Source organism: Schistocerca serialis, chromosome 9 (assembly GCF_023864345.2).
Source record: "Schistocerca serialis cubense isolate TAMUIC-IGC-003099 chromosome 9, iqSchSeri2.2, whole genome shotgun sequence".
NCBI lineage: Eukaryota > Metazoa > Arthropoda > Insecta > Orthoptera > Acrididae > Schistocerca > Schistocerca serialis.
In genome coordinates, this window is record NC_064646.1 from 192,283,927 (window position 1) to 192,356,015 (window position 72,089).

At 41.9% G+C, this 72,089-nt stretch overlaps 1 protein-coding gene across 1 annotated transcript; it reads right to left on the minus strand.

Annotated features, from left to right (window-relative positions):
• Positions 1-19,590: 19,590 nt before the first annotated feature.
• LOC126419465 (larval cuticle protein A2B-like) lies at positions 19,591-34,539 on the minus strand. Its single transcript, XM_050086653.1, has 4 exons — positions 34,525-34,539; positions 25,611-25,850; positions 22,464-22,596; positions 19,591-20,142 (listed from the first exon to the last, which is right to left on the minus strand). Exons 1-4 carry the CDS (start codon positions 34,537-34,539, stop codon positions 19,952-19,954), a joined length of 579 nt encoding a protein of 192 aa, XP_049942610.1. The 3' UTR covers positions 19,591-19,951.
• Positions 34,540-72,089: the final 37,550 nt, after the last annotated feature.

Genomic DNA, 72,089 nt, shown 5'->3' on the forward strand with positions numbered 1-72,089 from the left:
TGATGTGATCAGACGTATTTTTGTATTTTGGGCGAACAATGTAATTTCGGCTTGGTTAATGGAAAAATTCAAAAGACTGTATGATATATTAAAATGTGACAAAGTATATCAACTTAACAACAGAAATTCTGCGACAACAATCCTCAGATTTGTTTAGATCAATGCAACCATGAGGACCTAAAATGTGAGAATTTCAGCTTCAAGAAACAGACTCCCAGTTGAGAAGAACTGGAGCCAACTCTACGCGAAAAGCTAAGTAAACTAGAAAGTTTATTCTATTCTTCGCTCCTATCAACTTTTTCAAAAAAGACTACAACCTTCAACGTCAAGTGTAATGCTGTCTCCACAATTGTGATACATATCTCAATTAAAAGCTATGCTGGTACACCAGATTTATGGACAGAGTTATTATCCGCTATTGTAGAGTCAACCATTTTTAGGATAACTGGCAAGACTTGTTGCATTTCCTCAGGAATAATGTATAACTTTCAGTCACTTTAATCGTACTTAACACGTATGAAAAACACATATCGGGAGGCAATGCTCTCATCATCAGGTTAAGCAGTGTTACTTCTTGAACCATACCGGAGTCGGACAAAAATATGGAAACACAGCAATGAATGCATGCTTGGACATAAACACAGATGCTGGCCGAGCATGCAGGTATCACAGTTGTATTTGACCACGAACGGCATCTGCGCAATGTCCTTAATATGTTCCCAGTGCTAATTGCGGTCAGAACAACATTCTGCGCCGGCCGCGGTGGCCGAGCGGTTCTAGGCGCTCCAGTCCGGAACCGCGCTGCTGCTACGGTCGCAGATTCGAATCCTGCCTCGGGCATGGATGTGTGTGATGTCCATAGGTTTAAGTAGTTCTAAGTCTAGGGGACTGATGACCTCAGATGTTAGGTCCCATAGTGCTCAGAGCCATTTGAACAACATTCTGTGTTGTTGTAAGTGCTTTGCGCCGGAGCAGAGTGAATTAGAACGTGAGTAGATTGTTTTTGGACGTATGGTGGGAGCTTCCATTATCAAGGGAGCCGAAGTATGACGGCCATCATATCGAATATGTATACCTCAAAAGGAAGAAGCGAGAAAGACATCTCTGTTAAGCCACAACGTGGACGAAAGTGTGTTGAGTGATCGCGATAGACAGTCACTGAAGGGTAGTGTGACGAAAAATGTGAGGACGACTGCTGCAAAAATCAATGCAGAACTGAATGTCGTACTCGCGATACTTGTCATCACCGATTCAAGACGAAGGAGTCTTCCTCCATAAGCTGGAAATTGCAGATAGAACTGGAATTTCAAAACCAAGCATCAGTGATGTCCGTAACAGGGACACGTGGTGACGAAGCCATAAAATCTGGTCTCTGGAGCAATTGAAAAATGACATTTGGTCGGATAAAACTTGTTTGACAGTATTTCCAACTTCCGGCCAAGTTTACATCGCCGCAGTGAAACATGGCGGAGGTCAGTGAGCGCTCATATTCTGATATTCCATGCACCCCATAGGTACTCAACAAGGTCACATTACTGCCCATTTGTAAGTGACCATTTTGGATAATTAGACCTTTTTCTTGGTACAGGGTTTGTCCATTTAATGCCGGAAATTTTGTGACAGACATTATTGTATTGGTAGTATCTGAGGAATCGCGCTGCAAAGTCCGAGTGCGCGAATTTTTCTTCACTCTGTATGTATGCGATACGTAAGCTTTGACCCATCATAAGTAAGTGCTAGAATAGTTCTCGCAATGTATTAATTGGTATAAATTAAGTTTAACCACTGGTACGGAAATGAATTAGGCTTAATCGCTGATATGGTGACAATGATGTGTCTACTTCCTTGTTTTTACGTGAACACTTCCAAAAATATTTTTATCACTCTTAGTAAGCTTTTCTGAAAAGTAAAGATGAGTACTAAGCGGTAAGTGCAGGAATGTAGACGCTGGACTAATACTTTATGCACAGATTCTGATTTTCTATTCACATTTCATTTCGAACCCCGACATTTTATTTTCTATATTCCGTCATTTAGTAAACAAAACAAGACAGAAACCACAAAGCAATATTGCCTAAGCTATTTCCACAGAAAACTATTGTTTAGTGGTGAAATACTCAAAGCCCCTTGACTTCGAATCAGCTTACTTCCTCTTTTAATTGTTCATACTGTTTACTCAGTACTTCGGCAGAATCTCAAAAAAATTTCAATACTTTTTCTCACAAACTTTCAGGCCTTCAGTAGCTGAAATTCACATTTTCATAGATTCTACGATCATTCCAATCAATATAAAAGACAATTTCGCGGAATTTTCTTCCATGCTTGGATGAATTTAAATCCTGTCCCTCTCTCTTTCTTTCTGGTTATCTTCCGTTGATTTTACATTAATATTTTAATCCCTTTGAACATAGAGTTTTACAATGAATGTTATAAACAGTATTTCTTTTGGGAGTTTATATATGTCATGCTGATTTTTCGTGTTTACAAAGTTTTCTGTTAAACAGGTTTACGTATCCTTAAGAAATAATGGAAATAAAGGCACACATAACGTAAATGACAAATCCATCACTTCCCTAATGAAAATGGAGAAACAACATACCGTTAATAACTCATTACATAAGAGAATGCTCTCTAATGATACAGGAGGAAGAAGAAATTCTGGCGAATGGATGTATTCAACAAACAAACCTTTGTAGTAGAAACGGAGCATGAAGTTCATAGCTCGATATAATAATGAGAAACAGGCGACCACAAATAATCAGAAAAGCATTATACCCGCGTCGTATCACTAGCAGACAAGCAATGAAAGTGAGTAAGGTACAGATAAAAAAAATTCTTTTTCATTAACCATATGTAGTAATATTTTAAAGAAATTAAGCGAAAGAGATACTCAGTGTTAAAATATCATATAAAATAGGCGTCTGATGCCTTTTTTCTCTTTTTTTTTTTCTTTTTAGATACTTTGATTGCTGTTCGTCGCAAGTTTCCAGGCAACGTTCGCCAACAATGGCTGGCTATTTCTGGCCAGAGCACAACTCCCTAGGGAAGAGTTGACCTAGAGAAGAGTAGCCCAAAGAGGAAACCACGCTGCGGGCAGCTAGAGACTTCCAATAGGAAGTTTAGTCTTTGTTTCAGCTGTCTGCCGCAAAAAAAAAACATCTTGTTCGGCATGCTTCAGCTTATGAAGTGAGCCGTCTGCAAGAGATCTTAAAAGACAGGAAATGTGTCACTCTGGTTCCCGTGGTTTTCTTCTATATGATATAGGGATCTTGGGTATTGTACTTACAAAGCTTCTGAATAAGTGACGGAATGTGACATGAGGTGAACGATTGGGAAAAAGAATTTCGTAAGAGCTGGCATTACTGCCTCGTTGAAAACCCCTTTCTTTCTAAAATATCAGTACAGTGCCTCAAACACATTGCTGCCTGGAGCGGGTGAAATATTAGAGAGCACGTGCTGCTCCAGTGCAGTGAACACAGACCTTGACAAACATGGAGGATCCGTACCAACGCGAATATGGCGTGCAGCTCTGCCCACTGCAGACCTCATATGCTAATTCATTATTGTGCTTCCACAGAGGCATTGCACAACCGTTTGAAGAACAATGCGCCCACAGACGTTCTCCAAATGCTATTTCTGTGCGTACTGGCAATGCAAGAGTAGACTGTTGCGTCATAGACCAATACTTGGCTAATTAGTACCTCCACTCTGGTGTTCTTTTTTTTTTTAAAGTGAACAGAATGTCAGTTACCACACTTGTTGGAATAATCAGTGGTGTATGAATGTAGGAGCTGAATAGTGATATGGGTTGAAGTCATCAGTCTATGAAAGGTATGAAAATAATAGAAAGAAAAGTTTACTGCACGAGATTCTCTCTTGGAAATGTAAATTTAGGAGATGGCGACCCTGCACGCAATAGTCTAATGAATAAAAAGTGTTCTTCCCACCAACAATTTCGGGGCATTACATATCCGTCATCAGATGAGGTGAATGTATTTCAATTAAAAAGGTATAGACAAACTGTATGTACTGTATTCTTGGACAGTCTATGGCACTATCTGGAAAGAGAAGGTAAAAACTATTTTAGTATAAGATCTACAGTTTTTATTGCATAGTTGGATAGTGATAAGTAAAGTCGTTTCAGTGGTCGCAGGTTCTTTTCTAATCGATCTTAACATAAAGTGAAATGAGGACTTGTGTGTGTGTGTGTGTGTGTGTGTGTGTGTGTGTGTGTGTGTGCATATGTGTGTTTGTGAGGCAAGAGGTTCAGAGACTAAAAGAGAAACAGAGAGAGAGAGAGAGACAGACACAGAGACAGAGACAGGGAATAGCACAGTACGTGTTGAAGCAACAGAGCTCAGAAGAGTGCTTTGTTATACATGTGATTCCAGATGATTACTTATTTTACTAGGTTCGTGGTACAGTAAAATGTATTTGAAAGATTCTGTCAGCTTTCATGAGAGAGACAGGGCAGATGTTCAGAAAGCCATTATATAAACTGATATGATGCAAAAGTTGGAGATTTTGTATTTGTTTGTGTGTGTGGTGTGTGTACAAAAATAATACTTTTTCTGTGTTTGTATATTTGGAAGATTTCAAGATGTCTAGTTAGTTGCATATGTGTAATGCTAATATGAACATTTTTGTATGGTGTTTTCATATGTCAATATGTAATGATTGTCACACACTGAGTAACATTTTAAACTCATCTGAAGATGACTCGCGAGTGAGCCCAGACTAGTAATCAATAAAGAAAATTTACGATGTTGACGTAAGATTTTTATCCATACATATTTTAAATCAACAGAACGTATACCTACCCAATAACAATATCAAAGAGTAAAATAAGTAATAGCTCACATAAGTAGTAGCCACCCACCTGTGACAGAGAAAACAGTATAAAAAATGACCCATATCAGCAGTCCACAAACGCAAAAAACTAGACATCCTTGACACACTCCAGAGATACAAATACATAAGAAATCAGTGTATGTCCACACACACACACACACACACACACACACACACACACACACACAGACACAGACAAAAATGTCCAACTTCTTTACTATATCAGTTTATACGATGGCTTCCTAACTGAACATCTGTCCACTCTACGACGGAACCTAACAGTTACTGCTGAGTACTAGCTCTTCTAAACAGCGTCCCATACGAGCAAAGTGGTTGCATCTTTATCTGTGGTTACTTGTACTTTAGACAACTGGGCTATGCAAGGCTCTGTTTAAAAATAATAGGTGGATGTAGTCATAGGATCGAACCGTACACATCTGCTCTCATGCCCTGCAGCTAATTCGCTGTAAATAATAACCTGCATCTGTAATCGTGCAGGCAAATAGTATATGCATTAGCTACAATTGTGATTTAATAAAACACACAGAAATACAAAATAAAAGTTAAATGAATAATACAATAGCAAGGATTCTATTCTAATATCTCTAATTTATGTAGACGACAGAGAATTATGTTGAACAATGTTTATTCAAGAAAGGACACTTCAGATAAGCAAGAAATGGTACTAAAAAGTTCAATTAAAATACAGACAGAAAATACCGTTATCGAATGCTGTAATGGCGTAGAGAGGGTTACAAGTATGTTAGCAAAATCCCCAAACCAAATAGTTATCAAAGATATGTGAAAGCTAAGTCCATTTAGTGGTCACAATACATGAAATATTCAGCAGCTCAAAAGAGTTCAGACTTCCCTTGAGAAGTTAAAGAATAGTAGTGGCCGTTCACCCCAGAATCTGTCACCCATACATCCGGATCATGCACGTTACCACTGGCAGGTCTGTCTTCTTCCAGCACCAAGAAGAGTGTCCATAATAGACCTCTTCAGCTCTTCACTCGAGAAGTCATAGTCTCCAACAGATTCCCATAGTGTTCCACTAATGTCTGTTTCTCCATTGGCTAAAGGCCATCTCCACCAGAAATACATTGTTCGTAGGCTCTACAGACAGAATTCTACTCAACACGACCACTTTCCCACACTAAATTAGTACATTACAACAACATTCAAATAAAAGAAATGTTATAAACATTCAGTCATCTCAGATTATATGTGTTAGATATAAGTAATAGTTGGCACTTCCGGGATGGAAGGAGCGCCTGGTGCCCGACACGAATCCGTCAAGCGGATTTGTGTCGAGGTCCGGTGAACCGGTCAGTCTGTGGATGGTTTTTAGGTGGTTTTCCATCTGCCTCGGTGAATGCGGGCTGGTTCCCCTTATTCCGCCTCAGTTACACTATGTTGGCGATTGCTGTGCAAACAAGTTCTTCTCGTACGCGTACACCACCATTACCCTACCACGCAAACATAGGGGTTACTCTCGTCTGTTGTGAGACGTTCCCTGGGGAGACCACCGGGGGCCGAACCGCACAATAACCCTGGGTTCGGTATGGGGCATCGGAGGGGTGAAGTGGACTGCGGTAGTCGTCGTGGGATTGTGGGCCACTGCGGCTGCGGCGGGGACGGAGCCTCTCCGTCGTTTCTAGCTCCTCGGTTAGCATACAATACAATAGTTGGTACATAAACATATACTGTAACCCAGCATTCTTGTGAAAGTGTGGTCACGTTAAATGACAATGAACTGTCACAAAATTTTGTTGATACAATTATTTAAGGCTTCTTCACAGAAGCGTCTTTAAATGGTTCAAATGGTTCTGAGCACTATGGGACTTAACATCTGTGGTCATCAGTCCCCTAGAACGTAGAACTACTTAAACCTAACTAACCTAAAGACATCACACACACCCATGCCCGAGGCAGGATTCGAACCTGCGACCGTAGCAGTCGCGCGGTTCCGGACTGCGCGCCTAGAACCGCTAGACCACCGCGGCCGGCAAGCGTCTTTACCTTCTATTTTCAATTGTGGTGTCAGCCAACACAAGCGACTGACTACAGTTAATTAGAGCAATATTTTAATAGCACTTGGAATCAATATTTAAATGAAGTTACTGGCAGAATAGTTAACTCTTCATTAAATAAATGCACAAGTATGTGAAAGTGGGACGTAATTATGCTGCTTTCATTTATGTTGTATTACTGTGGAGAATATGAAGTTCTGACAGTTACATAACGAAAAAGCTATAGGGGATGTCGTGAATTAATAAATAAAATAAATAAATATATGTAGGTTTCAGGATGATAGTTATAGTGCAATGCTATCATCTGCGATACCATTTTTTGAAATTGCATGAAGTGATTAAAAGTTGATTAAGGTTTCATTCACTTCATTTTTCTGAGATCACATATGTATTCAGATTTGAATTAATGTTTGACAGCTGTAAGAAGCCGTCTTTCAGTCTGTCTGACAATCCATCATTTCTTGTGACATTGTCTCTTACACAAAGGCTATGTGAGTAACAGCTGTCCAGATTCCGAGCTCTGAAATTTACCCATTTCTGACGATGGTACTCCTTGTCTCTGCACCTGTTTGTGTGTGTAGGGGGGGGGGGGGGGAGGGGGAGGGGGGGACGGGTTCGGTGGAGAAAAAAGAGAGCAACTGTATGAATATCAAGAGCCTCTTTTTTTGTCAGCAATCATCTGAGTCGTTTCATGCGGGTTGCCACGGCTTTCCTTTCCTGTGCCAACCTCTTCACCACTGAGTAGCTTTGCAACGTATGTCCTCAAATATTTGTTGGATGTATTCCAATCTCTATTGTTCTCGACAGTTTTTAACCTCTACAGCTCCCTCTAGCAACACACAAGTTGTTGCCTGCTGTCTGTTAACAGATGCCCTACCATCTGGCCTCTTCTTCTTGTCAGTGTTTCCCACATATTCCTTTCCTCCCGATTCTGCAGAGATCCTCTTCATTCCTTACCTTATCGGTCTACCTAGATTTCAACATTTTTCTGTAGAACCACATTTCAGAGGCTTCAATTCTCACCTCTTACGGTTTTCCCACAGTCCCTGTTTCACTATCACATAATGGCGTGCTTCAAATGTACTTTCTCATAAACTTCTTCCTCCAAGTAATACCTATGCTTGATACCTGTGGGCTTCTCTTGGCCAGGAATGACCTTTTTATTAGTGCTATTCTACTTTTTTATGCTCTTGCTCTGTCCATCAGCGGTTATTTTACTTCCTAGGCACATGAATTCCTTAATTTCACTTTCTTTGTAAAAATCCATTTGGATGCTAAGTTTGCCGGTATTCTCGTTTCTGCTACTTCTCATTACTTTCGTCTATCTTCGATTAATTCTGAGCCCACAGTCTATACCTATTACACTGTTCATTCCATTTAACAGATCTTTTAGTTCTTGTTCAGTTTCACTCAGGATACCAATGTCGCTAGTGAATCTTATCATTGATATCCTTTGACCCTGAATGTTAACTCCGCTGTTGAACTTCTCTCTTAATTCCGTCATTGCATCTTCGATGTATAGAACGAAAAATAGGGGCGAAAGGCTACATTCCTGTCTTACATTCTTTTTAATCAGGGCACTTCTTTCTTGCCTTTATACTCTTACTGTTCCCTCTTGGTTGTTGTACATATTGTATTTATTACCCGTTTTTTCCTATAGATTACTTCTAATTTTCTCAGAATTTTGAACATTTTGCACCATTTGTCACTGTCGAACAATTTTTCCAGGCCGACAACTCCATTGAACTTACACTATGTGATCAAAAGCATCCGAACACTTGGCAGAAAATGACTTTCAAGTTCGTGGCGCCCTCCATCGGTAATGCCGGAATTCAATACGGTGTAGGCCCACTCTTAACCTTGATGAAGCTTCCACTCTCGCAAGCATACGTTCAATCAGGTGCTGGAAGGTTTCCTGGGGAAGAGCAGCCCATTCTTCACGGAGTGCTGCACTGAGGAGTGGTATCGAAGTCGGCCGGTGAGGCCTGGCACGAAGTCGGCGTTCCCAAAACATCCCAAAGGTGTTCCATAGGATTCAGGTCACGGCTCGGTGTAGGCTAGTCCATGACACTGATGTTGTTGTCGTGTAACCGCTCCGACACGGGACATGCATTATGAACAGGTGCCCGTTCGTAATGGAAGATGCAATCGCCATCCCCGAAGTGCTCTTGAACAATGGAAGGCAAGAAGGTGCTTAAAACATCAATGTAGGCCTGTCCTGTGATAGTGCCACGCAAAACAAGAAGGGGTACAAGCCCCCTCCATGAAAAACACGACCGCACCATAACATCACCGCCTCCGAATTTTACTGTTAGCTTTACAGGCGCTGGCAGAAGAAGTTCACTGCGCATTCGCCATACCCACACCCTGCCATCATAACGCCACATTGTGTACCGTGATTCTTCACTCCACACAAAGTTTTTCCACTGTTCAATTGTCCAATGTTTACGCTCCTTATACCAAGCGAGGCTTCGTTTGATATTTACCAGCGTGATGTGTGGCTTATGAGCAGCCGCTCGACCATGAAATCCGTTTTCTCAGCTCCTACTAAACTGACATAGTATTTGCAGTGGATCCTGATGCAGTTTGGATTTCCTGTGGATAGATGTCTGCCTATTACACATTACAACCCTCTTCAACTGTCGGCGGTCTCTGTCAGTCAACAGACGAGATCGGCCTGTGCGCTTTTATGCTGTACGTGTCCGTTCATATTACCACTTCACTATCACATCGGAAACAACGGACCTAGGGATGTTTTCGAGTGTGGAAATCTCGCGTACAGACGTATGACACAAGTGACACCCAATCACCTGAGCACGTTCGAAGTCCGTGAGTTCGGCAGAGCGCCCCATTCTGTTCTCTCACGATGTCTAATGACTACTGAGGTCGCTGATATGGAGTACCTGGCAGTAGATGGCAGCACAATCCACGCAATATGAAAAACGTATGTTATTGTCGGTGTGTGGATACTTTTGGTCACATAGTGTATATTGAGTTCCCTTTAGTCTTGCTTCTGCCTATCTGGTGCCCTTACCTTTCCTAAAGCCAAACTGATTGTCATCGAACACATTATCAATTTTCTTTATTATTCTTCCGTATATCTTTCTTGTCAGCAGCTTGAATGCATGAGCTGTGAAGGAGATTGTGCGATAATTCTCGCACTTGTCCGCTCTTGCAAGCATCAGAATTGTTTGGCTAACATTTTTCCGAAAATCAGATGGTATGTCGCCAGATGCATAAACTCTACACACTAATGTGAATGATCGTTATGTTGCCACTACCACCAATGATTTTAGAAATTCCGATGGAATGTTATCTATCCCTTTTGCCTTGTTCGATCTTTTGTCTTCCAAAGTTGTTTTTAATTCTGTTTCTAATATTGGATTACCTATCTCTTTTGTATTGCCTCCTATTTCTTCTTGTATAACGTCATCAGACAACCATTCTCCGTCACAGAAGCCTTCAATGTACTCTTTCCACCTATCCGCTTTTTCCTCTGCCTTTCACGATGTAATTGTCATTGCCCTCTTAATGTTACTGACTTTGCTTTTAATTTTATCGAAAGTTGTTTTGACTTTCCTATGTGCTGAGTCAGTCCTTCCGGCATTCATTTCTTTTCCAATTTCTTCACATTCTTCTTGCAGCCATTACGCCTTGGCTTCCTTGAACTTCTGACTTATGTCAGTCCTGAGTAAATTTGCTTTATGCATTTCTAAATTTCCCTGATCGCTTTTCTACTTACTTCTTCATCGATCAGCTGAAATGTTTCCTCTGTTATGCAAGGTTTCTTCGCAGCAGCTTTCATTGTACCTACGATTTCCTTCCCGAATTCGGTGATTGCCCGTTTTAGAGATGTCCTTTTCTGCACAACTGAATTGCTTACTGACCTATTCCTACTTTCCTACTTTATAGAAGCTCTCCTGTGAAGGTTCTCAGGAGAGCTTCTGTAAGTTTGGAATGTAGGAGATGAGGTACTGGCGGAAGTAAAGCTGTGAGGACGGATCGTGAGTCGTCCTTGGGTAGCTCAGATGGTAGAGCACTTGCCCTCGAAAGGCAAAGGCCCTGAATTCGAGTCCCGGTTCGGTTCACAGTTTTAATCTGCCAAGAAGTTTCATATCAGTGCACACTACGCTGCAGAGTGAAAATCTCATTATGGACCCTCGTAGTTGTTAATACTAACAGACTATCCCGTGTAGTTCAGCTGACCAAGCTATACCATACAGTCTCATGCAAACGTATGCTGGAGCCTAATACTCTTGTGAGTCTTTTAACCAGTGTACACAGTTCCAAGCATTAAGCTCGATTTATGAGAAACATTCAGAACAAGCTTGTGAGCCAACTCGCCACTTTACAAACATTCGTTACACTCAGATTTGTCCAAAGCACAGCAAGGCTCACCATTGTCTATCGCCAGAACTGGTTCCATCATGCAGCATACACAGTAGTATCAATAGACACGAGGCCACCACTTCACAGCTCCATGTGCCACCTCAGCGAATGACAATCGCAGCCGACCAAGGAGGCAACAGCCGACTCACTTCGGGCGGGTCTCCACACCCCGAGCGGGCCCACAGCACTCCTCTCAACTCCCTCTGACGACTGCCGCCCGGACGCGTCTTCTCGTTCGCTCCGCATCCCCGATCTTTCACGGCTACTTTCTCTACTCGACATCTCGAAATTCTCGCAACGACGTGAAGGAAAGCGTCCGCTCGCATTGAGCTCCACGGATCAGAAGCTTTTCAAGTGTAGTGCTACAGGCGAATACTGAAAATTAGATAGGTAAACCGAGTCACTAATGTGGAGGTACTGTATCGAATTCAGGAGAAAAGAAATTTATGGCCCAACTTGACTGGAATGAGAGATGGAATAGATTGATAGAGAGCATCAACGAAATGTCAGATTGGCACTGAAGTGTCTGTGTGTGTGTGGGTAGAGGGTTAGAGGGAGACGCAGATTGCAGTAGTTATTCGGAGATGAATAAGCTCTCGAAGGATAGCGTGGAGAGTTATGCCAAACAGTTGTTTGGACTGAAGATCACAACATACGTAAAATAGTCCTCCGCTGACAGGTAAAAGATGTAATACCCTCAAGGACTGTGTTTAGTGGCACAAGGAATTGGTTGTAGTGTTACAGATTCACTTGTCACGGTCAGGGGTGATCAGATGGTGCTCCAGGAGCCTGTTTGTGCACTGTCTGTTTTGACCGTGCAGGCAATATCTGTGCTGAATTTTGAGGTGAACAGCGTTTGCAACATTCGTTCCAGGATACAATCATACCCGAACGCCGAGTACGCTCTCTAGTTGAACAGCTTCAGCCATTTGAACGGGGTAGCTTTATGGACCTGCCGAAAACTGGATGGACGTATCAACAGATTGCTGCAGGTGTTTGATAGATCATATCGGCGGTACGTCGCTGCTTACAACACTGGTCCGTGGAAGATTTCCACAACTGTAGACCACGTTCTGGACGTCTGTGTAGTTTAAACGCACGTCAAGAGCGACATACTGTGCGAGGAGTGATGGTCACCAATCATGATCCATGGACGAAATCCAAGAACACATTGCACCAATTGCGTCATCAGGAACCATTGGTAACCGTGCACTTGCAGCAGGGCTCATATCAGTGTGGGTTTGACCTGGCCACCACAAACACCGCGACATCCCCATGCATGCCTACTGCGATGTAGTGAGAGGGTTGTCTTGTGTGTGGAATGACGCTCTGGTTTCAGTCATGAGAGTAGGTTCTGTCCACATGCGAGTGATGGACGTACACTTGTAAGGCGCAGACCAGGTGAGCTGTCAATTCCATAGCGAATTTGCCCACTACACACATGTCATATTCGAAGCTACATGTGGAGAGGGTGGGAGCTCACCAGTTGCAGCTTGAGGTCACATTTGGTGTCTTTGTAAAGGTGAAGCATCCGGTGCTAGCTACATTGCACAACCTATTATACCCGTGTTACTGCCATTTCTTCGACAGGAAAGTGTAGTTTTAAGGAGGACAATGCACTTTCATACATGGGTGCTGGACGCAGCGTGCACTTCGTGGTGTTCAACAACTGCCCTGGCCAACAAGACCGCCAAATCTCTAGCCAGTTGAAGACGCATGGGACACGCTGAAGCGGGAACATACTCATTCTTCGGCGGCTACATCAATCATTGCCGAATTGCAACAGAAGATGCACGATGCTTGGGACGATCTCCCGCCGGATGTCATACGCCACTTTTACGATCGTTTGAAGCGAGAATATACGCCCTGCGTTGCCGCCAGATGGGAGTTCCTTGTGTACTGATGCTGCTGTTTGGGCACCCTTTAAAATGATATCAATGTTCCATCTGATCTTAATTTGTGATCATGTACGCTTACAATAATGATCTACCTGTCACATTCCTTGTCAAGAAAATGACATTGACCTTGTAGGTAATGCATTTTTTTCGCCTGTGTAACACGCAGCGAATTGAAGTTTCTGCCATCCAATATTAAAATGAATTTCCTAGAAGCAAATAATTCAACACTCAATGAGAAACGTTCAAGAGGGCTAATTCCAAAACAGCTCAACACCTGCTGTTTCATGGAATAACAGTGATATGTATCAGAAAGAATCTTTGCGTCTGCAGTGTAACGTACGATACTGAAAATCTCCCTGGAACGCTAAAACTGCCTGCCGCACCGTGACTCGAAAATAGAGCTTTGATCCTGGGCTTTCCGCTGACAATGCTCTCAGCGACAGCAGTGTATTCTGTTTATTTAGTGACACTCCGAACATTACTGTCATATTTCAGAGCCCACTCATAGCTTCGATCTGCCAGTACCTCTCTCCTTTTTTCTTTAACTCATCATAAGCTCTCCTTTGTAGCTTGCGCAACTAACATTCCCGCGACACTCATCATAATGAAGGAATGACTTCCTCACAACCTGAAAGGAGACGTCTAGGGATGTAGGCTCTTTAAGGGGCTCCGGAACGCCCTATACTTGCAATGTTAAAATAACGCTTATAAATTACATCTTCCCTCACAAGGTATTTGAGGTAGGAAGTTGAACTTTTTACAGATTATTTATTGGAATATGGGCTACAACTTAACACAGGGATTCTACAAAATTTTAGTTCAGTTATTAAAGATGATTTTTTTTTTCAATTGTAATGAAAATTCACAACATTTTTTTGCAATTTTTTATTTATATATTCAAAAATATACAGTTTTTTGGAAAAAGGCTGTGTTAAATTATGCAGAAGGTACCGTGTAACATTTACTGAAAGTCTGAAACAAATATGTTTGGAAGATCCTTAGAAAACATGTAATTTGTATGAGAAAATAAAAGTTTTGGGAATCGAGCGACAAAGATTGGGTTAACTTTTTAGTGCATTCCAGGTCCATAGGATGGATTATCTTCATCCTCTGCAAACTCCTCCTCCAGCTTCCTCTTGTTCCTCCTCCTGTTTACTCTTGCTTGTATTTCTAGACTCTTTACAGCCCTGTCTGCAGCCCGAAGGCGTTCCTTGTCTAAAGCAAGCATCGCTCGTTGTTGTGTTCGTAGATTTTGCTACCATTTTCTTCAGTTGCAGTTACTGCAACACTGTTCCAAAAGGTGGTCATGTATGAACACTTATCACATTTCAGTTGTATTTCACTAGCAAGTCCTACGTGCTTTATTATGGAGAGTTCCAGACCAACTCGACTACAATGAATACATCTTACACAGTTTGAAAAAATTCCTTTGAGAACCGACATATCAAATATTTCATTCACATCCGATTCGCCCATAAAACATTCATAGTTTCCACTCATTGAACCAAGCTTCTTCTGTGAAGTATTTTCTTTCCCACTTTGACTGCTATGGGCAGGTGTACTTCAGAGGTTAGGTTCACTCACTTGGTTATCGTCTTTACTGTTTACAGTAATAACACATACCTTTGGCTTTCCAACATTTCTCCTTTTCTTAAAAGCCTTCAGAGGATTTCTAATAACTTTACTTTTACTCATTATTATACTTCAACAAAACAGAGACTCAAGAAACAGAATTAATTACGAATATTTTCGAGATAACGACAGAGTAAATGAACATGAAACAATCGACAATCACACCAGCGATATATATTGATTCATCACAGGTTAGCCACAACACATACTTAATCTCACATTACTAAAATGTACCTGATGAACACGAACGTTAATAATAACACCATTTGACAGCAGTTTAACAGCGCCACAGTGGGTCACGCCCATGTAGAACATATTTCAAAAAAAATTTAAAAATAATTGTAGTCTTCGGAATTGAATAAATTATGTATCTATTAAAAGGTAATAGTCTGCAGACTAAGAAAACGCAAAAAAGTAAAAATTGAACTTTTCATGATTTTGAGCCTTTCCGGAGCCCCTTAATGCAGTTCAGTCGTTGACTGAAGTTGCGAAGTGAGCCCCAAAGCGTGGCTGGACAGGTCTTTCGGTAATTTCAGAATATAGATTCGAGTTCCTATCTGTCACACGATGTGTCAGCGGTCTTCTGTGATTGTTATGAAGTTATAGATTAGTTGACAGCGTCATGACAGCCGCTTGATTCCCCACAGTTTCCTCTCTGGTTGCGCCTTCATCACCACTAGCAGTCGACATCGACACCAACTAAATAATGAGCATCAGATGCGAAAAATAGAGTTTTCCATCAGAGATTCCATGCTCTTTTATGGTGGCAGGGACTCACGGATCTGGGTATAAAATATTTTACATCAAAGATAGGAAACGATGTCTCGAATCTGAAGGTAGGTACAACAACATTCTTAATACGAAATTGTAAGGTAAAAACTTCAGCAGCCAAGATCTCCGATTATAGATTTTGAAGACCTGTTTTGCGTTTTCTGAGTTGCTATCATCGGATCTGTAACGTATATAGACTGCACATTACAATCATAATTAGAACAGGTTACTTTCTTTTTAAGTGTTAGAGTTAATTCGACTTTAAATCATCCTATCTCCAAACCGGAACAGATCATCGGATAAAATAAACATCGTTTCGACGTTATTCATTTCTCTACCTTCGTAGAAAGTTTGAACGATTCGTACAAGTTTAAAGTATATGAGTGGCGCGCTTTAGAAACTCCAAGAAAAACTTTTTTTCTGTGTTTTTGCACTTGAAATCCGAATGGTGCACAAAAAATGGTGTACTATCTGAGAATTAATTTAAGCAAAGATAAAATCTTTTTCGAAATTAATTAATCGATTCGTACAATTGGCCTGGGTGCTAGGTTAAAAGATTGCTTAATATATTTAATATAGCCACAGTAAGACATATGTTCGTATTGCTATATTAATTGTCGCTGGTTTCGGCTAAGCCAGAAACTTTGACACCATGTTATTTGCTCAAGTAGGGACCGAGCAACAAGACCCTTCCTATCCGCGATTGTACGCGCGGCTTTTCAGACGATTAAATGGTGACATGTTTTCCACATTATACTTGCGTCATCTGTTATAAGAGTCGAGGAGTATGAAAGGGAAGCATTGGTTGAGATGAGAGTGGGACAAGGTTGAAGCCTATTCCCGATGTTATTCAGTATATGTATATTGAACAAGCAGTAAAGGAAAAAAAGAAAAATTTGACATAGGAATTAAAGTTCAGTGAGAAGAAATGAAAAGTTTGAAGTTTGTCGATGACATTGCACTTCTGTCAGAGACAAAAAAGGATTAGGAAGAGCTGTTCAATCGAACGGACGTTGTCTTGAAGGAAGGATATAAGATTAAAAGTAACAAAAGCAAAACAAGGATAATGGAATGTATCAGGTGATACTAAGGGAATTAGGTTGGGAAACGCGACACTTAAACTAGTAGATGAGGTTTACTATTTGGACAGCAAAATGACTGATTATGGCCCCAAGTAGAGAGGATATAAAATGTAGATTAATGGCAAGAAAAGCATTTCAGAAGAACAAAAATTAGTTAACATCGAATATAGATTTAAGTGCCATTCAGAAAAGAATGCATTTTCCGGAATGTAGACATGTATGGAAGTGAAACTTGGAGAATAAACAGTTTAGACAAAAAGGAAATAGAAGCTTTCAAAATGTGGTGCTACGGAGAAGGCTGAAGATTAGATGGGTCGATCAGGTAACTAATGGGGAGGTACTGAATTGAATAGGGGACACAAGGAATTTGCGGCACAACCTGACCAAAAGAAGGGATCGGTTGAAAGCATACATTCTGAGGCATCAAGGGACCACCAATTTAATACTGGAGGGAAGTGTGGATGAAGACCAAGAGATGAATACCGTAAACAGATTCAGAAAGATGTGGATTGCAGTAGTTATTCTGAGATGAAGAGGTTTGCACAAGAAAGGAGAGCTGCATCAAATCAGTCTTCGGACTGAAGACCACAACAACGGATCTCCACTTATTAACGGACTACGTCAATTTGTTTTGTTTCTTTGCATCTTGCCTCATAACTATTGTGATTGTATAGGCAATAGGTAGCACAAATGATATACAAAAATTAAATCCTTTTTAATTTTTATGAAGAGGAATCTTGTTATTTCAATATATTCTGGTTTGGATTACTTGTGTCATATAACTACACACCAAAATCTATAGATATATTGCATTCTTCTGTCGACATCTCTGCTGTAGCTTCTTCCTTATGCTTTATGTGTTATGACTGCGTTTCTGTATGTTTACTTCTACAGTGCCACTTGCTGGTAGTTCATACCATCTTTACTTTGACTCGTGATCCTCAGTCTCCTTTCATCTGTTTTGTGAATATGAACTTCAGCAGTCGGTGCAATATGCATGATACTTTATGAAAGTCTTTTTTGTCAGTACTGATTGGCCGATGTATAACTTTTTACATGTTCCTGGAATGATGTATCACGACTTGATACGATATTTTGTACATCTAAAAATGGTTCAAATGGCTCTGAGCACTATGGGACTCAACTGCTGAGGTCATTAGTCCCCTAGAACTTAGAACTAGTTAAACCTAACTAACCTAAGGACATCACAAACATCCATGCCCGAGGCAGGATTCGAACCTGCGACCGTAGCGGTCTTGCGGTTCCAGACTGCAGCGCCTTTAACCGCACGGCCACTTCGACCGGCTTTTGTACATCTAATGCAGGTGTAGTGAGAAGTATTTGCTTAAGGGGTGAAGAATTTTTACCCTACATTATTGTATCTCACCTGTGTAGGATTGTAATTTGTGATCTGTATGATTTACAGACACGGTGGCGGTAACTTAAATTTGCCGAAACCGGTCAACAAAAAGAAAATTAAAGTTAGCGAGCTTGGCTGCTGAATTTTTACCTCTGTATTTCATACAGCTCTAGATGGTCCCAACACTTGAATGATTTTTAGCATACGAGGTGCGACAATAACGTAATGAGACTGATGTGAAAAAAAATTTTGCTTACCGTTTTAGTCAAGTTCAGTGTTGTCCCCTTCAGAGTAGTTCCTTTCTGATTGCACACACTTTTTCCAGCGCTTCTGCCATTGGTGATAACATTTCTGGAACTCATCTTCTGTAATAGCCTCCAAGACCCTCGTCACAGCTTTTTGGACATATTGTGTTGTTTGAAAATAGTGTCCCTTGACCGCTGTTTTGACACTTGGAAATAGAAAAAGGTCGCATGCAGCGATATCTGGTGAATAAGGTGGCTGTGGTAGTACTGAAATTTGTTTTGAGGTTAAAAATTGCTGTACTGACAGAGCGGTATGGGATGGCGCATTATCGTGATGCAGAATCCAATTGTCAGCAATGTTGGCACGGACACGAAGAACTCTTTCACGAAGTCTTTCTCAAATTTCTTTGTAGTAATATTGGTTAACTGTGTGTCCGGGAGGCACCCACTCTTTATGAACAATTCCCTTGGAATCAAAGAAGCACACAAGCATGCATTTCACTTTTGACTTGGACATCTGAGCTTTTTTTGGTCTGGATGATCCCTTTGAGCACCATTGGCGTTTTGTCTCTGGATCGTACTGAAAAAACCAACTTTCATCACCAGTGATAGCACGGCTCAACAATACAGGATTGATTTCCGTTTGCTCTAACAGGTCGGCTGCCACATTTTTCCGTGTTTCTCGCTGATGTGGTGTGAGATTTTTGGGACCATTTTTTGCACAAATCTTTCTCATACCAAGATCTTCAGTTATTATTAGACGAACCGTTTCTCGATTAATGTTCAGTTCTTCTGTAATCATTTTCATGGATAATCTTCGCTCAGATCGTACGAGTTCACGCACCCTGGTCAAGTTGACATCCGTCTGTGAGGTTGATGGCCGTCCACTGCAGTCTTCATCTTCAACATTCGTTCTGCCTTCACTAAACTTTTATGCCAAAGGAAAACTTGAGCTCTCCATAAGCGTTCTGAAGCTTACAGTAAACTGTCGTCGCGTTTTCACCCAATTTAACGCAAAAAGAAATGGCATACCGTTGCGCAGTATTATGCGGTTCCATTTCCGTGACGAGAGAAACAAACATGTGTTAACTTATTTCAGCGCAACTCACGACTGAGCAGTTGCATCGATGTGGCGCTTGGACTAGAAGGTCAAAGATATTGTGCCTACGCAAGCCTGCAGTGTTTCCACATCTTGCAAAGAAAATCAGTCTCATTACTGTATTGTCGCAACTCGTATATAAGATTCTTAATATTTTTCATACGAGATTTGATTTGCATGTGTTAATGTCAATACAAGATGTTACAAGGACAAAAGGAAAAATACGTATATTCGAATCTTGAAGCATGAAATTTATTTACAAAAAGGATAGATACATGCATAGAGCGCTTCGCATTACAAAATAAATAAAAGCAGAGCAGTTGAGCATGTGCCGAGAGAAAAATCAGTATCCATCGCCGTATCCAGAGCCGTTAAACGTGCTGTCTGCGACGTTTTGGTATCACAGCGGCGCACAGGTGACTACGTTCAAATCGCCACTGTGACAACTCCCGACGACTTCGGAGGCTCCAGTCCAGGGGGATGAAGACTGCTGGGACGCAGGATACCCAGCGTGTGATGTCCACGGACCACCTGGCGGAGCCTACGGAGTCCTCTGCCGCAGAAGGCGTTGCTGTGCCGTAGGCGGCACGCCTAGTACTTCTTGAGGTACTGGAGCGCGGGGGCGGCGGCCACCACTTTGCCGACGCCGACGCCGACCACCGGCTTGGCGACGGCGACAGCGCCCGTGTCGCGGTGTACGACCGCGTTGAAGCCGTTCACCGGGTCAGCCTGGTACTCCACCGTGCGCCTGGAGCCGTCGGGCTCCACCAGCGAGTAGACGCCTGCGGGATGAACGGGGCGTCAGTACTCCATCAATCCACGTGCAGCAAAAACGGCTATAGCAGCTGCGTTCGCGAGTCGTAAGGACTACGTGCTCATAACGGCCATCACATTCAGCCATCATTTCAGGCTCTCTGTATTGAATCAGACTGATAACACCGACGTATGTCGTTGGGTGTCCTTTTCCCACAGAGATAGCCGTGTACGCCTCACACATCAATCACGGCTTTCACAAGTCACTGTCCTTTCCGTTACAGCACAGGGAATGCTTCGATAAAAGATTTTATCAGTGAAACCAACAGGTGAAGCAGCAGGTTTCAGTGTTCAGGGTGGAAATTGGAACGTATCTGATTCTAAGCGAAATGGAGTGCGTGACACTCGATAACCCACTCAGTATCCAGGAAATAGTTCTTAATACTTCTCATCACCGATGGTTCTTGACAGCTAATTGAGACATAAGGCTCTATAGTTGCTTTCTAGCCACCGCGATGTCCACACAAACTTTAAAGTTAGGGGTACTAAAACAAAAATGTTAGCGTATCATGTAGCTCGCGATAATATCACAGTTTATTTCGTATGACATGTATCTAGGATGTGATACATATTCATTATATCATTAGAGGTTCGTTAAATACTGAACGAAGAGATTTCGAAGCAATTCTTAAAGTACATTAAATATTGACGGAAGACACATCTTTGTCAGATTTTCTCTTACGCACTTCTTTAGTCCACAACCGTGTTTCTGTCATTCTGGAAACTCAGCCACTGTACTCGACTCAAAGCAAGTTCACTGTAAGTTATCATCTTTTATAAGTGACTGCGTGAAAATTCCCATTTAAAATGCTGAACATAGTTCGTTCTGCTTCCGCTAGTAGAAAAAGTTCATTTAGTGGTGATGACCTGAACGAAGACTCGCTAAAGCATTGTCTCCCTGAATACTGGTTACATTTTGACCTGAAATTAGTGGAAAAAATAAGTATGTTATATGATCAGATAACCGCTTAAACTTACAAGGGTCTCGAAAATTCATTCTGTCGCGCCATAATGAGTGGCTAAAAAAGAAAGTGTATGCTGTACAACACGTTGCGCAAGTGTATAATGAAGATTAGAAGAACAATTAGCTAATAAATAATTGTCTATTTAACCAAGATTTCACTATTCAGCATCCAGAAGAGGACAAATAACTGTTTTACGAAATACCAATGTTTTAACAATACGTCGAAGTGTGTACCTTTAGAGAAATCAGAGTTCTCTCATTTTCTTTCGACAACAGAAATTATAAACCTCAACTATGACAGAATTGCATCTGATTAAGTTGCAGCACATTATCCTTACAATATTCCAACATTACAATTATAATTATATATTTTTTAAATTCTTGCAAAGTTATGCATGTTTTACGTTTTGACGAAAAGTAAAAAACAAAAATAAAGCTTTCAGAATCTCATTGTCAACTCAATCTCATGTGACCGAATTTCTGAATTATACTGTCCACTATGATATACATTCACCACAGGAAAAGACGAATATTCCTTCCAAAATTCTTCATAGATGTCGGAAGGAATTATCACGCTTACGACACGGATTACCGAGACGTGTACCTTTTACAGTGGAACGGTTTGTTGCAGATCTTATTAACAGAGGAAATAAATTTCCTGTATGAGTCTGCGATCATTATGAATATTTTGTGAACAATGCCGTATACATCGCTAAATAAAATTCTTTATTTATATTAGGCCGTTTCAGCTACTGCCATCATCAGATATAAAAAACTTACAAGTTGCAAAACAAGCTCCAGTGTCAGTATTAAAAGCTATATATATTCTAATAGGGCCGTCAACTAACAATTCAGTCGACGCCACGATTAGAGATAGGTTTTAACAATGACCCATTTTTGGTATCAAATGATGGCGAGTAATATAAGTAAAGAAATGTATTAAGCGATCCAGCGGCTTCATTGACAAAGCGTTGTAGGTCTATAGCAAGGTGACTTGATAAGTGATTCTGCCCGACTGATATTAGCGCGTGGCACATGACTGAGACGACAAATTTCAAGCTACGACGGCTGTGAGGGGACATTTCGATTAGACTGAGTAAGGCAGTCAAGAGTTTCTTGTTCAAGTGTACGAGTTTCAGGTAAGGTGACTACAACTAGTAGCATTTGGTAAGAGCCTCAGGGCAAACAGTCGTGCAGAGTTATATAAAATTTCAAGTGGAGGGTAGTTTCATACCTTCTCCACACTCCACCGGTGGCAACCTGCTCACGCCTTCGTCATGGAGAAGGTTATAACTTAGTGTGAAGAAAGCAGGAGCTGATCCTCACCTTGAACGACGTCACCGTCGCGGGTCTCCTGCTGGGACTTGGTGTCTCCGGTGATGGCGTCCTGCACGTCGTACGAGAAGCTGTACTGCGGGTGCGGGTCGAAGTCTGCGCTCTCCGCCGCAGCTGCTACAACCTGTTGTGAAACAGCAAACAATCGTCAATACACAATCTTACCTTGGAAAACTACCAGCCAGTCGTAGCATCTGAACTGATGTGAGACGCAGCCATATCTGAATATGTACGCGGTGATTGAAGTATCACTCGGAGGTTTCAAATACGTGCAGAAAGGAAAACACAATACATTAAAAATCTGTACGTCATTCTATTACAACTTTCCACAGTTTCAGTGAATCATTTCACATGAGTGATGGGACTGTTTTCAACCAAGAACCCAGTTAATTAATGGTTCTGAGCACTATGGGACTTAACATCTATGGTCATCAGTCCCCTAGAACTTAGAACTACTTAAACCTAACTAACCTAAGGACATCACACAACACCCAGCCATGACGAGGCAGAGAAAATCCCTGACCCCGCCGGGAATCGATCCCGGGAACCCGGGCGTGGGAAGCGAGAACGCTACCGCACGACCACGAGATGCGGGCCCACGAGCTGTGGACAACTCAGTTAATTATCTGGTCTGTCCACGCGAACTGATTTCGCCATCTTATTAAAGAAGGGACGGTAAGATTTTTTTTCTCACTCCGCTTTCAGATGCTACGCAACTGATTTGTACTCTTTCGAAAGTAATTATAAAACTCAGTTAAGTATTTATTAAGAATCCGCAAAACCCATATTTTCACGCTTTATCTACACACGCCTGAATGGCGCTCTTAGTATCTATAGATCTGAGGAAGATGCTTTCAAGTGCGAGTGGATTTCTATTCAGTTCTTTCTATCTTGAACAATAAAGAAGAATCAGAACCAAGAGTCAGTTAGGCTAACAATGGGGCTGACCGGATCTCTACTGGTAAAAAAATGTCGTGTGACTAGGGGCTGACGGCCGGAGAGGCTGAGCGGTTCTAGGCGCTACAGTCTGGAACCACGCGACCGCTACGGTCGCAGGTTCGAATCCTGCCTCGGGCATGGATGTGTGCGGTGTCCTTAGGTTAGTTAGGTTTAAGTAGTTCTAAGTTCTAGGGGACTGATGACCTTAGAAGTTAAGTCCCATAGTGCCCAGAGCCATTTGAACCATTTGACTAGCGCCTCACGTCGGGTAGACCGTTCGCCGGGTGCAAGTCTTTCGATTTGACGCCACTTCGGCGATTTTCGCGTCGATGGGGATTAAATGATGTGAATTAGGACAACACAACACCCAGTCCCTGAGCGCAGAAAATCTCCGACCCAGCCGGGAATCGAACCCGGGCCCTTAGGATTGACGTTCTGTCGCACTGATCACTCAGCTATCGGAGACGGACAGCTCTAGTGGTGTCCGCTCGAAATAAATATGGGTCAACTGTTATTTGCATCGCTGTTGTTACTATGCGTACCGTTGGGTCAGCATTACTACAGCTTCGCTCAAAGACGCCGTATCTTGCGTAGCCCTTCTGCTCCTTTCCGAAACACACGACGAGAGCAATACAATTTGTTCTCAGTTGAACTGAAATATCTATTCTCAAAATTTAACACTACAATTTGTCGAAAAAAATTGTTTTGCGGACAAGTGCTCTACCATCTGAGCTACCACGAGCCGTCCTCACAGCTTGAGTTCTGCCAGAGTGCTTGCCTGCGAAAGGCGAAGGTCTCGAGTTCGAATCTCGGTCCGGCACACAGTTTTAATCTGACAGGACGTTTCGAAACATACTGATGTAGTCAAATGCTAAGTGCAGATGTTCTTGCTGTGGTCTTCAGTCCGAGGACCGGTTTATGGAGCTGTCCATGTTACTGTATCCTGTGCGAGCTTCTTCATCTCTGAATAACCACTGCAACCTACATCCTTCTGAATCTGCTTACTGTTTTCATCTCTTCTTCCTCGACGACTTTTACCTCCACCCTTCCACACACACCTACCTTCAGTATTAGTACCCCAGTTTTGGCGAACCCTTGGTGTCTAGGAATGTGTTCTAGTAACCGAACCCTTCTTCACACTTCTATTCAGTACCTCCTCATTAGTTATGCGATCTACGCATCTGATGTTAAACAATTTTCTCTAGCACCACATTTCCAACTTCCAGTCTCTACTGTTTATCATCCGTGTTTCTCTTAGATACAAGGCTACGTCCCATACAAATAGCTTCACAAAAAACTTCCTGGCACTTAAATGTATATCCGGTACTAACAAATTCCTCTTCTTCAGAAACGCTTTCCTTTCCATTGCCAGTTAACATTTTATATGCTCTCTACTTCGGCCATCATTAGTAATTTTGCTGATCAAATAGCCAAACTCGTCGTCATTTTCAAGTGCTTCATTTCCTAATCTAATTTCCCGAGCATCATATGATTTAATTCGACAACATTCCATCATCGTCGTCTTCTTTTTTGTCGATGTCCTTTCAGGACACTGTCTTTCGCGTTCAACTGCTCTTCGAAGATCTTTGCTGTCTCTGACAGAATTACAATGCCATCGGAAAACTTCGAAGATTTTATTTTTTTCTCCCCAAGCCTTTACTCCAAATTTTTCTTCTGTTTTCTTTACTGCTTGCTGAATGTACAGATCGTATAAAAACGAGGATAGAATACAATGCTGTCTCACTCCCTCCTGAACCACTGCTTCGTTTTCATGCCCGTCGACTTCTTTAACTGCCGCCCGGTTTCTGCAGAAATTGTAAGTAGTCTTTTGCTCCCTGTATCTTACACATGCTACCTTCAGAATTTCGAAGAGAGTATTCCAGTCAATACTGTCAAAAGATTTGCTGTATTATTTTCTTTTTGCTCCAATAGCGGATCGCGGCATTACTGTGGCGCCGAAATCTCAGTGTTTATCCAGACTGTAGACTTGTACGTGCAAATTGAAAAAATAATAAATGCACAAATTATTTTTTTCGAGGTTATAATTAAAAGTTTATGGCTGCTGCTGGTATATAGTACACAGTTATTTGCTTATCTGATCAACGCACTCAGTGCGCCATGTGCCACTTCTTACTACGTATTCCTGCTATGGTTGGTATGTGTGTGGTACACAATAGAGCAGGGCGATAAGTGCTGTACCTTTCCGGCCGCAACGACAGGAGCCTTGGCGGCATAGGCGACGGGTGCCGGGGCTGCGTGCGTGGCGTAGGCTATGGGCGCCGCGACGTGCGTGGCGTAGGCGAGGGGCGTGCCGGCGTGCGTCGTGTAGGCCAGGGGCGCGCCGGCGTGCGTGGTGTACGTGATGGGGGCGGCGCCGTGGTAGGCTATGGGGCCCGGGTGGGCGGCGTAGGCGATGGGGCCGGGGTGCGCCGCCAGCGCGACGGGCGCCGCCGCGTGGTACGTCACCGCCGGCGCCACGACGCCAGCGCGCGCCGCGCAGACCAGCGCCGCCAGCAGCGCCGCCAACTGGAACAGAGCGGAACTAGGGTCACCACCAGGCACGACGCTACTCTAGCAACACAAGCGATCAGTTATGTCGAATTGTTTCTTAAACTATTTTATTATGTTGTTCAATTAGAACTAAGCTTGGTCTACGTCCTGTGACGGAATTCTCCTGGCGTTTATATGTGTTGTAAATATAGTGCAGTTATTTTTCTGTGTGATACCTTAAAATGTATGCGCATCACTGTGTTCAGTTTATTGATTTTTTATTTATTTATTTATTTGCTTCCTGCGTGCAAGAATGTTCTCACAAACACGTCACAAACTGTACGACCTGATGTTTTTTGCATAGCCGTAACTGGGCCTCTAAGTTGACTATACTTATTAGCATAGACTAACCATTTTCTTTACATCCGTCCGCACTTCATCATCTGGCGTGCTGCTCAAGGGAAAATAAGCATTAATGGCTTACTGTTGCCAAATGTACTTGGACGAAACTAATCAACCTAAACACATACGACTTAATTATTAGTACGCAAATGACGCAAAAACTGATTTCATTTTGTTCAGTACACCGTCCTCAGTCACTAATAGAAATATCTGTGCACATTCCAGTTACATCTCTGTCTCTCTCTCTCTCTCTCTCTCTCTCTCTGTGTGTGTGTGTGTGCGTGTGTGTGTGTGTGTGTGTGTGTGTGCGTGTGTGTAAATTTTTATACATGTAAGTCTTGTACACATACGCATTCTGTTCTATGATCGCTATATCCAGAGATATTAATATAAAGTAATTAATTATAAAATCAGAGGAGCAGACAGTTGAAGGAAAGAGGAAGATGGGAAAGAATAGAGAGTAATGGCGTGAGTTCTTCTGGACATCAAATGCATGAAAATGAAATGTATATGACTGTTACAGCTCGTGGACAAGACGGATAAAAGTGGGATAAAGAACGTGTCATTCTAACTGGTTAATGTTTTCGAGGTTTTGTAAGCGATTTACGAGCATATCTGATGTTCGAGCCTTAAATGACGGAAGAATGTGACTTTTACTGAATCATACCGGGCAATTATTGATTACTAAGCCACATTTCTGTTAAGATATAGGATTCTAATTGCTTTATGTATCTTTTCTGTTGAATAAAAGTTCGCGTTAATACAATTATATATCGAAGGATTCAGTCAAACAAAACGAAAAATAGCCGATTTCAAACTGTAAATAGCTGTCCCAGCTTTATGTTTCCTTAACATCTGTTCATTTCAGGAAAGCTGTTTCATTCTCAAGTCAGTTTGTCGCACTAGAGCGTCAATAATTCTGAAACAGTATGTTTATGTTAAAATTAAGAAAGGTGCTATACCTCTTAGCAGTGTCAGTGAAGGTAGTGATTGTAGCATCACTCTCCGCCTTCATACGTCACGAAGCAGGAGAGACTTTAGTGCATATATATTTGGACATCAGGAACTAGTGACACTCGAAGCGGACGAAATAAACTGAACCTCTCAGTCCAGCCAAGACTGAAAGCAGGCCTTGGAAAGCATCTTGGGGTGCCCAGATGTGTCGCTTGTGAGGATTAAACTACCTCTCCAGCAATCGAGGATTCGTAAACAACCCATCTGCGATGTAACTACGAAAATTTGATTGGCTTCAGTATAAAAATATTCTCCTAGTTAGTGTAGATATATTTAAAATGTAAAGTTTGCGATCAACTAGAATGTTTTTATTTGTATTCCGTCCATTTTCAACCTTGTTTTTAAGCTTAAGTATGTTGTACGGTAATACTCTGTGTAGGAAGGGTCCCATTAAATTATTCTGCTTTGCAATCCGAGGCCACTTGCAATACGGATCGAAACGTTGGTTGGTAATTTTATACTCTGGTGCAGCCTACATGCCAGAAGAAACTTGTGGAAACTGCTTGTAACCGCCAAATGATACAAACCTACAAATACAGAAAGGAATGCACAACTTAGAGATTCGTGAGTCCAACGTTACCACACTTCGTTTCCTAAATACGAACTACAAAGCTGAGCAGACAGATTTAAATAAAATGTTAAATTGAGAGAATTTTTTCCGTGATCCGATTTTAGTGAAATAAAGCCTACGTATTACCCCAAGCTGCGCTCAAGTTACCTGTGGAGACCTCATGAAAATTTGTTTAGTAGTTTTGGAGAGAAGTGTGTTCAAACAGACAGAAACGACTGTTTTACAGTTTTATTATTTATAATGAAATAATAAGCAACTAGATGCAAATAAGATATTTAATTTCTTTACCAGTGCCCTTTTTCAGAATGTTAGACCTATCACATTAATGTCCTGTGAAGAAGGGCGCTAAGTGTTCGAAACTGGAAAAGAAATTAAATTTCTTTTATGCAACCGGTTGTTTATTATTTTATTATACATGCCTCTATTTGTGAGTATGAATAAAATACAAAGTTTTATTGTTGGTATAGAAGATAGTATACCAAATTCGTGGGAAGGTTAAGGGACATTAGTCATTTGTCAGCTGCTGGAGCCTATGTGGTTGAGTTCTCTCAGCCCACTCCTGGTACAAATGGGTGCCTTAGGTCCTGATACAAATACGTTGTTGTTATGTCCCACATTCAAACTGACTAGCTGTAGTCTGCCGATTTCTCCGTTGGCTCTTCAGAGGAGACGTACCGCCCTTTGATCGGACACTTTTGGCCTTCCTTTGAGGTGGTTTATGCGTGTGGAAACAAGATCCACCCCAGGGAAAGTTCACTTAAGACGTCCCACCGTTCTCACCACACGTATGTCTGTTACTGACCTCTCTAATATAGTGTCTAAACTAGCACCGCACCAACCACTTCATTCACGTGGAATACACATCACACCTTCAATGAACTACCTCTTTCGATGACTGCCAAGTTTACTTCGAATAAAAAGCTGTTCCAGAAACTTTAGTTCTACTTTGCAAGGAAAGTAGCTAGAAGCATTGGCATTCTTCAAGCCACCGAATTTAACTCTACAAATACCATGTGCGAATTGAGCATTCCATAGCAAATTCTGACGCATGATATATTGACCATGTTGAGATACATTAGTTCTTAATACACAATACATATTTCTGTTGCTTAACACAATATTCACAAACTACCCAACGCTTTCCCTTGGGAAATGTAGCCGCCCACGTTCGTCGCAACCCTTCTGACTCGATGTTCAAAGTTTCTCGAGATATACAGCATGGTAAATGGAAGCAATATTCTGGTTTTAGAGACCAGGTTTTCTTCGTGTAATCACTAACAACACGGCTCAAAATCTTCTTTCCTGTTTGAAGAAGACAATGCCTTCAGCGAAGTCACCTCGTAAATGCCAACTTGTTACAATCTGTGACTATTTAGTGACCACGTAATCAACTCAATGAAAATGTTGGAAGTGATATGGAGTAGCCACTATAGCTTAGAAGCTATGTATGGAGGAACCTCTCATGTAGAACAATGTGCGTTTAAACACTAAAATAAAAACGCCAAACGAGAGCAATCCTTTATACTATGTGACGATACGCGAGACAGACGTCTCTTGTGCGTGTGCAACCCTGCTTTAATATGGCTCTAATAGAGGTGACGAGTAAGCACCATTAATGCTTGTTGGATTTCTGAAAGTGAAAAGAAAAATACATTTGTAGTTAATTTTATCTGTCGGCTGTCTTAGATGTTCCAATGCATTTTGCTGTGTAACACTGCCATACAAGTTCTGTCATAGCAACAAAATGCGCTCATTAGTAGGCAGTGAACGTATTGGGTCGGACCAAATACGTTTCGAGTAACACAGTCAAAGCCAGGGCAAAGAATGGTACAAGCCAGATTTAGATGGAATCATACAGCGGACATTAATGTACTTGCCCTGAAGAATGGCGGATTAGCATATAATGGAAACCTGTGTTCCTCGGGCGGTGGGGCGGACGCATATGGCGCATAACTCGTGCGTGTCCACCAGGAATTCTGATGTGCTGTAAAACCATCACGGCCAAAAATCACTCAAGGTCGCGTCGTCAAGTCTACATTGTCCTTCCAAAGGTCCTTGCTCCTGGAAGGCTGAACATAACAGATAAGGAATAGCATCCACCGAGGCGATTTTCAGAGCAACTTCTGGGCTGGAAGTATGGTTTTCCTCCAAAATGAACAAAGATAATAAAACTGTTAACCACAGTTTTAGTTCCTTAGCTGTCGTAACATCATCTGACAAAACAAACACATTATTGACGAAAGTTTCTAGATGTGGCACAAATTTTGAATCTTCAGTGGATTGTGCGCTGACACTAAACTTCCTGCCTGATTAAAACTGTTTGCCACACCAACACTCGAACTCGGGATCTTTGCCCTTCTGGGTAAGTGCTCTACCGACCTTTCCTTTTTCATTTTATCCGTCACTGTTATCATCATCTGGTTTGGATGAAATTTTTATGACTAAGTTCAGCGGTGAATACTCCTCTGTTTCTTCTTAAGTACAGAAGGAGCAAGCCCCTTAGCAGAACACTCTGAGCTACCGTGCCGGTACCGACTGACGTAACCAGACCCCCCCCCCCCCCCCGTCTCTCCAGTCTCTCATCTCTTGCTTTCCAAACCTTACACACCTTACACAGAAGCTTTCCTAACACACTTGCAGCACTAGTACTCTCGCAACAATAGATATTGCGCAGACATGGCTTAGCCAAAGCCTGGGGGATGTTTCAAGGAGTAATCAACTGCAGCAGAGTGTGCGCAGATATGAAAATTACTCGCTATTAAAACTGTGTGCCAGGTAGAGACTCGAACTCAGAACTTTTGTCTTTCGTGGGCACTGCTCTAGCGACTGAGCTCCTCAAGCAGGGCTCAGGACTCTTTCAACTATAATTCCACCAGAACTTCGTCTCCTGATTTCCAAACATCACAGAAGCTCTCCTCCGGAACTTTCAGGACGCACTATGAATGAAAGGATACTGCGGAGTCTTGACTAAGCCACAGCCTGGGGGATGCATCCAGGTCCGCGAAAGGGGAAGGTCCCGAGTTCGAGTCTCAGTTCGGCACGCTAGTTTAATCTGCCAGGAAGTTTCACTTCTAGATGTGTATTTATCTAGTCTCAACGTTACCATGCGACAAGTTATAAGGTAGTATTTATCAAACTCGGAGCGACTTCACTTGGTTTGATTACCAAGTCCAGGAAATTTATATTCAGTTCATTGTTATTGGTTCTACCTGTGGTTCAGAGAACAACTAAAAGGACTGTACAGGGTTTTCGAAATTGAGCTTTCCCACGATTTGAAATGACTAACTAATCTCACTCTTAATATTTTGTGGTTATAGAACAGTGCCAATAGCAAGTTTTCTTGACTTTCATGTAAGGAATTGTTTCTAACTACGGAACTCTCTGGACAATGCTTTTATTAACATACATGACGTCACAGGTCCCATTCTCATAACAAGCTGACAAAAGAGTTAAAGATGAAATTTAACGAAATTGTGCACTGTCCAAAGCAAAGAGTGATGAAGCAACAGTCACTATCCGGAAAATGTTGCAATCTATCTGAAGATCGCCTGCTGTATGTGTTCAAACCGGTCATTTTAAATAAATGACATTTTGGATCGCGACTGTTGCTTCATAAGTAATCTAGTCATATGGGTCCCGATTTCAGTTGTTAACAGCTGATGGTAGGGTCCTAGTGTGGTGCAGATGCCACGAAGCCATGGATCTAAGTTGTCAACAAGGCACTGTGCAAGCTGGTGGTGGCTCCATAATGGTGTGAGCTGTGTTTACATGGAATTGACTGGGTCCTCTGTTCAAACTGAACCGATCGTTGACTGGAAATGGTGGAAATGGTTATGTTCGGCTTCTTACACTACCGGCCTTTAAAATTGCTCGACCAATAAGATGACGTGTTACAGACGCGAAATTTAACCGACAGGAAGAAGATGCTGTGATATGCAAAAGATTAGCTTTCCAGAGCATTCACACAAGGTTGGCGCCGATGGCGACACCTACAATGTGCTGACATGAGGAAAGTTTCCAACCGACTTCTCATACACAAACAGCAGTTGACCGGCGTTGCCTGGTGAAACGTTGTTGTGACGCCTCGTGTAAGGAGGAGAAATGCGTACCGTCGCGTTTCCGACTTTGATAAAGGTCGGATTGTAGCCTATCGCGTTTGCGGTTTATCGTATCGCGACATTGCTGGTCGCGTTGGTCGAGATCCAATGACTGTTAGCAGAATATGGAATCGGTGGGTTCAGGAGGGTAATACGAAACGCCGTGCTGGATCCCAACGGCCTGGTATCAGTAGCAGTCGAGATGACAGGCATCTTATCCGCGTGGCTGTAACGGATCGTGCAGCCACGTCTCGATCCCTTATCGCAGACAGGAGTGCCTGCGATGGTGTACTCAACGACGAACCTGGGTACACTAATGGCAAAACGTCATTTTTTCGGATGAATCCAGGTTCTGTTTACAACATCATGATGGTCGCATCCGTGTTTGGTGACATCGCGGTGAACGTACATTGGAAGCGTGTATTCGTCATCGCCATACTGGCGAATCACCCGGCGTGATGGTATGGAGTGCCATTGGTTACACGTCTCGGTCACCTCTTGTTCGCATTGACGGCACTTTGAACAGTTGACGTTACATTTCAAATGTGTTACGACCCGTGGCTCTATCCTTCATTCGATCCCTACGAAACCCTACATTTCAGCAGGATAATGCACGACCGCATGTTGCAGGTCCTGTACTGGTCTTTCTGCTTACAGAAAATGTTCGACTGCTGTTCTGGCCAGCATATTCTCCAGATCTCTCACCAACTGAAAACGTCTGGTCAATGGTGGCCGAGCAACTGGCTCGTCAAAATACGCCAGTCATTACTCTTGATTAACTGTGGTATCGTGTTGAAGCTGCATGGGCAGCTGTACCCGTACACGCCATCCTAGCTCTGTTTGACTCAATGCCCAGGCGTATGACGGCCCTTATTACGGCCAGAGGTGGTTGTTCTGGGTACTGATTTCTCAGGATCTATGCACCAAAATTGCGTGAAAATGTAATCACACGTCAGTTCTAGTATAATATATTTGTCCAATGAATACCCGTTTATCATCTGCATTTCTTCTTGGTGTAGCAATTTTAATGGCCAGTAGTGTAGAAACCATTTGCAGCCATTCATGCACTTCATGTTCCCGAACGACCATGGAATTTTTATGGATGACAGTTGCTCGCTATTGGTTTGAGAACATTGTGGACAACTGGAGCGAATGATGTTGCCACGCAGATCGCCCGAGATGAATCCCATCGAACATTTATGGGACATAATCGACAGGTCAGTTCGTGCACAAAATCCTACATTGGCAACACTTTGGCACCCATGGACGGCTATAGAGGCAGGGGGGCTTCCAACGACTTGTTGAGTCGATGCCACGTCGAGTTGCTGCACTACTCCAGGCAATGTGCCCAGCACGATAGTGGGAGGTATCCCATGCTTTTTATCGCCTCACTGTATCAGAATGTGGATGATTCAAGTAGAACTATCAATGGCATATTGTTCACCACATGAGCTCAGCAGCAGACTGATTCTGTGGTTTGTCACTGTGTACAGAACACGACCACTTCTGGTTCACATAGTCAATAAATTCTGCATTAACTGTTACATGTGTAATGTGGATGTGCCCTATCTTCGACATTTCTGGGGTGTGATCTTTCAAAAAGATAATGCAAGACCATATGTTGCCCATGCTGTCCTGAGATATCTCGAAACGAGACCTTTTCAACTCTTGTCCTAACCAACACATTGTCCATACACCTCAACCAATGTAAATACCAGGTGATGGGTTGCTGAGAGACTGGCATGCTACCACTCGCCAGACATTGCGATTGCTTCACTTTGATATTGGAATGACATATAAATGTGATCCTCGTTCATCTAAACTCGATTTCCATCTGGGCTACGACCAATGAAAGTACAAGAGGTATCAGCTCTGCAAAGCGAATTTCTCAGCTAGTTGGCTACCAAATCACCTACAGCGCCCTGTACTAGGGTAGTCAGTGCAGCGGATCAGCTACAATACCAAGGTGGTGTGGTGGATAACGCATTTGCTTAGTAAGCCTGAGACTGCTGTTCGAACCGAGCGAGGTGGCGCAGTGGTTAGCACACTGGACTCGCATTCGGGAGGGCGACGGTTCAGTCCCACGTCCGGCCATCCTGATTTAGGTTTTCCGTGATTTCCCTAAATCGCTCCAGGCAAATGCCGGGATGGTTCCTTTGAAACGGCACGGCCGATTTCTTTCCCCGTCCTTCCCTAATCCGATGTCCGATGAGATCGATGACCTCGCTGTTTGGTCTCTTCCCCCCCCCCCCCCCCCCAACACAACCCAATCCCACTGCTGTTCGAGTCCTGGTCTTGGCACAAACGTTAACTCATTACTTCGGCTTTTATCCTTTTCGAAGATAAAGTTGAGCCTCAGTATATCTCCAGGAACATATAATTACATCAGATCTACAGATTTAATCATGTACTCTTCCAACTGTAGTGCAGCACACACCATTTTCTGCCCGTGAGCAATGTAGATGAACATACCGATGTCCCAATGGTGTTAGTGTGAGAGGCCGTTTGTAGTTCTGCTGTTTCACAGCGCCGGACTCACCTTGAGGAGCATCATGGCGAGTGTGGATGTGGAGGTGATCACCGAGGTGTGACGAACTGCAGTGTCACCGGCAGCCCGCCGGGGCCTTATATACTTAGCACGGGGAGCAACCGGGGCAGACGCCACGCCTCGGCGCTGCCGCGCGCTCGCATCATCAGTTGCTCAACGGGCAGAAAGAAAGCGAGCAGGCTAGAGGGCCGGGCCGGGGCGAGCCCCGGGCGTGGCGGCGCGGCGATTGTCCCGGCAAGGTCGCGGCCCCTCCGTGGGCGAAGCGCCCGTCGCAGGTTCTCGCAACAGCAGCGGCGTCCTCCGAGACAGCGCGCCGCGGCCTGGCCACCGGCGGGGGTTATTTCACCGTACAGTAGGTACGATGCCGCACTGACTTAGTTGGCGAGACTGTTCATTCCATTTACATACCGCCAAGCAACCAAAGCATCTACCAATCTAGGAATCAGCATGAGTTTCAAAAAAGACGATAGTGTGAAACCCAGCTCGCGCTATTCGTCCACGAGACTCAGAGGACCATAGACACGGGTTCCCAGGTAGATGCCGTGTTTCTTGACTTCCGCAAGGCGTTCAATACAGTTCCTCACAATCGTTTAATGAACGAAGTTAGAGCATATGGACTATCAGACCAATTTTGTGATTGGTTGAAGAGTTCCTAGATAACAGAACGCAGCATGTCATTCTCAATGGAGAGAAGACTTTCGAAGTAAGAGTGATATCAGGTCTGCCGCAGGGGAGTGTCGTAGGACCGTTACTATTCATAATATACATAAATGACCTTGTGGATAACATCGGAATTTCACTGAAGCTTATTGCGGATGACACTGTAGTATATCGAGAGGTTTTAACGATGGAAAATTGTACTGAAATGCAGGAGGATCTGCAATGAATTGACGTATGGTGCAGAGAATGGCAACTGAATCTCAATGTAGAAAAGTGCAATGTGCTGCGAATACATAGAAAGAAAGATCCTTTATCATCTAGCTATAATATAGCAGGTCAGTAACTGGAAGCAGTTAATTCCATAAATTACCTGGGAGTAGGCGTTAGGAGTGATTTAAAATGGATTGATCATATAAAGTTGATCGTCGGTAAAGCAGATGCCAGACTGAGATTCATTGGAAGAATCCTAAGGAAATGCAATCCAAAAACAAAGGAAGTGGGATACAGTCCGCTTCTTCGCCCACTGCTTGAATACTGCTCAGCAGTGTGGGATCCGTACCAGATGGGGTTGATAGAAGAGATAGCTGCAGCTAGTGTGTGCGAAATAATTATATCAAAGTAATGTACACTACTGGCCATTAAAATTGCTACACCACGAAGATGACGTGCTACAGACGCGAAATTTATCCGACAGGAAGAAGATGCTGTGATATGCAAATGATTAGCTTTCCAGAGCATTCACACAAGGTTGAGCCGGTGGCGACACCCACAACGTACTGACATGAAAGTTTCCAACCGATTTATCTTACACAAACAACAGTTCACCGGCATTGCCTGGTGAAACGTTGTTGTGATGCCTCGTGTAAGGAAGAGAAATGCGTATCATCGCGTTTCCGACTTTGATAAAGGTCGGATTGTAGCCTATCGCGATTGCGGTTTATCGTATCGCGACATCGCTGCTCGCGTTGGGAGATCCAGTGGCTGTTAGCAGAACACGGAATCAGTGGGTTCAGGAGGGTAATACGGAACGCCGTGCTGGATCCCAACGGCCTCATATCAGTAGCAGTCGAGATGACAGGCATCTTATCCGCATAGCTGTAACGGATCGTGCAGCCACGCCTCGATCCCTGAGTCAACAGATGGGAACGTTTGCAAGACAACAACCATCTGCACGAACAGTTCGACGACGTTTGCAGCAGCATGGGGTATCAGCTCGGAGAGCACGGCTGCGGTTACCCTTGACGCTGCATGAAAGACAGGAGCGTCGCGTATCACCCGGCGTGATGGTATGGGGTGCCATTGGTTACACGTCTCGGTCACCTCTTGTTCGCATTGACGGCACTTTGAACAGTGGACGTTACATTTCAGATGTGTTACGACCCGTGGCTCTAACCTTCATTCGATCCCTGCGGAACCCTACATTTCAGCAGGATAATGCACGACCGCATGTTGCAGGTCCTGTACGGGCCTTTCTGGATACAGAAAGTGTTCGACTGCTGCCCTGGCCAGCACATTCTCCAGGTCTCTCACCAATTGAAAACGTCTGGTCAATGGTGGGCGAGCAACTGGCTCGTCGCAATACGCCAATCACTACTCTTGAAGAACTGTGGTATCGTGATGAAGCTGCATGGGGAACTGTACCTGTACACCCCATCCAAGCTCTTTTTGACTCAATGCCAAGGCGTGTCAAGGCAATTATTACGGCCAGAGGTTGTTGTTCTGGGTACTGATTTCTCAGGATCTATGCACCCAAATTGCGTGAAAATGTAATCACATGTCAGCTCTAGTATAATATATTTGTCCAATGAATACCTGTTTTTTTTTTTTTTTTTTTTTTTTTTTTTTGGTGTAGCAATTTTAATGGCCAGTAGTGTATTTCACGGGACAGCTGCAGCGTTCATAGTGCGGCTGACAAAAGATGGGCGAAAACGCGAAACATAGGCATAAAAATGAAGATAACAACCTGCGTCGGTGTTTTTCCTTGAAATACATTGAAGTGACATAAATAAATTCTTAGAATACCGCCTAATAACGTGTCGAACGTTCTTTTGCCTGGCGTGGTGCAGCAGCTCGACGTGACAAGGGCTCAACAAGTCGTTGGAAGTTTCTTGCAGAAATACAGAGCAGGACTGTTTCTACAGTTGTCCGTAACTGCGAAGGTGTTGCGGATGCAGGATTTTGTTCGCAACGTCACCTCTCAATTATATCTCATTTATGTTTGATAGGATTCATGTCGGGCGTTCTGGGTGACTAATTAATTCGCTCGAATTGTTCGAAATGTTCTTAAAACCATCGCGAACAATTGTGACCCGGTGACGTGGCGTATTGCCACCTATAAAAATTCCATCATTGTTTGGGAAATTGAAATCCGGGAATGGCTGCAGATGGTCTCCGGTTATCCGAACATAACCATTTCCAGTCAATGACAGGTTGAGCTGGACCAGAGGACCCAGTTGATTCCACGTAAGCACAGCGCACACCATTATGCAGCCACCATCTGCTTGTACAGTATCTTGTTTACAACATGGGTCCACGGCTTCGTGAGGTCTCCGCAACACTTGTATCTACCATCAGCTCTTTGCAACTGAAATCTAGACTCACCTGACCAGACCACTGTTTTCCAGTCATCTAGCGTCCAACTGACATTGTCACGAGCCCAGAAGAGGTGCTGCAGGCGATGTCGTGCTGTTAGCAAAGGCACTCGCTGCGGCCGTCTGCTGCCACAGCCCACTGATGCCACATTTAGCCTCGGTGTCCTAACGGAAATGTTCGTCGTACGTCCCACATTGTTCTCACTAGTTATTTCGAGGAGGGTTGCTTGTCTATTAGCACTCACAACTGTACGTAAACGCCGCTGCTCTAGGTCGTTAAGTGAAGACCGTCGGCCACTGCGTTGTCGGTTTTCAGAGGTAATGCCTGAAATTTCGTGTTCTCCGAATATTGAATTCGTAACTATTTCTAAAAGAGTCTATCTCGAACTACCGTTCTGCGTTTAGTCCGTTAAATTCCTTCGTGCGGCCATAATCATGCCGGAGACCGTTTTATAAGAATCACCTGAGTATAAATGACAGTTTCCCTAATGCACTGTCCTTTCATACGATTTATACGCGATACGTCAACCTTCTGTATATGTGCATACCCCTGTTCCATGACTTTTGTCACCTCAGAGTAAATTGATATTTAATTTACCAGTTTCGCAATGATGCAAAGATGTCATCATCGACATGTTTTAGAGTTTGTTATAGAGGTGTGCGCCTAACAAAGAGGACATAAGGGCTATGCAAACTGGCCTGGGATACTGCATTATATCCACTTCAGTCAGTAGCGCCACTCTGTCGAGTCTGACAGTAGTGAAGAATATTTAGCGTTGAATTTCGTGTCAGCTTACGAATGGTGAACGTACTTAGCCCATGTATTGGTTATTATGGTTTGAATAAACCAAACGTGATAAATACCGGGTGATCAAAAAGTCAGTATAAATTTGAAAACTTAATAAACCACGGAATAATGAAGATAGAGAGGTAAAAATTTACACACATGCTTGGAATGACATGGGGTTTTATTAGAACCAAAAAAAAACAAAGTTCACAAAATGTCCAACGGATGGCGCTGGACAGCAGGCAACTGCTACCGTGGCGAGTGAGAGGTACGCCGATATGTTACACAATCACATCATCCCCAGCCTGGCTGATAAACACCTGCTGGAACGTACGATGTTTATGCAGGATGGCGCTCCACCCTATACTGCTAGACGCGTGGAAGGTCTCTTCCGCTCATTGTTTGGTGATGATCGTGTGCTCAGCCGCCACTTTCGTCATGCTTGGCCTCCCAGGTCCCCATACCTCAGTCTGTGCGATTATTGGCTTTGGGGTTACCTGAAGTCGCAAGTGTATCGTGATCAACCGACATCCTTAGGGATGCTGAAAGACAACATCCGACGCCAATCCCTCACCATAAGTCCGGACATGCTTTACAGTGCCGTTCACAGCATTATTCCTCGACTACAGCTATTGTTAAGGAATGATGGTGGACATATTGAGCATTTCCTGTAAAGAACATCATCTTTGCTTTGTGTTACTTTGTTATGCTAATTATCGCTATTCTGATCAGATGAAGCACCATCTGTCGGACATTTTTTTAACTTTTGTATTTTTTTTTTTTTCTAATAAAACCCCATGTCATTCCAAGCATGTGTATCAATTTGTACCTCTCTACTACATTATTCCGTGATTTATTCAGTTTTCAAATTTATACTGACTTTTTGATCACCCAGTATTACATTCAGAAGCGACGAGATAGTTTTCCGAGCATGTAAATTTGTCTAAGGACAATCAGATGCAAATATAATGGCCCAATAAGGCGCTTATCTGTCTGTTACCATCGCAGATAACAGCTGGAGAATGTGCTGCTGGTCAGAGACAGGGAAGACGCTGGCCGTGCTACGTAGAACGCACCAACCCTTTCTTCGCAAATGGTGTCACGCATCCGACATCTTACTGCACACCTCTACAATAATACATCTATCCTTATTTTTTCCTGCAATATCCAAAGTCTGCCTATCTTATCCGCGCACCATTGTTTTCCGATTAGTGGCAGCATAGACAGACATCCTTGGAAGGTGCCTAATTTTTTTCACCCTTAGCTTATATATTGCCTTATTCGTCTCCTGTCTGCTGCGGATGCATAAGCAGCCCTATCAAACACGCCCACATTCTTCTCCAGTGATAGGACCCTCCGACTGCGACCGGACGGGTATGCAGTGCGCGATTGTTCTCTCGTCGTCCGGCGGCAGACAATGGTTCTCCCGCTGCCCGAGCGAGGGCAGACGGCGTAATTAAAATGTTTCTGAAGTTGGTTAAAAGCCCTCGAAGGCGGGGTATTAGTGTCGGCACCTCCGTTGTATGGTAATGCCCGCCGGTCCCCCCACAATGGGAAAGGATAGGGGTGGGCGTCCCCTCGTTACTGGCTATCTGTCCGGCGTGCTGACGCTTAGCCCTGCCCTCCGCGCAGGCAGCCAAATTAATTTCGTCCCCGGACCTGTCCGCTGGCCCGGGCTATCTGCTTATCCGGCGGTGGCAGGGCGCGTTACGGGTCTCTGCCGGAGTGATGCTCCCGCTGATGGCGCTCGAGAAAGGGGGAAGAACATTCAAACGGAATGACGGGACACACACTGATTTCTGCGATGTTCCGCTAAAGAATGTTAGCGACCACCTTGTTTTCTTGTGATCTCTTAGTTTTTATTGACGTGATTGCTAATGATATGCTCTAGGACGTACAGCCGAGTTGTCGATGCTATTTTTATGTGCGATCTTTCGATAACCAATCCACTCTCCGTCATCATGTGCTGCGAGATGTGTGTTACGTGTGGAGGAAGGTAGGTTAGTATCGGACAGCGTATTGTATCGGACAAGAGCTGTTTCTAAACTCTAGTGCCAGCATTATCGCGCTACTTGAGTGAAGTATGCAGGAAAAAGTCCTCTCACACGATTTCGAATCAAAATGAAGGGTGTTTCTGAGCGGTAACAGGTTATCTGCTCCCAGTCGGTGCACGAACTTAGTTTTGGAGTGTTGTGTTTTAGTTGATGGTAGGTAATATTAAATTTTTATTGTGTCTTTAAATACAACTCGCATTATTATGAGGGCTGTTTATCAAGTAATGCAATACTTTTTTTCTGTAAGCAGTTGGTTTTATTAAGGATTCAAATACAGCACATTATTGCCAACTCTTTTGGCTCCAAAATCCTATTTTTCACTATAGTCTTGTTCTACGCATCAGCCTTACGCCACCTCACTGGGAGGTGAGGATGCAGGTTTGAGTGAGGCATTTCGTTGTAGTGTACAAGGAGATATTGGTTTACATGTGGCGACCGGCACGCTGAAGTCGTTTCTTCAGTTTCCTGTGGATAGTACAATACACATTATAGTTGATCTCTGTACCACGATGGAGGAACTGAAAGAGAATAAGACCTTCACTAGTCACAAGCCCTAAGATAGGTCACTTGCAATAGTGGCCGAAACGTCGGACAGTTTTATACGTTGACCGTGCGGTCAACAGCCCAGAAGAATTTCGTTGACAATGACAACGGCCGCGGAAGCATACTGTTGCATCGCCATGACTTTACTCGCTTTGAATATCTTCTTCGGAGGAGATGTAATGTGGCTCCTCTCCATGGATTATTTCCGGTTCGAAGTGATGAAACCGTGTTTCCTCGCCTGTAATAATGTTCGACTAAAAATTGTCACGATCATCCTCGTAAAGCGCAAGCAATTCACCACAGATCGTTCTTCGTTGATCTTCTTATGGTCTTCTGTTAGGCAGTGAAGTACCCATGGGCAGTTGATCTTTTTATGTTCTTCTGTTAGGCAGCGAGGTACCCACGGACACACGCCTTTGAGTATCACACCTGGCTCAAAATGGTTCAAATGGCTCTAAGTACTGTGGGACTTAACGTCTGAGGTCGTCAGTCCCCTAGACTTAGAACTACTTAAACCTAACTAACCTAAGGACAACATACACATCCAAGCCCGAGGCAGGATTCGAACCTGCGACCGTAGCAGCAGAGCGGTTCCGGACTGAAGCGCATAGAACCGCTCGGCCACAGCGCCCGGCTCTCACCTGGTGGACGAGTGCGTAACCACGACCAGTTGTGCAGCAGCGCGATGTGCGATTATGATCCGTCGATCACGTCGAGTGAGTATGTCCACACGTTCCAACTTCCCAGAAGTCCCCGCACGTGGGACATTGGACAGGTTTGCGTAACCTTGTTGCGAAGATGATAGACGATTCGCCCAACGGCGCACCATACTTTTGCTCACGGCCATGTCTCCGTAGACATTCTGCAAGCTCCTATGAATATCCGCGACGCCCTGCTTTTGCACCAAAAGAAAGTGACAGCTGTCTGGTTGGAACACACCTCAGTCACAGAACCCATTTTGGAGGCTACGTATAGCGTCGCCACCTATCGGAAGTCAATGAGACTGTAGGGGTTGACGCAGGAATACTCCACGATTTCCCACAACAAATTTCAATTTTTTCACCTAAACTGTGTTGCATTATTTACTGAGTGCCCCCCGTATCTACACTGCACGTTGTCGCAATATCTTGTCCAAATAATAGCAACTGAAATGTCGCATTAATACAGCAGTACTTTTAGGTTGCAGAGTATAAAGAAATTTCGAGTTGTCTGGACAAAACAGATTGTATGATATCTTAAATTTTTATACTATTTTTCTTTGATAAACAAAGATGGAAAAGTCGAACATACTTCTTCAAACGACAACCGGGAAAGTGAGTGAGAAATATACAGTGCTTGGAAGTTACTTAGGTGATAGATAAAGCTTTATGGAAAAAAGACAAGGTGGCGATCATGGTACCTGATTTAGGATGTATTTTTTCCGGGGAACATTCAGTGTCGAAGAGAAAACAGCAATGTACGATTATGTTAAAAATTGAGATAGCCACCTTACGACTTTGAGTAAAGATGACTTGTTAAATATAGTATACAAATATGCAGAGCAGCTGAAAAGAAAGTATCCATTTAGTAATACCAAAAAGAATGTGTGTAAAGACTTATGATTTTATAAAAGACAAGAAAACTTAAGGCCGAGGACAGCTGATCACACGAGTCTGTAGCTAGGAGCAGATTTCATCAAAGAACAAGCTGACAGATTCTTAGAAAACATGACTCTATTACACATGTCCAATGTAACTATCCCAAAATTTAAACAACCAATATGCAGTGATTCTTGAGTTTCTCCCGGCGTATTTGATAATCAAAATATCCACGGTTGTACTGCCGGTCTACAGTATCCAACGGGCACAATATTTCGGCGATCATACATGTCGCCATCATCAGGTGAACTGACGGACTGAGCCCGTTGGACACTGTAGACCGGCAGTACATCCGTGGATATTTTGATAAGCAATATGCAAATCGTGGAAAAAGACATTAAAAAAATCAAACCCTTATTCTTACAATTTTTAGTTCTATAATTCAATTATGTAACGTATCGTAGTATTGTTTAGTGTGGAAAATGTTCCAATACATCAACATGGGTCGATAAACCTCCCATCTTCTTGTGGTTCTACAAGGAATGATTATTCCGTGTAAACTGGCGTCTTTCGAACTTCAAATCTCTACCAAGATCGAGGCTCTGTTATTCTAATGTACTGGAAATGTCGAAAAATCTCACGCACCTGGTCAACCTTGCTGTGGAGTTTAGTTGATCGTGTCAGGATCTCTACCTTTAACGTACATGCGGGATTCATTGCGGAGTTCAGCTTTTCGGGAACATTTATTTCTCCCTAGTACCTACCTAAGGCATCTGCACGTTCTGAATATGGATCTTACTAGTTAGACACAATATGGAACATCCTTAAGGAAATTTTAATAAATCCGTGCTTTAATTCACAGCGTGGGTGAGCGTTCGTAGTTGCTACTTCGCAAAAATATACTCGTTTTCTCATTGATGCTCTTTCAGTGCGTAGTTCTTCTACACGTTTGTGGAAGAAAAGATGATTGTCTAATGGGACTTCCACGTATAAAACTCCCAGACAATGAGCGTGTTTCTCTTATCCAGTTTTGCCTTTGCACTCTTTGTATATAGTCCACTTTTATCGAAATTAAACTGTTGTAGTCCTTTTTGCATTAGTGAGCTGTTTAGTTCGACCTTACTTTCTCGGCTCAAATTTATGGTGACGCCCAGTTGCGAGGCCTACGAGAAAGACAGGCCGCGGCGCGCACGTCACGAAGGTAGTCCTGCACTCGATCGCTCAAATCAGCAGACAAACTACGTTTCTACAACTGTTAACTCGTAACTAGGCGTGTCCGTACAAACTAAAACTTAATCTTCTACTGGAATCCGCTATTATGGAATCTTACTGTTATCATAATGATGGGAAGTCCATGGGCCTACTTATAATTTGTTATGGCTCTACTAGCGTACAATAAAATCAAATCATGCTAAAATGATTATCAGTAGCATAAGGCACCACTTCCACCATGTAATGAGTACTGTTAGGCAGAAGAGACTAAATGATATAAACACGCCATTATACCATTTATATCGAGTATTCATCTTAAATTAAATTTTGCTGTAGTACAGTTAATCAGTAAGACTTCATAATAGCATAATTCAGTGGAAGATGTAATTCTCGTTAGTACTTTCACGCCCAGCTGCGAGTTAACAGGATTAGAAACGTATTTTGTCTGCTGAGCTGAGCGAGCGAGCGAGTTCAGAACTACCTTCGTGACGTACGCGCCGCGGCCTGTCTTTCTCGTGGGCCTCACCCAGTTGTTTACTGTAGTGCACGAGTGTTAGTCGTATAATATTCTGGGCCGCTTTTTGTAGCAGATTTCGACTCCTAGCGCCTGCTATTTTCTTTGATGCTATTCTGAGCTTCAGAGCCAGCAGTCGTCGAAAAGCACAATGTCTTATCGATTTCTACTTACGATGGATAAGATGCCCGGCGAGATACATATTAATTGAATGGCAGACCTTAAGCCGCGCTTAGATTGAAGCCACAGTCGCATTTTACTAGGTTTTCAAGCTTATTTATTCCGATCCATTACTTAATTACACAGTCTCAGAAACTTGACGTTTGCACTACGATGCTGGTCACGTCGTATTTCATGATTGTATTTCATACAGTGCTCGGAGCAAGCACAATTTGATTCTCTTAGAGCAGTGTGTCGCTGATGTTGCTTGCACTTATTTTTCCTTCGATGATACGTTGAACGAAGCTGTACTTTACACTCGAAAATGTGTCAAAAACATGCTGCATTTCCCTTTTTGATGGTAGTAGGGATTCCAAGCTTTTTACCTGCGCGCTGAGGTACTGAGTCACTGGTCACGTGACCTGTCCGTGTCTAACTTCTACATTTCAATCGCCTTTAGCCTGCTCACGGACAAATTTTTCGGTTGTCTAGGTTTCCACTCCATGCAGGAGAATGGATCCGAGAAAACACTTCCAGGTCACCAGAGGGTGTTAATTGAGATCATTAATAGTAGCACGGTTATCGCGAATCTGGAAAAACCGTGATCTCTGTCCGTCAGACTCCCTACATGCAAGGGCTGAGGAAATGAGCTTTGACCTTTGGATTGCCTACAGTTAGTGGCATGGGAAAATGCATAATGTCATGAATGGTGGAGGGTGGTATTACGAAAACTAAGAGGCCGAAAGTGCTTCATTCCAATGTTATGACCTACAATTTTGTCTTGGAGAGGACTCTTCATACCAACGTAGCATGGCAGAGAGCGGAGCCTACCAATTTTATGTAACAGAGGTTTTGCATTTCTGGGGGTGCCTCACATCAATGCTGCATGGCTGAGGATGCCCCTTACCAATTCTATATGACTGAAGGGGGTTTGTAGTAAAAACCAGATACGGCATCACCACAGAGCCCTCTCCTGCCCCCCCCCCCCCCTCTCTCTCTCTCTCTCTCTCTCTCTCTCTCTCTCTCACACACACACACACACACACACACACACACATACGCACGCACAAACATTCGTACAAAGCTTTCCAGTTTCGACTTGTATGTAAAACGAAACTCCATCTTGTTGTCTCTGATAACTTGACAATGAGTAAAGTTTTACGTTTGTTCCACACTTGGTGCAAGGCAAAATGAACCCCGACTTAAATATTTCCTTATATAAACTGAGTGCACTTATCAAAGCAACCAAGGTTGCTAATGGGGAGCATCCGTGTAATGCAAAGCAATGTGATTTTCTGTAAAAGTTACAGTTGATGTCAGTTTATTGTCAGAATATTTTTACTTGTCTCTATTACTACACTCCTGGAAATTGAAATAAGAACACCGTGAATTCATTGTCCCAGGAAGGCGAAACTTTATTGACACATTCCTGGGGTCAGATACATCACATGATCACACTGACAGAACCACAGGCACATAGACACAGGCAACAGAGCATGCACAATGTCGGCACTAGTACAGTGTATATCCACCTTTCGCAGCAATGCAGGCTGCTATTCTCCCATGGAGACGATCGTAGAGATGCTGGATGTAGTCCTGTGGAACGGCTTGCCATGCCATTTCCACCTGGCGCCTCAGTTGGACCAGCGTTCGTGCTGGACGTGCAGACCGCGTGAGACGACGCTTCATCCAGTCCCAAACATGCTCAATGGGGGACAGATCCGGAGATCTTGCTGGCCAAGGTAGTTGACTTACACCTTCTAGAGCACGTTGGGTGGCACGGGATCCATGCGGACGTGCATTGTCCTGTTGGAACAGCAAGTTCCCTTGCCGGTCTAGGAATGGTAGAACGATGGGTTCGATGACGGTTTGGATGTACCGTGCACTATTCAGTGTCCCCTCGACGATCACCAGTGGTGTACGGCCAGTGTAGGAGATCGCTCCCCACACCATGATGCCGGGTGTTGGCCCTGTGTGCCTCGGTCGTATGCAGTCCTGATTGTGGCGCTCACCTGCACGGCGCCAAACACGCATACGACCATCATTGGCACCAAGGCAGAAGCGACTCTCATCGCTGAAGACGACACGTCTCCATTCGTCCCTCCATTCGCGCCTGTCGCGACACCACTGGAGGCGGGCTGCACGATGTTGGGGCGTGAGCGGAAGACGGCCTAACGGTGTGCGGGACCGTAGCCCAGCTTCATGGAGACGGTTGCGAACGGTCCTCGCCGATACCCCAGGAGCAACAGTGTCCCTAATTTGCTGGGAAGTGGCGGTGCGGTCCCCTACGGCACTGCGTAAGATCCTACGGTCTTGGCGTGCATCCGTGCGTCGCTGCGGTCCGGTCCCAGGTCGACGGGCACGTGCACCCTCCGCCGACCACTGGCGACAACATCGATGTACTGTGGAGACCTCACGCCCCACGTGTTGAGCAATTCGGCGGTACGTCCACCCGGCCTCCCGCATGCCCACTATACGCCCTCGCTCAAAGTCCGTCAACTGCACATACGGTTCACGTCTACGCTGTCGCGGCATGCTACCAGTGTTAAAGACTGCGATGGAGCTCCGTATGCCACGGCAAACTGGCTGACACTGACGGCGGCGGTGCACAAATGCTGCGCAGCTAGCGCCATTCGACGGCCAACACCGCGGTTCCTGGTGTGTCCGCTGTGCCGTGCGTGTGATCATTGCTTGTACAGCCCTCTCGCAGTGTCCGGAGCAAGTATGGTGGGTCTGACACACCGGTGTCAATGTGTTCTTTTTTCCATTTCCAGGAGTGTATATCAATTTCTCCATAAACAGTAATGATTTCATACGATAATAGACAATGAAAATGAATGCTATCGAATATGAAATTAAAATAAACGTGGCGGAAATTAACAGACAAGTCAAAGAACGTTAATGGTGACTGAAATTTCGATGATTGTTAACCTTCTTTGGGTCGCACAATGTAGCTTTCCTCCATTTAATTCAGGTTTCATGATACTACATTGTAAAATATTCTGTTGGTATTATTTAAATATACCCACATAATTTCATAATGATGTTTACGCTACTTGAAACAATTTTGTAATAACAATTTTGTACAAGTATTATTTTTTTTAAATCCAAAACTAGCTTGAAAGTTGATATGCGTATTTGTTTCTATGTGTTGCCTTTAATGTTACATTTAGGAAACCTATGCTTCATGCTACTGATGCAGTGGGAGATGGTCTACTGACCAATTTGGTGTTTTGACATTTGTCATAAATTATGAAGTCTCAAACCAGTTTATCTTTTGAGGGTCTTTTAAATTAATCTTCCATCCTGTTTCTATAGTATTTGTTCATAGTCTCTTCAGCTTGTGGCTGTACCAATTTCATTTACGAGGGCTATTCGGAAAGTGAGGAACGATAGGCGCGAAATGCAAACCACAGTGAAAATCAAAACTGTTTTATTTTTCTATGGTTAGCTACAACTTCCAACTACTTCTCTACACAGTCGCTGCTCAGACTTAGATATCTGTTGTATCGTTGTACCAACTTTTCAGTTCCCTCGTTATAGATTACAGCCGCCAGTGCTTTTCGACAGTTTTCTACTCTGGACTGCAGCTCGTTAACTGTGTCAAAATATTGTCTTCATAGCCAGAGGTTCATTTGAGCAGGGATGAAACTAAGGGGTAGCCAATTACGGGCTGTATTGTGGGTGATCAAACGCTTCCCATCGAAAACGCTCCAGGAGCATTTTCATTGCCCCTGCAGAGTGCGACCGAGAATTGTCGTGTAGAACGAACTGCTTGATAGTTATGATATGTAGATTGCATAGCTTTCGGCAAAATCACTCGCCAGGCCCTCATACCTGGGTGGGAGATGCTAATTTCTTGGTATCTTTACGTTCTCGCTGTGAGCTCAGAATCGACGGGGGTACTATACACTGTGCCCAACGCATCTGAGCAAAGCTTCATGAGATTTTTCACTGTATTTTCCATTTCACGACCGATCGTTCATTACTTTCCGAATAAACCTCGTACGTTAACCATTTTTAGACACAAAGTATTGCATTTCCCTCCTTATTTGCAGTTATATGTCTTGTCCACTCTTCACACTGCTTCTTAATTTAACCACAATGTAGTTAAACTTGTAATTTTAGTAAAAGAATAATTAACTGCCTTTTTGACAGACGAAGGTGTGTAAATATGACTTCCGTCTGTTTAAGTTTGTGTCACTGGTTTGATAAATTTTTTGTATGGGTAAAGCTCTAGCATGATAGGGAAAACTGAAAATGTAGCAATATGGATTTTCCTTATTTTTATTGTATCTACTTGGCGAGTCATCCATGTAATCTAATGTGGCTGTGACCCAGGGGTTATAGGCAATAGTGACGAACAAACAAGGCTATACAATGAAGCTAAATACATGAAGAAAAGTTCAAGTTCAAAAAACTGCAAAAATGAATAAATTAAAGGACTGAGCTGAAACTAAATTAAAATAGCCCAGTGGAAACTTGAATCATTACTACCTTATACAAAAAATGCTAGAAATTGTGTTTCTGAGATGAAAAATCTATACATTTTCTGTAATGTAAGGTAATGAATTTGCAATATTTGGTTATAGGAATATGTATGTTGATGATAAGCTTTCATTACTAATTTATCGTTTGCAAATATGTATGTGTATAGTTATTAGCTAGATTCTCTAAAAGAATTAGTAGATTATAATAACGATAAATGTATTGTATCATGCTCTGATTGCCATAGGTGTTTCCATGATTAAATTATTTTCACGTTAGATTATTTAGCAAGTAATTTGTAATATCTATCTACGTCGTTAGCAGGAGAAAGAAAACTGGCGTTCTACGGATCGGAGCGTGGAATATCTATCTACGTCGTTATCAGGAGAAAGAAAACTGGTGTTCTACGGATCGGAGCGTGGAATGACAGATCCCTTAATCGGGCAGGTAGGTTAGAAAATTTAAAAAGGGAAATGGATAGGTTAAACTTAGATATAGTGGGAATTAGTGAAGTTAGATGGCAGGAGGAACAAGACTTTTGGTCAGGCGAACACAGGGTTATAAATACAAAATCAAAACGGGGGAATGCAGGAGTGGGTTTAATAATGAATAAAAACATAGGAGTGCGGGTAAGCTACTACAAACAGCATAGTGAACGCATTATTGTGGCCAAGATAGACACGAAGCCCACGCCTACCACAGAAGTACAAGTTTATATGTCAACTAGCTCTGCAGATGACGAAGAAATTGAAGAAATGTATGATGAAATAAAAGAAATTATTCAGATAGTGAAGGGAGACGAAAATTTAATAGTCATGGGTGACTGGAATTCGGTAGTAGGGAAAGGAAGAGAACGAAACGTAGTAGGTGAATATGGATTGGGGAGAAGAAATGAAAGAGGAAGCCGTCTGGTAGAATTTTGCACAGAGCACAACTTAATCATAGCTAACACTTGGTTCAAGAATCATAAAAGAAGGTTGTATACATGGAAGAAGCCTGGAGATACTGACAGGTTTCAGACAGATTATATAATGGTAAGACAGAGATTTAGGAACCAGGTTTTAAATTGTAAGACGTTTCCAGGGGCAGATGTGGACTCTGACCACAATCTATTGGTTATGAACTGTAGATTAAAACTGAAGAAACTGCAAAAAGGTGGGGGGACCTGGATAAACTGAAAGAACCAGAGGTTGTACAGAGTTTCAAGGAGAGCATAAGGGAACAATTGATAGGAATGTGGGAAAGAAATACAGCAGAAGAAGAATGGGTAGCTTTGAGGGATGAAGCAGTGAAGGCAGCAGAGGATAAAGTAGGTAAAAAGTCGAGGGCTAGTAGAAATCCTTGGGTAACAGAAGAAATATTGAACTTAATTGATCAAAGGAGAAAATATGAATATGCAGTAAATGAAGCAGGCAAGAAGGAATACAAACGTCTCAAAATTTAGATCGATAGGAAGTGCAAAATGGCTAAGCAGGGATGGCTAGAGGACAAATGTAAGGATGTAAAGGCTTGTCTCACCAGGGGTAAGATAGATACTGCCAACAGGAATGCCAACTTGTATGAATATCAAGAGCTCAGATGGAAACCCAATTCTAAGCAAAGAAGGGAAAGGAGAAATGTGGAAGGAGTATATAGAGGGTCTATACAAGGGCGATGTACTTGAGGACAATATTATGGAAATGGAAGAGGATGTAGATGATGATGAAATGGGAGATACGATACTGCGTGAAGAGTTTGACAGAGCACTGAGAGACCTGAGTCGAAACAAGGCCCCGGGAGTAGACAACATTCCATTAGAACTACTGACAGGCTTGGGAGAGCCAGTCCTGACAAAACTCTACCGTCTGGTGAGCAAGATATATGAGACACGCGAAAAACCCTCAGACTTCAAGAAGAATATAATAATTCCAATCCCAAAGAAAGCAGATATTGACAGATGTGAAAATTACCGAACTATCAGTTTAATAAGTCACGGCTGCAAAATACTAACGCGAATTCCTTACAGACGAATGGAAAAACTAGTAGAAGCCGACCTCGGGGAAGATCAGTTTGGATTCCATAGAAATATAGGAACACGTGAGGCAATATTGACCCTACGACTTATCTTAGAAGCTAGATTAAGGAAAGGCAAACCTACTTTTCTAGCATTTGTAGACGTAGAGAAAGCTTTTGACAATGTTGACTGGAATACTCTCTTTCAAATTCTGAAGGTGGCAGGGGTAAAATACAGGGAGCGAAAGGCTATTTACAACTTGTACAGAAACCTGATGGCAGTTATAAGAGTCGAAGGACATGAAAGGGAAGCAGTGGTTGGGAAGGGAGTGAGACAGGGTTGTAGCCTCTCCCCGATGTTATTAAATCTGTATATTGAGCAAGCAGTGAAGGAAACAAAAGAAAAATTCGGAGTAGGTATTAAAATCCATGGAGAAGAAATAAAAACATTGAGGTTCGCCGATGACATTGTAAATCTGTCAGAGACAGCAAAGGACTTGGAAGAGCAGTTGAACGGAATGGACAGTGTCTTGAAAGGAGGATATAAAGGTGCGTTTACACTGCGATTTGTATCGGCACATGTATGAGATACATGTATATGCGACTTTGCGACATGTATCGCGACTTGTATGAGTTGACAAGTATCAACCTCATACATGTATGAGCGTGCGTTTACACTGGTTCATATGTATCACTGTGCGATAGCTTCCGACGACGATTTGGAAGTTTTCACATTTTTATGTGCTGATACACTTGCTCTTTTCGAAGATGATAGGAAGAAAAGGCGGAGGAAGCGTAGATGGTGGCACAGAGAGTTTCTCGCGAATTAACGCTAGAGGATGGCGCATATTTTAGAAATTATGTTAGGATGAGTATGGAGGATTTCCGCGGTTTGTTATCACTTGTGGCTCCTCTTGTGTCCAAAACCAACACAAACTTCCGGGAAGCGATTCCACCAGAGGATCAGTTGGCAGTAACACTCCGTTTTTTTTAGCCACTGGGCATTCCTCGTAAAACGAAGATTTCATGACAAAACATTTGCATTGTCGCGCGATTGCTAATACCAACGTCTCACACACGATTGTCGGCATCCGTTGTCAACATTATCACGCGAGGCCGCCGGAATAACAGCAAAACATTGATATACGTGCCAGATGCATGAAAAAATTATATAATGTATTACATACTCTGATAAATATAAAACTTTTACCTTCACTTCGTGGGATAAAACTTGCACAATGGCCTCGCAAACACGAAGAATAATGTTGCATATGGCACTTTTTGATATTCTATGCAGATACATTAACGTCGAAATGACAGTCGGCACCTTCAAAACTCAAACAGCCGCCAAAGAGCCTGGTACTACGCATGCGCTAATCGTCGAAATAAGCGGCAGTCGACAAGACGACAGGAAATGATAGTACTGCGCATGCGCGAGTTCTTCAAATGTCGCTCATACATGTCGCGTATATGGCCAAAAAGCGATATACAAAATGTATACGCGACATGTATGAGCTCGAGGGTCCGCATACAAGTTCCGTGAATTTTTGTATGAGGTGATGTATCGCGACATGTCAAATTGACATGTCGCTCATACATGTCGCGATACATGTATCCCAGTGTAAACGTACCTTAAGATGAACATCAACAAAAGTAAAACGAGGATAATGGAATGTAGTCGAATTAAGTCGGGTGATGCTGAGGGAATTGGATTAGGAAATGAGACACTTAAAGTAGTAAGCGTTTCTGAAGAAGAGAGATTTGTTAACGCCGAGTATAGATTTAAATGTCAGGAAGTCGTTTCTGAAAGTATTTGTTGAAGTGTAGCCATGTATGGAAGTGAAACATGGACGATAAATAGTTTGGACAAGAAGAGAATAGAAGCTTTTGAAATGTGGTGCTACAGAAGAATGCTGAAGATTAGATGGGTAGATCACATAACTAATGAGGAGGTATTGAATAGGATTTGGGAGAAGAGAAATTTGTGGCACAACTTGACTAGTAGAAGGGATCGGTTGGTAGGACATGTTCTGAGGCATCAGGGAATCACCAATTTAGTATTGGAGGGCAGCGTGGAGGGTAAAAATAGTAGAGGGAGACCAAGAGATGAATACACTAAGCAGATTCAGAAGGATTTAGGTTGCAGTAGTTACTGGGAGATGAAGCAGCTTGCACAAGATAGAGTAGCATGGAGAGCTGCATCAAACCAGTCTCAGGACTGAAGACCACAACAACAACAACAATGTACGTAATCCAGTGGGGACTAATGAAATGTAGCTATCAAAATAGCTCTACTTGATGTAATGCCACTAATCAAAAAAATTTTTTAACCTTATTTTCTCTATTTTACGCAGTATATGTGATACATCATATACCAGGCAGGTGTAATAGCTATAAATTCTTATATAAGTCATGATATTCAAAACTTTATAATTGGATATATAATTTACAGTCTGTCAATAACAATACTGTAAGTAGTTCATGTAGAAACATGATATTTAGGAAATATTCATTTCATAAGAACCATATGCACTGTCGAAATTCGACCTCATTAAGAAACTGAGGTAATTTATTTGAAGGCTCTCGTTCCTAGCTTTCTAAAAAACATCTCATATTTTCTTAAAAGAGTGTACTTGATACGTTATCTTTATTCAGAGCTGGTTGTTTCTAGAGTGTTTGAATCATGAAAGGAAGCTATCAAAATTTTAGTGTTATTCTCTTGTATTCCTAAATTTTCTGATTCCAGAAATGTTTAATTTTCCTAAAATAACATTTTAGTTTATGAGGCATTTCAATTAGAACAGCAGATTTGTCTGAAATTTCTCGGCAGTGTATGCCCAGGTTTCCACACCATAAAACAAACTAACAATTGTACCCATTTAAGAACACTGGACTAATTATTAGTCAAAATTACTTTCCTTTTTAATATGCTTGTATCTTTCATAGTTTTTCTGCCTTTCATGTTAATATCTGTCTTTGCACATCTTTAAACAGGCGTCGTCAAGCTCTATGAGGGGAAAGATTTATATGATGTGATAGAAGAGGAAACAGGAGTCGATATTTAGAAGAGATAGGGAACCTAGTATTAGAATCAGAATTTAAAAGAGCTTTGGAGGACTTATGTTCAATTAAGGCAGAAGGTATGGATAACATTCTATCAGAATCTCTAAAAGCATTGGGGATGTGGCAATAAGACAACTATTCACGTTTGTGTGTAGAATGTATGAGTCTGGTGAAATACCATCTAACTTTTGGAAAAATATCATCCACACAATTCCGGATGTTGCAAGAGCTGACAATTGCGAGAATTATATCACAATCGGCTTGAAAGCTCATACATCCAAGTTGCTGACAAGAATGATGTACAGGAAAATGAAAAAGAAAATTGAGGGTGGGCTAGATGACGAACAGTTTGGCTTTAGAAAAGGCGAAGGCACGAGAGAGGCAATTCTGACGTTGTGGTTGATAATGGAAGCTAGTCTACAGAAAAATCAAGACACCTTCATAGGATTTGTAGACCTGGAAAAAGCTTTTGACAATGTAAAATGGTGCTCATAGAGGCTTTCAATGTCTTCTTTACACCTATCCGCTCTCTCCTCTGCGCTTAGCAGTGCAATTCCTATTGCAATCTTAATTGTTCCACACTTGCTTTTAATGCCACCGAAGGTTGTTTTGACATCCTGTATGCTGAGTCTGTCCTCCGACAATCAATTATTTTTCAATTTATTCACATTCTCGTAGCCATTTCATCTTAGCTTCGCTGCATTTACTATTTATTTCATTTGACAGTAACTTCTATTTCTGTATTCCTGAGCTTCCAGGATCAATTTTATACTTCCTCCTTTCATCGATCAAATGAAGTACACTCCTGGAAATGGAAAAAAGAACACATTGACACCGGTGTGTCAGACCCACCATACTTGCTCCGGACACTGCGAGAGGACTGTACAAGCAATGATCACACGCACGGCACAGCGGACACACCAGGAACTGCGGTGTTGGCCGTCGAATGGCGCTAGCTGCGCAGCATTTGTGCACCGCCGCCGTCAGTGTCAGCCAGTTTGCCATGGCATACGGAGCTCCATCGCAGTCTTTAACACTGGTAGCATGCCGCGACAGCGTGGATGTGAACCGTATGTGCAGTTGACGGACTTTGAGCGAGGGCGTATAGTGGGCATGCGGGAGGCCGGGTGGACGTACCGCCGAATTGCTCAACACGTGGGGCGTGAGGTCTCCACAGTACATCGATGTTGTCGCCAGTGGTCGGCGGAAGGTGCACGTGCCCGTCGACCTGGGACCGCACCGCAGCGACGCACGGATGCACGCCAAGACCGTAGGATCCTACGCAGTGCCGTAGGGGACCGCACCGCCACTTCCCAGCAAATTAGGGACACTGTTGCTCCTCGGGTATCGGCGAGGACCATTCGCAACCATCTCCATGAAGCTGGGGTACGGTCCCACACACCGTTAGGCCGTCTTCCGCTCACGCCCCAACATCGTGCAGCCCGCCTCCAGTGGTGTCGCGACAGGCGTGAATGGAGGGACGAATGGAGACGTGTCGTCTTCAGCGATGAGAGTCGCTTCTGCCTTGGTGCCAATGATGGTCGTATGCGTGTTTGGCGCCGTGCAGGTGAGCGCCACAATCAGGACTGCATACGACCGAGGCACACAGGGCCAACACCCGGCATCATGGTGTGGGGAGCGATCTCCTACACTGGCCGTACACCACTGGTGATCGTCGAGGGGACACTGAATAGTGCACGGTACATCCAAACCGTCATCGAACCCATCGTTCTACCATTCCTAGACCGGCAAGGGAACTTGCTGTTCCAACAGGACGATGCACATCCGCATGTATCCCGTGCCACCCAACGTGCTCTAGAAGGTGTAAGTCAACTACCCTGACCAGCAAGATCTCCGGATCTGTCCCCCCTTTGAGCATGTTTGGGACTGGATGAAGCGTCGTCTCACGCGGTCTGCACGTCCAGCACGAACGCTGGTCCAACTGAGGCGCCAGGTGGAAATGGCATGGCAAGCCGTTCCACAGGACTACATCCAGCATCTCTACGATCGTCTCCATGGGAGAATAGCAGCCTGCATTGCTGCGAAAGGTGGATATACACTGTACTAGTGCCGACATTGTGCATGCTCTGTTGCCTGTGTCTATGTGCCTGTGGTTCTGTCAGTGTGATCATGTGATGTATCTGACCCCAGGAATGTGTCAATAAAGTTTCCCCTTCCTGGGACAATGAATTCACGGTGTTCTTATTTCAATTTCCAGGAGTGTATTTCTTCTGTTACCCATAGTTTTTTCGCAGTCACTTTCTTTTGTGTCTATGTTTTTCTTTCCAACTTCTGTAATGGCCCCTTTTAGAGACTTCCATTCCTCTTCAATCGTACTGCCTACTGAGCTATTCCTTATTGCGGTATCAATAGTCATAGAAAATGTCAAGCATATCTCGTCATTCCTTAGCACTTCTGTACCCCGCTTCTCTGCGTATTGATTCTTCCTGATTAATGTCTTAAACTTCAGCCTACTCTTCATCACCACTATATTGTGATCTGAGTCTATATCTGCTCCTGGGTACGCCTTACAATCCAGTATCTGATTTCGGAATCTCTGTCTGACCATGATGTAATCTAACTGAAATCTTCCCTTGTCACTCGGTCTTTTTCAAGTATACCTCCTGCTCTTGTGATTCTTGAACAGAGTATTCGTTATTACTAGCTAAAATTTGTTACATAACTCAATTGGTCTTTCTCCTCTCTGATTCCTTGTCCCAAGCCCATATTCCCCTGTAACCTTTTCTTCTACTCCCTCCCCTATAACTGCATTACAGTCTCCCATGACTATTAGATGTTAGTCTCCCTTTACGTACTGTATTACCCTTCTAATATCCTTATATCTTCATCTTCAGCTTGCGACGTCGGCATGAATACCTGAACTGTCGTTGTCGGTGTTGGTTTGTTGTCGATTCTGATAAGAACAACACTATCACTGAACTGTTCACAGTAACACACCCCCTGCCCTACCTTCCTATTCATAACGAAACCCACTCCCGTTATAACATTTTCTGCTGTTGTTGATATTACCCTATACTCATCTGACAAGAAATCCTTGTATTCTTTCCATTTCACTTCACTGACCTCTACTACACCTGGATTGGGCCTTTGTATTCCCCTTTTCAGATTTTCTAGTTTCCATACTACCTTCAAGTTTCTGACATTCCACGCCCCGATTCGTAGAACGTTATCCTTTCGTTGATTATTCAATCTTTTTGTCACGTCACCTCCGCCTTGGCAGTCCCCTCCCGAGGATCCGAATGGAGGACTAAGCTGGAATCATTTGCCAATTGAGAGATCATGATGACACTTTTCAATTACAGGCAACATGTCCTGTGGATACACGTTATGTGTCTTTAATGGAGTGGTTTCCATTGCCTTCTGCATCCTCATGACGTTGATCAGTGCTGACTCTTCCGCCTTTACGGGCAGTTTCCCACCCAAAGAACAAGAGGTTGACCTAAGCCTGTGCCCACTCCTCCGCCCTCTTTGACAAGGCCGTTGGCTGAACTGGGAGGGGGGGAGGGTGAGTGGCGAGAAGTGGCTACTTATGCCAGGAGTCTTCGGCCGCCAATGGTGATTATGAATCAAAACTTAAGCAGTGGTGGGATTCCGGGACCGAAGACGTTTTACTATTCAGAGACGCTACTCCTAGTCCACGGATACTCATCCTTTACGGACTACCTGCGTCAAAAGAAGTAACGGCAGTGTGCTTACGAGACAACTTGGAGGATGCCAGGTGGAGCTTTAATAATCATGTTATTGTTATTGTGGGAGACTTCAGCTTGCTATCTGTAGATTGCGAGAGTCATGAAATTAAAACTAAAGCCAGAGAAAAAATGATTCATATCAGATTATTCTGGAAGTGTTGTCTGAAAATTACTTCGAGTACACAGTTAAAGAAAAAGACCCGAACTTTTCGATGAGTTCACCTCGACTAGCGAAGCAGTGATCATAAGCCTGTGAAAATATTAGTGACTATGTGTGTTACAAGAAATGTTAAAAAGGTAAAAATGTCTTTTTGGTAAGTAAATGTGACAGGGTACAAGTAATTGCAGTGTAAGTAGTCAAACATTTAGCTCTCGGAATGAAGATGTGGAGGACATGGGAAAAGCACAGAGGCATTGTACATTTTGTTCGGACAAGTAAGCACCGAGTAAGCTTGCGAGTGATCGAAAAGACCTACTGTGATTTAATAGACGTGATAGAAAATTGGCACAAAAACAAAGAGAGCTTCTTCTCCAATTTAAACGTAGACAAAGCGTAGTAGAAGAAGAAAAGGCGAATGACACTAAACTGAGCTTGAGGAGAGCAGCGCAACAAACGTTCAATCCGTTTGGAAGTAAAATATCGCCAAAGACGTGATAAAAAAGATTTGCTGTTTTTTCAAAGACAGTAAGCATACTGAAATCATCTGTTCAGTCATTCAATAATCATATTGGCACTGTAAGAAAAGATGACAAAGAGAAGTTCGAAAACTACACCCTTCTGAGACTGTTTCACTGCGTAAGGTTGTAGCATGGTTTCTCATTTCAAACATCGCACAAATGCCGAAATGGCAGATACTGAGATAAGGAATCGCGGAACAGCAAACTCTTCAAAAGTCGAAAATCAATTGGACAAGACGAGATACCTCTGTAGATCTACAAAGATAATGCGAAAGAACTTGCTCCCTCATAGTAGTATTTTGCGATAGGTAACTGGAGCAGCGAAGGGAAAAGAGCGAATGGAAATAAGAGCAGAAGGGTCGGCAGAGAAATAGGTATAGTTATAGCCGATATCGCTGACGACAGTGTGTTGTAGAATTGTGGAATATTCCTTTTATTGCTCTTACGCACATTGTGAGATGTTTGGAGAGCGAAAATCTCTTTCAAAATCTCTAGGGATTCCGTAAACAGAGATCTTGCGAAAAGCTCGTTCTGTTAGTTCATGAGGTCTACAAAGCTTTAGATCAACGGTATCCAAAGTTTTTCTCAGAGTACTGACAAAGACAATTTTCCATTCCAGCCTGAACCCTTAAGCCTATACTTTGGTCTCCCCCCCCCCCCCCCCATCTTTTAAACCAACCAACCAACCTTACACCTAGGCCCCAATCCTAGACCTAGAGTTATCCTTAATAAATACAGGAAGTACGTTACAGATACCACACACATAACCTTTGTATATATCTCTTACCTGTTAACGGCTGGGCTTGTTTTCTGAACAGCAGTTCCCCTCTTCGTGGCTGAATCTTCGTTAGTTTGAGTATCATCGGTGATTCTGAATTCAAGCGAGTTCTTTGTTTCGTCTTCATTGTTGCCAGTTGCAAAGAAATCCAGTTCACAGAAATAGAGGGGAATGGAGTGTCACTAAGTTTAGCGTGCTGTGCGAGCATAACACCAGAAATCACAAATTGACGTGTATTTGATTTTTATTGTCAGTGGACTGTCAACGGATATTTTCAAATGGCTTTCTTTTAATTTTAGATATAGGAAAATCAGAGTAATTAATCGCGATGGTGCAAACCGGGTTTGTAATCCATTCTTGCATATTACGACTTTTTTAAGTTTCTGGGAAGTATTTTACTAACTGTGAATCGAGTTTTTATAGGTGGAATTTGGTTATTTCCTTAAGTACAACAGCAGTATTAATATCATTTTTCCACTATTTGCCCTTATTACTGTAATATATCAAAAATAAGATTTTCTTATAAAATCATTTCAAAAATAAGACTGTCTTGTAAGACTCCTTTCACCCTAGCTTTAAAAATTTGTCTATCAAAATCTTGGAACTGAAAACTGAGGTCGTTAAATGTGCTGAATATATCAGTCAAATAAGCTAAATAGAAATTACATTCTTCATCTTCAAAGTGCTTCAACAGATCGAATTTCAATTTTGTAAGGAAACATTTTATCTCAAATGTCAGTGCTACAAGACAATTCAATAAGAGATCTTGGGATAACCAGTGTACCTAGATCTGCAAAAATATCTGAATCTATGTAGCTCCGATTTCCTCACACATTCTTTTTAAAAGAGAGAAGTTCAGCGAAGGTGATCTTTTTAAACTGACTACTTTGATAGCAACGTTCAGTATTTCATGTAAATGAGGAGATTTTTAATTTTTTATTTTGTAGCAAATTTTCTGTATGTGTAATATATATAATGCAATTTTGCCAAATTATCTGTGGGTTAATTTCGTGAATAAGAACAATAATACCAGTTTTTTCACCGTTCAGTGGAGCAAAACCGTCTATGGATAATCTTACACACAAGACCAACGACAAATTTAATTTCGATCTGATAAAATATGAGGAATTTAAAAATATCCTCTGTCAGCCCAACTTCTGGTAATTGTTTACATTCTAGAATTTCATCATCAGTAGCACCTTTCCAACGTCAAATTACCGAAAATATGTAAGTAGCTCAGCATTATCAGACACACCCGCCAATTCATCAATATGAATCGCAAATCAGCTTTTATATTTTCTATTATTTGGTCAACAATGTCTTGCACCATATCATGAATTCTACGTCCTACACCTATGTTAGAAAACGGAATCGTTTTGATTACTATAGCGGAATTTTTGTGTTACATTTTCTCTGCTGCAATCAAAGGACCATAAATGATTATAGACTGAAATGCTTTGTAAGGCGATTTATTTTTTTGCAATAACGACATTAACTCACACGGTGCCTCCAGTGCCACCGTTGTTGATTTTGTAAAATTGTGTACTACAGTTGAACTTGTATCTAAATTTTCGGCTTAACGCCAGAAAAAATTGACTGCCTTATCCATATAATCGCTATGATTAGTTGCCAGTTGTTTGTGAAGTAGAGGTGATTTCGTAGTAGTTTGGCTGCAAATAATGCTGAAGGATAGAGATGGATGACGCATAATAGAATTCACTTTAATATCTGTCTTTCATATTTCTTGGGTTTTGGACTTGCTCGTAGATGCTTCAAATTCAACAGTATTTTCACCAGTGTCCCGTGCTGGAAGACGAGTTGCCGGAATTTTGCTGGTGGTGGTCTAACAATATCGCCAATGTCACTTGTTTCATTGATTTTAAGTTTTCGTCTTTTAAAGAATTTATCCATCTTACAAAAAGAGTTAAAATATATAGTACAATATCATAACAATAGAAAGAAATTTAACAGTGATAATCTGGAAATCTTTTTACATATATAAAGAACGAAATGCGAGACTGGGTGAAGAAAACGAAGCTGCACATAACAATCACAAAAATATACTGAGTACTGAAAGATTATAAATCGGTCGGTAACGTATATTCGCTGACATCGATATTGTTGCCGTCGTTTGAAACGAACTACACAAATGCTTAGCGAGGGCAACGGTAAGATATTCTTGGGTAGACTGGAAATTAAAAGCCAGGGCAGTAACATGAAGAGTGCAATGGGAATTCCACTGTCAAATGCTAAAGAGGAAGCGGATAGGTGGAAAGGGTACACTAAAGGTCTCTACGAGGGAGAGACTTTTCTGACGACGTGATAGAAGATGAAACAGGAGTTGACAGGGAAGAGACAGGGCATCAGGGAATTAGAATCAAAATTTGAAAGAGCTTTGGAAGACTTAAGATAAAACAAGTCAGAAGGAGTAGATAACATTCCATCGAAATTTTTAAAATCACTGGCGGGGAGAAGTGGCAACAAAAAGGCAATTCACATTGGTACGTACAATATATGACATTAGCGATATACCATCAGGCTTTCGGGAAAACATCCACAAAATTTCGAAGATAGCAAGAGCCAGCAAGTACGAGAATTCTAGCACAATGAGTTTAACAGTTCATGCATCCAAGTTTCTGACAAGAATAATACACAGAAGAGTGGAAACGAAATTGAGAATGTGTTAGATGACGATCAGTTTAGTCTTAGGAAAGCTAACGGCACCAGAGAAGCAGTTTTGATGCAGCGGTTCATAATGGAAGCAAGACTAAAGGAAAATCGTGACACATTCATCAGACTTCTTGACGTGAAGAAAGGCCTTCTACAATGTAAAATGTGCAGGATGATGGAAATTCTGAGAAAAAAAGGGGTAAACTACAGGGAAAGACGGGTAATATACGATACGTACTATAATCTAAAGGTTACAATAAGATTAGAAGACAAGGAACGATGTGCTGGGATTAAAATGGGAGTAATGCAGAGATGTACCCATTCACCCGTGCTTACCCATTCACCTGTGCTTTTCAACCTATGCGTCAGAGAAGCAACAAGGGAAATAAAAAGACTGGTTCACGAGCGGGAGTAAAATTCGGGGTGAAAGGTTTCAGTGATAAGATTCACGGATGACGTTGCTATCCTGGTGAAAGTGAAGAGGAATTACAGAATGTGTGGAAAGGAATGAACGATCTAATGAGTACAGAATATGAGTTGACAATGAATTGAAGAGAGACGAAAGTAGTGAATGCAACACAAATGAGAACAGTGAGAGACTTAACATCAGATCTGGGAATCAGACGAAGTTAAAGAAGTCTGCTACCTAGACAGAAAAATAATCCATGACGAACGAAGCTAGGAGGATATAAAAACCAGACTAGCACTGGCAAAAAGGGAATTTCTAGCCAAGAGAAGTCTCCTATTATCATTTGGACAGCTGTATGGGGGATGAAATATCCCATATGGGATAGCAACTCTGGTAAGATCTAATGACAGGTTCACGTCCGAAGTCATTCACATCCCTTGACTGACCAGTTCTGCTAGTACTGCTTCCCTACTGACAACACTTCCCACCTTCTGTGACAGTTCCACATTACATAGTAGTGTTCATATATTTTTGATCAGATAACGCATGGAAGTGAATCATAGACTGTGGGAAACCGGGAAAAGAGAAAATCGAAGCGTTTGAGATGTGGTGTTACAATAGGATTCTGAAAATTCATTAATCTGATAGCCTAATAAATTACTAAATTTTCTGTAGAGTTGGGTAGAAAAGAAATGTGCCATAATGACCAACTATGAAAGGAGAAAGGATGATGGGACATGAGTTAAGATATCAGGGAATAACATCCATTGTACTAGAGACAGCTGTAGGCAAAAATATAAATTACGTACAAAAATTGCAAAATTTTCATTTTTAAGAGTAAAAATCACATTCACACTCACGACCTACAAATTATATCTCTATAGTACTTCTATTTCTAGCTCACCTAATGAAAATTATATATAACAATAGAAAAATTTGAAAAATTATTAAATTACTGTTTTTCTTACATTCCTCTTCCCTCAGAGAATCCGTTTAAGAACATAATGGAAATGGTTTCTTTTATTATGAAAACATTATTTACATATAAATTCGGAATATTTTTATTTTTTAAAAAATAATTTGGACATAAATAAAGATTTGGTAAGAAACTACTAAGAGCTAACTCCTTTGAGATAAAATATCTGTGTGGAGTAATTGAGCAGTCTTTGGCGGCAGTGCAGTGACAAGTAAGAGTAATAACATTAAAAAATTCAGTTATAGTGAAAAATCATAATCAAGAAATCCATTATTATTATTTTTCATTTTCTTTAATACATTATATCTCAATTTAATTTGAACTCTTTCAAAAAATGAAAAATCCAACTTACTTGATAATTTTAAATATCTGTCTGGGAAAATAATCTTAAACTCTTTATTATGCTACATACAAATTTTTTTCTCCCCATCTATTATTCAAATTTTAACAGCCAGTAATATTATACAAAATATTTACTTCTAGCTTAATGATTTTCTTAAACATATTACGATTGCTTGCGTAATTGTAGGGGCTCCATTCTTATAGAAAATGTTTATTAATCAAATTTAAATTTTATTAATGGACAAATCAGGAAACAACAACGGAAACCTTGTAAGGCTTATACTGTTGAAGATACAACAGAAGTGATATGTAATAAATGTGAATTATATCATTTGCTTTTTAAAGATGAAGACACAGAAGAAATACCAGATTTTGATTCCAATTATGACGAAAAAGGCGATAATGGCACTGCATAAAATCTATATGGCAATGTTCTATTTCACTTTCCAAGATGTATCTTTTATCATCACGAAGGCTCAATGCATTTTTATTTACAAATTATGAATGAATTCCATGTTTAATGGTTTGTATAGAATTCAAGGTTCTGTATTGTTGAACGCATTATTTTTGTGTTTCATTCATCTTTCATTTTTCCTAAAACTTTCTTTTTATTTGTGGAATATTGTATATGTTATCTGTTGGATCATCACTAATATCAAAATTATCAGTCAATGATTTCATGTCGTCATAGAAATTTTCAGGCCATGTGTCATAGGTTTACTGTATTTTTGTTTCATAGCTGTATTGTAAAATACACACATCAGTTCGTTAGATAAATCAGGTATACTCATATCAATGTAAATCTGTTTATTAAATGTAATTTTAGCTATGAATTTTAAAATTTTTCCTGTTAATTGAGTTCTTAAACAAGTTTCAGGCTTGCAGCCAGTCGTTATGTAGTTCATTACACGATCTTTTGACTGAATACCAGCCAATCATTTTCTTGTGAGCAGCCTAAATCCTACACCAGAAGACACATACAGCTCTGAGTTGCTATGGAATTGAGCTGTAACTCACTGAGATCCACAGCGATGCCTCACAGAGAGACCATCCCAGAGTACCCCTGAGAACAACAACACCAAGAATCACTGCTCATCGTTTGGCAAAATCAATGTGTATTTTTTTCTTTTTTTGGAATTGAGATTCTTTATTTATGATAATATGCAATCAAATCACCAATAATTATTACATTTTCACATTCTACAGCTACTTTATATCAAACACAAACAGGTTCATCTTGATCCACCACGTGGAACTCATGAGTCCTCAGTATGGAAGGCATCATAGAATAAAAACATGGTGTAACAATGTCCTTACTAAAAACTTTACCTACACTAAAAGTAAGTAGGCAATGACATCATGGTTATTAAAACTCTGAACTCTACCAATACTCCTAATACCTCCACAGTGAGCAATACCCACAGTAAGATGATTGGAAGGCGTACAGTCGAGATATTGTGCAGTGAACTAAATGATGATATGCTGCAAACACAAAATTTGTTTGAATATAATTTTGATATGAATCACAGTAAGATTTTCATTAAATATTGTTCTTCCTTTGAAGTTTTGCTTTCCCACAATTGTCTCACATTTACCTCCACATGAAAGTAATTTTATATCCACTCTGTTTCAAATGTTTTCCATTGGTTTTTTTCAAATACTGAATTATTTATGAATTTGTAGAAACCTTTCAAAATCTTTCTTTGTGTTCATCCTCATTTCTGCAATCAAATCTGCATATTTCTTCAACAAGTCAGACTGTTCAAAATTTAAAATGCTGTATATTTTTGTTATGTTCATTCCTATAGACAGATAACATATAAGATTTCTATAGTGAACTACATTATTATTTTTATCATCCAGAGTAGTTAACAGCTTATTTTTGGTTAGCTCGAGGAACAGTTCTATTTTGCAAATCCTGAAGATATCTAGATATTCTTGTTCTGCTTCAAAAATATGCCCAGTTTAAGACGTGTCTAATATCTCACTTATTTCTTTAGAATCAAAACAGCCTGCTTTCATACCATTCAAATCCAGCTTATGAAATATTGACTCATTTCATAACCATACAGACTGCTTGCACCTAAATATGCTAAATAATTTGATATCTTTTCGTATCATAATCTTTCTTACATTCATTATTCAGCTTCACATATCTTTTACAACATTGTGATAAGCCACCTCTTATTACTTTTTCTGCAGTTTGAATCACAGTGTGATCACGAAATAATTCTAGTGGTTGTCCAGTCAGTTTTATTATTGCATCCCAAGATAAACCAAGAACAGAAAAATACAAACATGGATCCAATTTGTATCCTTTCTTACATGTTTGTCCATAATTTTCAAACACATCAGCCAATAACACAATATCAGTTTTAAGATAAGAATCATGATGTTCGTGAAGGCTTTATGTGTTAAATTTGTCCTAAATTAATTTGGATGTTTATAATCTTCATCACTTATTTCACAGTCATGCAGTTCACCATAAAATTCATGTTTGCTGGAAGCTGCGTCTCTTTGAATTTCTTCCAAAAATCCGTGTAATCATATGGACAGACCATTTGTGATCACTAGGTTGAATAAAGCTCCTGGGAAAAATTTCCTAACATATCTCATCTGCTTCTTTCTCGTATCTGATGAAAGTTTTTTCAAGACTTGAAGCCATATGTCTAAATGTTTCACTAAATTTTGTCTTCAAATTTTCTGTCGTCTTGGCAAAACTAATGTACATGCCTTCATTGCTGAGTATCAAATACACTGTGTTCTTATCATGACTGATTTCTTTCACAAACAAATTAGAATCACGTTCTGAGAAAGTATGTGAATAAAATGGTGCAAAATTAGGATTTCAACTGTAAATTACATCTCTTACGTAATGGATACATACTTTCCTGTTAAATGAGTGTAGTGATAATTATTTTTTGGGCCGAGCGGTTCTAGGCGCTACAGTCTTGAACCGCGCGACCGCTACATCGCAGGTTCGAATCATGCCTCGGGCATGGATGTGTGTGATGTCCTTAGGTTAGTTAGGTTTAAGTAGTTCTAAGTTCTAGGGGACTGATGACCATTGAAGTTAAGTCCCATAGTGCTCAGAGCCATTTTTAATTTTTTTTTTGTTATTTCTTGTACACTGATATCTACATAATGAGCATACTTTACACCTTATATGTGTTGATTGTCCTGCTGAGGTTAAAGGTATATTTTCTTCAACCTCTTCTTTCACACATTCAATACATTTTTTATGACAGATTAGTTCTCAATACATGATTGGATCCTTTTAGTGTCCATTTACATATTTGTTATAGTAACAAAAACCAATTGGTTCAGGTTTTTGATGTTTCATTGTTCATCATTTAATTTTGATTGAATTAGATTTATCTTTCTTGCTGAGTTTATATCAGTTTCAAAATATTTCCTTGTACAAACGACTAAGAAAATCGTACTGTGTTAATACAGGATATTTCTGAATAGATTTAAATATTTTATTATTTTTGGATGCACTTGAGACTTAGGCAGTTTTAATAACAGACACTCAAAATCTGCAAAATACGGAATTCAGCTTTCTTTGCACATCAGCGATTTTTAAAACTTAAATATGAACCTCTTTCTGGTGGTTGTACTTTCAGTGGTTTCTTAACTAAGCAATTTTTTTTTTACAGTCTAATTTTTCGTTACTGTTCAAGTGTAGTAAATACGTATCAGAAATAAATTTTACTTCTTTGTATGATGTAATTAGTCTTTCTCCTCTCTCATTCCTTGCCCCCAGCCCACATTCTCCTGTAACCTTTTCTTCTAGTCCTTCCCCTGAAACTGCATTCCATTCCCCCATGAATATTAGATTTTCATCCCCATTTACATACTGTACTACCCTTTCAATCGTCTCATACACTTCCTCTATCTCTTCATCTTCAGCTTGCGACGTCGGCATGTGTAAATGAACTATAGATGTCGGTTTTGGTTTGCTGTCGATGCTGATAAGAACAACCCTGTCACTGAACTGTTCACAGTAACATACTCTCTGCCCCACCTTACTATTCACAACGAATCCTACTCCCGTTATACCATTTCTGCTGCTGTTGATATTACCCTCTGCAGGCACTTAAGCGTGAATTGCAGAGTAACCATGTAGATGTAGATGTAGATACTCATCTAACAGAAATCCTTGTTTTCGTTCCACTTGACTTCACTGACCCTACTATATCTAGACTGAGCCTTTGCATTTCCCTCTTCAGATTTTCTAGTTTCCCTATCACGTTCAAGCTCCTGACATCCCATGCCCCGACTCGTAGAACGTTATCCTTTCGTTGATCACTCAATCTTTTTATCATGGTAAGCTCCCCCCCTTGGCAATCCCCTCTCGGTGATCCGAATGGGGGCTAATTCGGAATCTTTTGCCAATGGAGAGATCATCATGACACTTCTTCAATTACAGGCCACATGTCCTGTGGATACACATTACCTGTCTCTAATGTAGTGGTTTCCATTGCCTTCTACAAACTCATGCCGTTGATCACTGCTAATTCTTCAACCTTTAGGGGTAGTTTCCCACCCCTTGGACAAGAGATTGCCCTGAAACTCTGTCCGCTCCCCCGTCCTCTTTGACAAGGCCGTTGGCAGAATGAGGTTGACTTCTTATGCTGAAGTCTTCAGCACCCAGTGCTGATTATCAATCAAAATTTAAACAGCGGTGGGATTCGAACCTAGGACCGAAAACGTTTTTGATTATGAATCGATGACGCTACTCTTAGACCACGGGTTACATAAATAATGTAAAGGCAAATATCTTTTGTGCTATGGAAGTGGAAAATGATAATGAAGTTTTAGTTATGACGCAAACCAGTTGAAGGTTGGAACATTAAGTTATTCGGAAATACCTACACACAGAGATGTGTCTACGTGAGGACTCCAGCCATTACCCAAAAAAGAAGCTTCTCACTGAAAGTTTTATAGACAGAGACAAAGAACGTACATGCCAGAACATCAGGGCTCCTAATTAAAACATTTGAAGCAGGCATTCGGGAAAAGTGGCCATTCAGGAAAAGAACGAGATAGAGCTCTACGACCAACTAAGAGTATGTCAAAGATTAAACACAACGAGGGAAGAAACCGATTTTCTCCTTTTTATTTCAAAAGTATCTGATCAGATCTTAACTATTTTACAGAAATTTAAGGTCGGTTCTTAGACCAACAAATAAAATATGTCATGCACTCCGATCTGTAAACGACGAATACCATTCTTTCTTGGTATGCGGACAATATAAACTCCGTGTTCGTGTGGTAAAGTCTACATTGGAACTACCAACAGAAACATGAACGCTAGGCTGAACTAACGTAAAAGCATTTGCCGAATTGTGGAAACAGAAAAATCTGCTATAGCACAGAATGCTCTTTAGTCAGCGAAATTTTCCAGAATCAGAATTTTATCCACAATGACGAACAGTTATCCATGACTACATGGAGAACCCATCGAAACATATAGCTTGGGATAGTTTTAACAGAAAAGAATCCATGAAACTGTGTGACATATGGACAGTAGCTGTATAGAATCGGTAGATAGGTATTATCTCTGACAGACGACAATTGATACTTTATCTCTGACAAGGATTATCTTTGACTACAGTTATCTCCGCCAATCACGTCTATACTTCTGCCATGCTCGTTTCTTACTGTATATATGTCGGTCACCATCATCAGACCCGTCAATCGTCAAGACTCAACGGAACAAAGAGCAGCTCTGAAGATGTCGAGTGTAGCCCTGAACCAAACGTTAGAAACGGGGAAGATTCATGGAAAACACCATAAAATTCGGAAGAATTCATAGCAGCTAAGGCATCTCGTCGTGAAAGAGTTCAACTTAACATAACACTGTATTGTATCTAATCAACAGCTCTATCTCCATCAATACGAAGTACAGTGGTAAGCGAGATTGCCATCGTTAAGTTCTCAATTACTCTCGTGCATGAGTTCAGAGTTTTTAGGACATGTTTCATCGCCTGGCATCGTATTCCTGAAGAGCTGATGCGGTTAGCCATATTTTTTTCCGATCACTGCAGTTAGGGGATCTCAAGTTGATTCCGTATTTCTAGATTTCCGGAAAGCTTTTGACACTGTTCCTCACAAGCGACTTCTAATCAAGCTGCGGGCCTATGGGGTATCGTCTCAGTTGTGCGACTGGATTCGTGATTTCCTGTCAGGAAGGTCGCAGTTCGTAGTAATAGAGGGCAAATCATCGAATAAAACTGAAGTGATATAAGGTGTTCCCCAGGGAAGCGTCCTAGGACCTCTGCTGTTTCTGATCTATATAAATGACCTGGGTGACAATCTGAGCAGTTCTCTTAGGTTGTTCGCAGATGATGCTGTAATTTACCGTCTAGTAAGGTCATCCGAAGACCAGTATCAGTTGCAAAGCGATTTAGAAAAGATTGCTGTATGGTGTAGCAGGTGGCAGTTGACGCTAAATAACGAAAAGTGTGAGGTGATCCACATGAGTTCCAAAAGAAATCCGTTGGAATTCGATTACTCGATAAATAGTACAATTCTCAAAGCTGTCAATTCAACAAAGTACCTGGGAGTTAAAATTACGCACAACTTCAGTTGCAAAGACTACATAGATAATATTGTGGGGAAGGCGAGCCAAAGGTTGCGTTTCATTGGCAGGAGACTTAGAAGATGCAACAAGTCCACTAAAGAGACAGCTTACACTCGTTCGTCCTCTGTTAGAATATTGCTGCGCGGTGTGGGACCCTTACCAGGTGGGATTGACGGAGGACATCGAAAGGGTGCAAAAAAGGGCAGCTCGTTTTGTATTATCACGTAATAGGGGAGAGAGTGTGGCAGATATGATACGCAAGTTGGGATGGAAGTCATTAAAGCAAAGACGTTTTTCGTCGCGGCGAGATCTATTTACGAAATTTCAGTCACCAACTTTCTCTTCCGAATGCGAAAATATTTTGTTGAGCACAACCTACATAGGTAGGAATGATCATCAAAATAAAATAAGAGAAATCAGAGCTGGAACAGAAAGGTTTGTGTGTTCGTTTTCCCGCGCGCTGTTCGGGAGTGGAATGGTAGAGAGATAGTATGATTGTGGTTCGATGAACCCTCTGCCAAGCACTTAAATGTGAATTGCAGGGTAGTCATGTAGATGTAGATGTAGATGTAGATGTTTTCAAAAATGCCTTGCCCGTTTACATGCTAGAACACTGTCGACCATTAATGACACCATACCTCCCAACTTCTTTTGTTATACACTTACGGGTTATTTCGGAAGAGTTATCACCAGTCCAAAAACACGAGACCATCAACTGCGAAAGGTGAGAGAAATTTCTCTACTGTTTGCAAAACACCAACATTCGTTGTGAGTCTAGATGTTGCGCTGCGGTTTGTGGCTGCAATCAGTGGATGGTGTCGCCAAATGTCCGATTCATCGGCATATTACGAGACGTAACAGTCACAAGGTCACGCACGTCCTTAGACAGGTGTCAGCCGCTGGGTATTTAAATTCCGCTATCTTTAAGACAGCTGTAAAGTTAGAATGGAAGAAGTACTGTGGGAAGCACAAGTCGGATTCAAAACACCATAAGTCGTCCGAGAAACAGTTTTGGCTTTGCGCTTAGTAATGGAAAAGGTAAAACAATATAGTCAGGATGCCTTATGCACACAGAAAAAGCCTCAAACTTCATAAATGAATGTACACGAAACTTTAAGACAAATGCAAAAAAATGGCTCTGAGCACTATGGGACTTAACAGCTGTGGTCATCAGTCCCCTAGAACTTAGAACTACTTAAACCTAACTAACCTAAGGACATCACACACATCCATGCCCGAGGCAGGATTCGAACCTGCGACTGTAGCAGTCGCACGGTTTCGGACTGAGCACCTAGAACCACGAGACCACCGCGGCCGGCACACAAATGCATCGCAAAGCTAGACAACCTGCAACATTTACAAAAACCAGGAAGAATGAATACAGTCTGTAGATAGACAAAAACGTCTCTTTTTCGGGAAGCATTTTCAGAAGGTCTGTTAGGAAATACGAGGGATGTCCTGGAAATAAGTTCCGATTGGTCGTGAAACGGAAATGACAAGGCAGTTGACATAAACAATTTTGCCACGTGTAAGGTGCCAGGATTTGGGCACTTACAAGTTAGCTTACCAACATTAGTGTTAACAATAAAGGGACTGGTTCAAAAAAAATGGTTCAAATGGCTCTGAGCACTATGGGACTCAACTGCTGAGGTCATTAGTCCCCTAGAACTTAGAACTAGTTAAACCCAACTAACCTAAGGACATCACAAACATCCATGCCCGAGGCAGGATTCGAACCTGCGACCGTAGCGGTCTTGCGGTCCC

Excerpts from the sequence above, each read along its gene's own strand:
- LOC126419465 (XM_050086653.1), bottom strand. Across the intron at positions 22,597-25,610 it reads CTGTCGTTGCGGCCGGAAAG|GTTGTAGCAGCTGCGGCGGA; the intron begins GTACAGCACTTA and ends GTTTCACAACAG. Across the intron at positions 20,143-22,463 it reads CGACGGTGACGTCGTTCAAG|GCGTCTACTCGCTGGTGGAG; the intron begins GTGAGGATCAGC and ends TTCATCCCGCAG.